The 72,089-nt window shown below is 40.8% G+C and overlaps 1 protein-coding gene across 1 annotated transcript; it reads right to left on the bottom strand.

The window, feature by feature from the left end:
- Positions 1–15,586: 15,586 nt before the first annotated feature.
- Positions 15,587–67,928, bottom strand: PODXL (podocalyxin like). The gene is made up of 8 exons (XM_075273957.1): positions 67,497–67,928; positions 37,919–38,428; positions 35,894–36,153; positions 31,445–31,510; positions 24,802–24,961; positions 23,255–23,304; positions 20,981–21,142; positions 15,587–19,626 (listed from the first exon to the last, which is right to left on the bottom strand). The coding sequence occupies exons 1-8, from the start codon at positions 67,537–67,539 to the stop codon at positions 19,435–19,437; spliced, it is 1,443 nt and encodes a 480-aa protein (XP_075130058.1). The 5' UTR covers positions 67,540–67,928; the 3' UTR covers positions 15,587–19,434.
- Between the last annotated feature and the right edge of the window lie 4,161 nt (positions 67,929–72,089).

Here is a 72,089-nt window from a genome sequence, read left to right as displayed (position 1 = left end):
TGTGCAGGGGCCACTATGAGGAATAATACTGTGTGCAGGGGCCACTACTGGGTATAATACTGTGTACAGGGGCCACTATGGGGAATAATACTGTGTGCAGGGGCCACTATGGGGATAATACTGTGTGCAGTGGCCACTACTGGGTATAATACTGTGTGCAGGGGCCTCTAAGGGACATAATACTGTGTGCAGGGGACACTAGGGGGCATAATACTGTGTGCAGGGGCCACTAAGGGACATAATACTGTGTGCAGTGGCCACTACTGGGTATAATACTGTGTGCAGGGGCCACTATGGGACATAATACTGTGTGCAGGGGCCACTATTGTTCATAATAGAGCGCGCAGGAATGCATAGGAGGGACTCGGTCGAGATCTTCGGTGTCGGGGGGGGCCCCATGTCAAAAGTTCGCCACGGGGCCCCGCCATTCCTAGTTACGCCATTGCCTCCACCCATTTCCAAAACATTGAGGGGCCGCTCAAAGAAAGGGGCAGTTGAGCCGCAGCCACAGACGATTGTCTTCATCCTGTATTTTTATAAATATTTCATAAAAGCTGTGGAAAAAATATAATGTTAAACAATCTTAAAACTAATAAGCATTAATTTACATTCATTGGGGTCTCCTGCACGGTGAGTATGGCATTTTTATCCTTCAGCAGTATTAACTTTCTCCAGCAATATTAATAGAAATAGGATAATGTAGATTAAAGATATATGGTTGCACACTTCAATGGTCATTAGTAAAATAGATAACCACTGTGTTCTATAAAGGGAACCTGTCACCTGAATTCTGCATTATAATCCACACCATGCTGCTAGAGTGCTCTTTTGTAGCTTCCTAATCATGCGATTGCCTAAATCAAGGGAAAAAGGATTAGCGCAAAAAAACCCCTTTTATTCAGTATGCTTGATACACCATTGGGACAGGCCCGCAGCATTAAATAGTCATGGCATCAGAGCTAAAGGTAACCTAACCTCATGAGATTTTTTTTTTTGTGGAGAATAAATTTCAATGAAAAGAAAGTGGGTCTAAATGAATTAGAGCCTGAAAGTTGTTTATTATATTCTGCGTTCTCTTCAGCCCCAAATTATAATAATAATCTGAGGACAGTTAATGGTGTTATAACTAAAAAAAAAAAAACACAAAAAAATCATTACCTGACTTCCCTACTGTAGCAATTACCAGTCTTCCAATTTCCTTTCTGGGCTTCATCCACCATCTTCATGACATAACTTGGTCTTTCATTGGCCACAGTAGTGACATGAAGTGAGAGTCACATCATCATGGTCTAAAGCTCCAGCATCAACGCTTCAAAGTCAACGTGATGATAATGGAGCGATGGAGTGCAATGATGGCTGCCATTTTTCCAAATCTGAAATTTTTGGCAATTCATAAATTCTGTTTGTTGCAAATAGATGCCCTCATTTCCATTCAGATATTTAATAACATCCATTGTGGCATGGTAGAGAAGGTCAGAAATTAAGCATCTGAAATCTTTCCCATGCACACTCTTTCCTACTAACCAGCCATACACTGTGAAGCCAGGTGTGCTAGCACGAAATTGAAAGAGGTCCTTTCATGTCCTCAGGCATATGCGGTTTTATATACCGCTAGAAAGCAAACAACGCGCTGAAGTCAACACACTTTCCCGTTATGTGCCCCAGGACTGGATATAACGGTGCCGTTAGTTTCGGCACTGATCTCTGTCCACTGTAAGAAGGATGTTCCTGACAGTCTAGAAGGGCTGTGAGGAACACCTCCATGAAAGTACTCGTCCATAGCCCTATACTGTCAGCAGGGGTTTTCCATACTGTCCAGCCATGGCACTAAGCTGTGAGCAATGCCCCCCAGTACTAACCTATGAATGAGTACAGTTGTGGGGGGCATTCCTCGCAGCTTAGCATCATCGCTGGGCGGTAAATAACGCCCCCCTCTGACAGTACAGGGCTATGGATGAATACTGTTGGGGGGAAAGCGTTCCTCACAGCCCAGCTAGACTGTCAGGAACGCCCTTCTGAAATGGGCAGAGATTGCTGCCATTGTAATAGCAGCAATATCTCCAGCCCCAGAGCACATAACAGGAAAGCTGACACTACCTGCAGTATATAAAACCGCATGTGTCTGACGACATGAAAGATGTTGTGCTCTGAAATTTCTTGTCAATCATACCACAATGGATGTGGAGTTCTGACACCATGACTGTTTGATGCAGCAGTCCCGCCTGATTGACTATATGGGGAATTGGTATATTGAAGAAAAGTGTTTTGTTTCTACAGTAAAATTAATTTAGACATTAACATGACTAGGAAGCTGTTATATATATTGTACAGATTATTAATTTTAGGATATTTGGTAGATTTATTTTTTTCACATTTCAGGAAATATATATAATAGCTTTTAATCTTTCCCTAAAGGTCAATGACATGTACAACACATACACACCTCAGCTACAGAATCAGCCCTCAGTACTTGATAGTTGGGAGTCTGACACCCAAACCCCACATTAATCTGCTGATCCACCTGTCTCAGAGCCCCAGAAGCTGTATACATGCTATACTGCCAGAAGCTGCTCGTCTTCTATTTATTTTAACTTTGGTTTTTATTGAAGAAAACAGATTTTATCATATATAAAACAAAAAAAAGGAAAACAATAACAATGGAAACACACTCCAACAGAAAATCCAGAACATGTGATAAGGGGATCAACATTATACATAATAAGCGAAGATGCAGTATAAACAAGTGAGCAGCTGAGGGGAGAAAAAAGTCCCACAATATAAATGACCATAGCTTCTTCTGCTGGTTAGCCCACATTATTCCAACCGGATTTCGGAATAGGACAAGAGGGGGGAAGGAAAAAGGAAAAAGGGAGGGGAAAGGGAAAAGGGGGAAGGGAGGAGACAAGAAAACAGTAATAACAACAACAACAAGAAAGCAACAACACTTATCTATGCCCAACTCGATTTTACAGCAAATAAAATCTAAGTCCAGGTCAAAAAGAAAAAAAAAGCTGCTCGTCTTCTATGCAAGTGAATGAGAGCAGAGCTGCTGTTCCACGGCAACACTGCCACTGAACCGTACACTGTAGTGGTGGAGCTGTGGAACTGCAGCTCTACTCCCATTCACTTGAGTTTCTCCCACCTGTATACCATATAGTCAGCTGATTATTGCGGGGTCTCTGTGTTGGACCTCTACCAATTTGACACCTATGGCCTATCCTGTGGACCAGGGGTAGGGAACCTTCGGCTCTCCAGCTACTGTGAAACTACAACTCCCAGCATGCTCCATTCACTTCCATGGGAGTTCCCAGAACAGCAGAGCAAGTATGCAAGCTGGGAGTTGTAGTTTTGCAACAGCTGGAGAGCCGTACGTTCCCTACCCCTGCTGTGGACAGTTCATCACTTGCCAATATACATAGCACCTGAGACAACCCCATTAACACAGTACATAGATGATGGTCCCTCTAGTGACAGACCCTGGGAAATATTAAAAGATTATGTTATTATTTTTACTATTTCCTGACAACTAAAAAAAAAAATTCCATAGAATCCTAGGTATACATACAAATTAACTTACATTAAGAACTACAGGGTTCTTTTTTGGTGACACATTCCCTTTAAGAGCACTGTGGGTTGTTGATGAGCGTATATAACACATAATATACTGTAGATGACAGTTTCCCTTTAAATCCATGACAACTATTTCAAGCAACAATTAAGTTACTTAAAAGTGTTGTCAAACAATTCACGTGCACATGTACCAATAATCTGCAATATATAATGCCATACAATAGTGGAGACCTAACACCAGGAGATGTGACAGTCCTTCCTCTGGTCTGAGCCCAAGTGTCTTCAGGTTGTCGCCAGCTGCTGAGGATCAGGACTCTGGCTGTAGTGAGGTAGAGTTCTTCTCAGTCTTGGATCAGGTCCATGTTTTCAGGTCAGGAGATGAGCTGTCTCCGTAGTACGGGCAGGTTTCTTCACATGGATCCTGGTATCGCTCCCCTCACACTTCACAATCTAGAAATGAATCAGAAAGAGAACCATCACCACAACAAAGTCCCAGTCCTCACTATTAGCACAGGTGGACTACAATACCCAGCAAACACTTCATTGGTACAATACAAAGACACAACCTGGTCATAACCTATCTATCTGCAGGGCTGGGCTGATACACTGGGATGGGGTGACAGACTCCCTTGTGTGTGGGTCCGCTCAGGAGCAGCCAGTCTGTGTGCGGGTCTGTTCGGCTGCAGCCACCTTGTATATTATTCCATCTAGCAGTGGTCGTGTGTAGGAGTCCATTACATTGAGCTCTGCCATACATTGTACAGCACTGCAAAACATATTGGGCTAAATATATTCCAGTTTCCTTCATATTACTTAGACTCCCTCCAACTAAATGGCTGCCACTATCATAGCAACCAGTGCAGCAATGGATATATAGTTCCATATAATGCCTAAACTGTTTGGGAACATGGACACATTTTTTTCTGTGTACTTTTGGGTAACAGAGTGCCCTCCTGACCCCTCATCTCTCTCTCACCCTCTTAGAGCTCCCGCTGACCCACCTTACAGTTATTATTCATTCAGTCACCCTGTAGGAAACCTCCAGTCTCAAATTTGACCTTACCTTTATGTGGTTACAATCTTTTGCTCCATATATTAGCTTGTGTTCGGATTCTTCAATGTGGCAGCCATGTTGGTATTTCATAGTGATGGCGATCTGGGATCTTCTCCTCCTTACAGGTTCTTCTGCTCTCTTATCTTGTTTGCCCAGAATTGAATAGACTGAAAGAAATGGTGGGGAATGGTGCATCATGGGAAGTATCCTCTATTATAAGATGTGTGGATGGAGCTGTATTGGTTATTATTATTATCGGCCATTATGGCCAACCTTGATACTTTGCACTTACCTAAGCTGACTACAGGGGGCGCATTTTTTGGTTATTTTACTATTTACAGGAGCCATCAGGGTTATTGATGTGATTTTGAGCCCCTTGTATAATCCTGGAATAAACTCTACATTTTCCCTATTCTGGCCCTTACTCCCTCTAAGTAACTCTCTTTCAACGGCTGCTGTTACTACAGCAACCAGCGCAACACCGTCCCCCACGTTCCATATATTGCCTAAACTGCCCCTATGACTGTCCTGTTGGCATCAGTAGTAGCATTAGGTATATTTTACCTTAGATAGGAGCACAGTTATTGGGGTTTTCTGGACATATACCCCTAGCCACAGGAATGGCTGTGATTTTGAGAAGATACAAAGCTATTCTCATTAACCCCTTGTTTACCCCTCTTAGCTCCACCCACTAACACACCTCATCATCTTTGAGCCACTCCCCTTACACATAATGTTTATTTAGCCGCCCTGAAGGAACCCTCCAGTGTCAGACCTGACCTTACCTTCATGTTGTCAGGATTTGGGCCCTATTTCTTGCTGTTTCAGGCCGGGCTCTGTTGCTCTCGTATTTCCCTTTCTCCAAACAGGTGTTGGCTAGAAGAGATGGCAGTTGGAACACAACAAGGGGGCGGGGCTTATGCCTAGAGACAATATGTGTGATAGCTGACCATAGCAACCAATCAGATCACTACTTTTAAAACTGTATTGCAATAATTAAAGCTGCAATCTGATTGGCTGTAATGGACAACATCAGTCCTGCAAATCTCCAATAGGTTTGTACAGTCTGGGTAATGTGCAGGTTACCGAGTTGGCAAAAGTTATTATTATTATTATTATTATTATTTATTTATTTATTTATTTATTTATATAGCACCATTAATTCCATGGTGCTTTACATTTGGGAGTTACATACAATACACAGAATATACAGGTAGATATAATACTAACAATGACCGACTGGCACAGTGGGGTAGAGGGGGCCCTGCCCGCGAGGGCTTACAATCTATGAAATTTATATCTGGGGGTGTCCTTATTCAACATGTTTAGGCCACGTCCCATGTTTACAGGAACTGCTTCCTATTACCAGGTCAATAAATCTGACTAAAATGGTGTCCCTATGCTAAACCCCTGTAAATTTTACTCAAAATTGCCTCAAGTTGCCCCCCAGGTCTGTATTTCCTGCTCCAGAACACAGGAATATGTTATTTTTGCTGTAGATCCCTGCACCACTGCCATAAGTAGTCAGGGATTCATGGCCGGCATCAAAACCCAGAAAATCTACCCTCCTATCTACACTGAAAGCATGGTGACAGTGTGCGGGCAGTGATGGAGAGACAATGAGGAAGAAGCCTCCCCCTGGGAACAGAGTATGCGGTATAGATGTACGTATAGGGTTTTTTGGTTAATGGGCACATTAGGGGATATTACTTGAAACTAGGGACATATGTGGCGGCATTATATGAGTCGCAGCACATTATGGAGCATTAATAGAGACTGGGGCACAGGGAAGGCACCTCAGGTGTCTGGTGCTCAGGTATTGGTCCGAAAGAGGTGACGGAAGGTGATTATAAATATTTTTTTTAGTCCTCTCCTCTGGGCCTCCAGCTATGATACTCTGGCCTCTGAAAAGACCAAAAAGAGGCCCTGGAAAAATTTTTAAAAGTGCCCCATTTTATATGCAGGAGAATGACCGATGGATATGAAGTAAACCGCGCTACTCTCTTGGGATAAACCAACACACGCACTTTATTCCACTTTCTTAAAAACACGACGCTACAACACAGCGTTTCGGGGATTCCCCTTTTTCAAGTGTAACAGAAACACACAATGTACCCCCTTGTGGTAGTCAGGGTCCTTCTTTTTCTCGAAGAGCAAAGATCTGTCAGACTGAAGACCAGTAATGTGTCACCTCTTTATCCGGATGGTGAAGCAGGACTGAGAGGCAGGAACAAAAGGATGGATCAGGCAGGAACAGTGTTCAGCCCGGCATCCAGCACCGAGACCAGCAGGAGAGTTATCTGATGGGTTAGTCTCCGGCTGCAGCACTTGTGATGACAAGTGCTGCAGCCGGAGACTAACCCATCAGATAACTCTCCTGCTGGTCTCAGCTGTTGCAGTGTGGTGAACTTCAATAGACAAGCTGTTTTTCTTGAATTGTCAGGTCAGATGAAGGTACATTCAAAGAGGACCTTTTACTACTTCCATCAATTCCAACTCTTTTCATCTTTCAATAGATGCCAGTGAAATTTTTCTTTAGCTCTCACTATTCCAGAGCAATCATTCCCCATACGTCAAACAGCAGCACAACGGATGGGGTATTCCTGCACCTGCGTGCAGTTTAGAACAGGTGTAATTTTTAATCAATCAAATCAATCCTCCCCTATAAGAGGTCAGAAGACCTCCCCCCCTGTGTTTTTTTCTGTCCTGTGTGTGGGACAGGTGGGAGGGGGGGAAGGTCTCCTCCCCCATCATTGTTTTAAACTCTTTTTTCCCTTGGAAGCTGCGGACCCTTGGTGGTTACCTGAAATTTGAGTGGTATTTCATTCCTCTCGCGTCCGTGAGATTTTTCCTGCCGACGGAGTCTTCCAGGTATCCTCTGCAGGCTGGCGGACCAGCTCAGCAGAGGCCTAACAATATCTGGCAAATGGTCCCTCAACCAGGACGTCTTTCTTCAGCTGACTCGGATGTGGGGTCTCCCCGAGGTGGATCTGATGGCCACCTAGTACAATGCCAAGGTGAAGAGGTTTTGCTCCCTCCATCAGGAAGACAATCCCTTGGCAGTAGATGCCCTATCAATACCTTGGAGTTTCAGGCTGGCGTACATCTTTCCTCCACTTCCTATGGTAACGATTACGAAGATATTGACAAAGATCAAACAGGACCAGGTATGGTGATTGCGATCATACTGTTCTGGCCGAAAAGGGCATGGTTTACCCACCTCATGCAGATGAGTCGAGGGAATTACTGGAGGCTTCCACTTCTTCACAACCTGGTAACCCAAAACAACCGGCTCCTCCAGGACCTGAAGAGGTTCTGACAGCCTGGAGGTTGACCGCACCCTATACGGACATAGAGGATTATCCCAGGCCGTTCAGTCAACATTGGCCTGTTCAAGAGCAGACTCCACTAACAGAAGATATATAAGAATTGGTAGAATCTACCACCAATGGTGTACTGACAGCCACCATACCAGCTCATCTATAGAGTCGGTACTGGAGTTCTTGCAGAGTGGCCTTGAGAAGGTCCTCACTCCTGCAACATTAAGAGTACATGTAGCTGCTCTTTCTGCCGTATTGGGTTTCAGACTATCTCAGAATCCTCTGATTGGTCAGTTCCTTAGGGGGGCTGCTAGGCTCTGGCCTTCCATTCAGGACTCAGTCCCACAATGGGATCTGGCTACAGTGTTACACGGATTGTGTGGGGCTCCGTTCAAGCCATTAAGTGAAGCAGATTTAAAATTTCTAACGTATAAGGTGTCTTTTCTCCTGGCTGTGACTTCAGTGAAAAGGGCTGGAGAGCTGCAGGCCTTAGCAGCCTCCGAACCTTACTTGTTATTTTTTTCTGACAGTCTACAGTTAAGATACCTCCCTGGCTTTGTTCCTAAAGTCCCTTCGGGACAAAACATCAACCATGTCATCTCCCTGCCTACCTTCTACCCTTCCCCTACTTGTCAGGAGGAAGAGAGGTGGCGTACCTTAGATTTAGTGAGATGCTTAAAGATCTTCCTGGAGCGAACTAGATCTTTCAGGAAATCTGAAAATTTGTTTATAAATTTTTCTGGTAGTTATAGGGGGGCGAAAGCTTCCAAAGGATCTATATCCAGGTGGATTAAAGAAGCCATTTATCATGCATTCCACACTCAGGGGCTATCTCCCCTTGAGTTTGTTCGTGCTCATTCCACCAGAGCAGTCACTACAACTTGTGCAGAGAGACGCTCGGTCTCCTTGGACCAAATTTGCTCAGCTGCGACCTGGAGCTCACATCTGACCTTCATTAGGCATTACAGGCTAGATTGGCGCAGCATGGAAGCAGTTGCCTTCGGCCGCTTGGTATTATCATAAGTATGCCAGGAGGTCCCACCCTAGGGGGGGTTTCTTGCTACCTCCCTATCCGTTGTGCTGCTGTTTGACGTATGGGGAATGGAGGATTATGTAGATAATCTGTTCTCCCATAGTCCAAACAGCAGCACAAGGCTCCCTCCCCTTTTTTGCTTCTGAATATTTTGTTCGGAATCGGTACTTTATAACTAACACAGGGGGTGGGGGGGGGGGGGAGGTCTTCTGACCTCTTATAGGGGAGGATTGATTTGATTAATTAAAAATTCCACCTGTTCTAAATTGCATGCAGGGGCAGGAATACCCCATCCGTTGTGCTGCTGTTTGGACTATGGGAAAACAGATTATCTACATAATCCTCCATTTCAGTCAGTCTACTGTAAAATGAGCAGTCCCTGTCTGTCTTCTCCAGATCAAAGAGTGTGGAAAGAGACGACACAGGCTGTGCCACCTACTAGGCCTGGAACGCTACTCACATACTGTGAACCCTCCCCAGGGCCGTGCAGAGACAAAGGGGTCCTGCAGAACTACCTGTTGGATGCTGTAGAGTCCTTGTTTCCTCCCCTGGGGCACTCCTTGTTGGAGAGGGGACCTCTCAATACTGAGCCAGTGTGGATGTTGTTCAGGAGATGCCCTGATAGTGATGCAGGCAACGACTCAGGATTCCAGCAGTTGCAGGGTAAGCAAAATAACTTTTATTGAACAATGCCAACAGATGCTTCAGCAGCTTTGTAAACCACCTCCAAATTATGCAAGAACTATTTAGAGAAGAAGCAGGCAGCTGGTATTCTATCTATAATGGAGTGGCCAGTGCACTCACCAGATCTCAACCTCATTGAGCAGTTTGACCGTATGGTACGCAAAAAGTGCCCATCAAGCCAATCCAACTTGTGGGAGGGGCTTCTGGAAACATGCCAAAGGTCTGCAATGCTGGAATTGCTGCAAATGGAGCATTCTGTGACGAAAGTAAAGTGTGAAGGAGAAAATTATTATTTAAAATAAAAATCATTATTTCTAACCTTGTCAATGTCTTGACTATATTTTATATTAATTTTGCAACTCATTTGATAAATAAAAGTTGTCTGGGTAACCCCCAAATTTTTAAAGGTAGTGTACGAGGGGGTGGCTGCACCAATTTATTTATAGTGCTGACAGTGCCCATGGGACATGTCTCTCATATCAAAATTCTTATAAAAGCAATATTAAATATTTTGTCATCTTCAATATTGTGGGTTATTCTTTGTCCTTGGTTAACCTTTACCTCTCTCACATAGAGACTATCTGCATTACTTGCCCCTCGGGATGGGAGCCAATAGGTCTTTTCTGTTACTACTTCTCTACTGACCCATTATCCTCGTACAATTCTAGAGATGACTGCATCAGAAAAGGGTCAACTCTTGTGTCCAGTGGCATAACTAGGAATGGCAGGGCCCCGTGGCGAACTTTTGACATGGGGCCTCTGCACACAATATTATGCCCCATAGTGGCCCCTGCACACAGTATTATGCCCCATAGTGGCCCCTGCACATACTATTATGTCCAATTGTGGCCCCTGCACACAGTATTATGCCGCATAATCAACGGAAGTAGTGATTTTTCGCCATCTCACCTTACAAAATGTGCTATAAAAAGTGATCAAAAAGTCATATACACCCCAAAATAGTACCAATAAAATGCACAGGTTGTCCCGCAAAAAATAAGCCCTCAACCAACACTGTCAAGCGAAAAATAAAAATGTTACGCCTCTCAGAAGATGGCGATGCAAAAATCACTGATTTATGTCCCCAAATGTGTTTTTGTTCTGAAGACTTAGTATCGCATAAAAAAATAACATAAATGAGGTATCGCCGTAACCGTACCGACCCGCAGAATAAAGGTCACATTTTACTTATACTGTACGCTACATGGCGAAAAATGTAAAAGGTAAAACTCAATACCAGAATTGATTTTTTCTCTTTTAAATCCAGCAAAAAAAGAGTTAATAAAATGTAATCAGTAAGTTTTAGGCACCCCAAGATGGTGTCATTACAAAATACATCGCATCCCGCAAACAACAAGCCCTTATATGGCCACGTCAGCAGAAAAATAAAGAAAATATAGCATCTAACAATGTGAAGACAAAATCACGCAAAATTGCCAAATCATTAGAACACAACTGGGTGCGGCAGGCAGGGAATGTATAAGCTGTGCGAGCGAATATCAGGGGACACCCCAGATTTACAGCTTATGAGGGAAAATATACCAGAAGTGACCCCCAAAGTGACCCCAGTGTGACTTCCCCAATCATAGGAGCTACTGGGGGTACAGTAAGGAATTTAGTGTCTGCAATGTCCTCCGCACCCCTTATACATTCCCTCTTCGCCATCCGCTGTGCAGTCACGTCCGGGATACTAATACTCACTACACCCCCTGATAAATTATTTTAGGGGTGCAGTTTTCAAACTGCGCTCACTCCTTTGGGGAATCCACTTTTCTGGTACCTTACAGGCTCTACAAACATGACATGGCGTCTAGATACCAAACATCTGAATCTGTGCTCCAAAAGCCGCATCGCGCTCCTTCCCTTCTGCCCCCTGCTGTGCGCCCAAACTGCAGTGTATGCCACATGTATGACACTGGTGTAACCGGGGTAATGTCATATGTGAGTATAAACTGATATTAGGGCACATATATGACACTGGTGTACCCGGGATAACATATGTAATGTCATATGTGGGTATAAACTGATATTAGGGCCCAGCCAGACACAGAAGGGAAGAAGGTTATTTGGTTTTTGGAGCACAGTCTTAGACGGTTTGGTTTTTGGATGCCATGGCACTTTTGCAGAGACTCTAAAATTTCCCCTACAAAATGGGGTCACTTCTTGGGGAATTCCAGTTTACTGGCACCTCCAGGGCTCTGCAAAAACAACATGGCACCCAGAAAGTCCCTCTAAATCTGTACCCCAAAAGCTAAAAAGCGCAGTGCTCCTTCGCTTCTGAGCCCTGCTGTGCGCCCAAGCAGCAGTTTATACCCACATATATAATTTTTTTGCCCCTCGGGAAGGCCCACTTAATAGTTTTAGGAGTGCAGGTCTCTGACAACACAAAGTGGGTGCAATGCATTGGATACCAAAATGGCATATTTCTTTAAAAATTTCAATTTTTGGGAAGCATTTTTAGTCTCAAAATCATAATACCACTTGATACATTCCTTGACGGGTGTAGTTTCTAAAATGGGGTCACTTTTGAGGGGTTTCTATTGTATTGATACTTTAGGGGCTCAGCAAATGCGACATGGCACCTCAAAACTATTCCAGCAATATATGCCCTCCAAAATCCAAATAGCGCTCTTTCCATTCTGAGCCCCAACATGTACCCATACAGCAGATTATGATCCCATATGGGGTATTGCCGTGTTCAGGGGAAATTGTGTAACAAACTGTGGGGGGCTCTTAATTCTCTAAGTACTTGCAAAAATTAAAAATATGGCGCTAAATGGACGATTTATTGGAAAAAAAGTAATTTTTCATTTTCACATCTCAATGGTAAAAAAATCTGTGAAACACCTGTAGGGTCCAAGTGCTCACTAAACCCCTTGATAAATTCCTTGAGGGGTCTATTTTTCAAAATGGGGTCGTTTTGGGGGGGGTTTCCACTGTTCTAGCACTTCAGGGGCTCTCCAAATGCAACATGGTGCCTGAAACAGATTTCAGCTAAATTTGCCCTCCAAAATCCCAATAGCGATCCTTCAGCTCTGGACTTTACAGTGTGCCCATAGATCACTTTACATCCACATGTGGGGCATTTCTGTAGTTGGGGCAAAGTGCTTGACAATTTGTGGGGTGCATTTTCTTTTTTAACCCCTTGTGGAAATGCATAATTTGGGGTTAAAGCTACATTTTATAGCAAAAAATGTCACTTTTCCTTTTGTTGGGCCAATTCTGTTACACTCCTGTAGGGTCAAAGGGCTCACTAAACCCCTTGGTAAATTCCTTGAGGGGTATAGTTTCCAAAATGGGGTGACATTTTGGGGGTTTCCACTGTTTTGGTACATTGGGGGCTCTGCAAAAGGGACATGGTGCCTGAAAAGTATTCTAGTAAAATCTGGCCTATAAAATCCAATTAGCGCTCCATCCGCTCTGAGAGCGACCGTGTGCCTGTACATTAGGGTACCAGCACATATGGGGTATTGTCGTGTTCGGGAGAAATTGTGTAACAAAATGTGGGGTGCAGTTTCTCCTTTAACCCTTTGTGAAGATGAAAAATTTGGGGCTACAGTGACATTTTATTATAAAAAAAAGTAATTTTTCATTTTCACATCTCAATGGTAAAAAAATCTGTGAAACACCTGTAGGGTCCAAGGGCTCATTATACCCCTTGATAAATTCCTTGAGGGGTCTAGTTTCCAAAATGGGGTGACATTTTGGGGTTTTCCACTGTTTTGGCACCTTGGGGGCTTTGCAATCGGGGCATGGCGCCTGAAAAATATTCTAGCAAAATCTGGCCTACAAAATCCAATTAGTGCTCCATCTGTTCTGAGAGCGACCGTGTGCCCGTACATTAGGGTACCAGCACATATGGGGTATTGTCGTGTTCGGGAGAAATTGTGTAACAAAATGTGGGGTGCAGTTTCTCCTTTAAACCTTAGTAAATGTGTAAATTCTAGGGCTAAATGAATATATTAGTGACAGAAATTGAAAAATGTAAATTTGACCTCCATTTTGTTTTAATTGTTGTGAAATGCTGAAAGGGTTAAGAAACTTTCTAACTGCTGTTTTAGATTCTTTCAGGAGTGCAGTTTTTAGAATGGGGTGACTTTTGGAGGGTTTTATTAGAGAGGCCTTTCAAGTTCCCTTCAGAACTGAACTGGTCCCTTGAAAAATGTGTTTTGGAAATTTTCTTGAAAATTTGGAAAATTACTGCTTGACTTGTAAGCCTTATAATATCTGAAAAAAATGAAAGGGTGCTTAAAATTTGATTGCTACATAAATCAGAGACATGGTTAATTATATTTATGAAAAAATTCGGGTAGTATGACTTTCTATTTGAAAGGCTTGCAATTTCAAAGTTTGAAAACTGCATTTTTTTCAAAATTTTCACCAAATTTCCTATTTTTCATAATTAAAGACAAAACATATCGACGAAAATTTACTACTGACATGAAGTACAATGTGTTACGAAAAAACAATCTCAGAATCACTTGTGTAAGTTAAAGCGTCTCAAAGTTATCGCCATTTAAAGTGACACATGTCAGATTTGAAAAAAGAGGCCTGGTCCTTAAGTCACTTTTGGGCTGTGTCTCTAAGGGGTTAATGACATACGAGTGTCACATGACCCGGGACGCAGGTCCCGGTCAAGTGACGTTGGGGACATTACACAACTAGGCCCGATGCCTGTATGGAGCATGGAGAGCAGCGGTAGCGGCTGTCGCCGGGCCCCTAATGTCCCAGGCCCTGTGGCTGCCGCTACCCCTGTTACCCTGGTAGTTAGATGACTTTAAGGCTAAGACCCCACGTAGCAGGCTGCAATGAAAAAGAAAAACTGTGGTGGAAACACATCGTAGTTTTCCCGCAGCGCTTTTTCACAAAGTCCACTACAGACTTTCTGCTTCAATTATATCTATATGGAAACTGCCAGTGTTTCTTTATGTGTAATTGACATGCTGTGATTTCCAAAAACTTTCTGCTTTTGGAAATCGCAGCATTTCTGCTGTGTATATATTTCTCCAATTTGCTGCAACTTTAAAATGCTACAATTTGGTTTACATGAACAAAATCTAGTTCAAGTTGCTTAATTCAACTTAACAAGTTGCTCAACATTGCAAGCTGCCCTGTCCTGTTATCAATAAATTCCATCAGATAAGACCTTCCCCCTTCCCTAGCAGATACTTGCAGTGCCTAAGTGTACAGCTCAAAATGCAATCAGTGCTATCACTGTGCAAAAAGACAGCCAGTTCTTACCAGAGATACAGTCATGTGATTGGAAAGTCTACACACAAGTTTCTTACCTAGACAGAACAAGGGAAGAAGATATAGGAATGCCAATGGGTATGCAGAGAGCTGTGTGCTGGTACATAGAGCTATGTGCAGATGGTTATGTAAACGACAATATGAAGAGATGAGGGAAAGCTGAGATGGAATAGCTGATCAGTTGTTTGAAGGAATGCATCATATTCTTGATTATAGCAGTTATGGTTACTATAGTTGTAATCCTTTTAAGTCTCTGGGATGCTACTGTAGAACCCATAACCATTGCTATCATGAATACGCTATAGGGAGGGGTAAAGGCCCCAATCAAACTTTGCACCGGGGCCCACAAGACTTAGTTACGGCATTGCATCTGATGCCATCTCTTCATCCGTTTGTGATGGAAGAATTTCTATTCTGCACACTCTTGCACGTTCTGCACCTTTTTCACTAAGTTCTTGGGTCCCAATGAATATACATTTCTTCCACTGTGTACGTGGATTAGCTTCAATTTGCAATGGGCTTTTTATTAACACTTTGCACCATATATGTGAGGTGCAATTCTAATATGTGCTACGTGGTTTTTTTTTTTTGTACTGAATTAAGTTAAAGTTAAGTGTTTATTGATGTATCATTGCTAAGTTTTCTTCTTTGATGAAAAGTAACACCAGTACAACATTGTGGATCAGAAGTTTATTATACATTTCAATATATGAATTTAGAGGAAACTAACATAATAATCCAGTTCAGTCATTTCCAGTGTAGCAGACCCCTGTTCCTATTATAAAACATTCAGAATTAACAATTCATGAAAAATAAAGTTGCCCTCAATATTCTAATTGTGGAGCAATGCTTCCCTTTGACCAAATATCTTATTGGTAATGCTGACAGTGCAAAGTGAATTTCTTTCACATGGATAATACTATGCCTTGTTATAGATAAGATTTTGCAGCATTCTAAATAATACTTAGCAAAAAATTTGTACAAAAAAGTAATGTGCTGGGAGGAAGATCCTTGCAATTCTCATTTACATATAAAACTCAATTCTTCCTCTGGTAAGTCTCACGTACAGTGATGCACAATCCTAAAAGAATTTGCTATCATTCAAGCATATCCTTCATCCTGTTTCAGTTACAAGAGAAACAATTGTAGTGCATTTTTATAATGACTGGTATACTCTATGAAGCCTAACACCACTATCCTTTTATCTGGAAAACTCAGGTCTCATATGACCACCTGCTGGTACAAAAGAGAGTGCGAGTAACCCCAATATGTATTCACTAGAAGAGTCTCCCTTTAGTAATTAGGAGTATTGAGAAACCAAAGAACTTGAGTTGTAGGGTAACCAAATTCTCTTGTGGCTGTCCTTGGCACTTAAGTCTGCCTAAGGAGTCCAATTTTTGGTATTGGATTACATTCTATGCTCCCAATTCCAGTACATGCAAACATCCTTCAGAATAGCAGATAACTGCTTGGAAATAAACACTATAAACTCACTGACAAAATAAATAATGCACCAAAGAGGAATTGTTGGTATCAAATGAAATCTTATGTGTAAATGTAATGATAGTATATGTAAGCGATTACAATATTAGGCCGGGTCCACATTACCATGGTTAATGTCTGTTGCTGTTATTAACTCTAGCAGAGTAATAGACACAAGGTGGAGGTCCCTCCGTCTGTGTCCGTTCCCATTGACACTTAGGTAAACAACATGAGGGATGCTATCTTCTGTGCATGCACAACTTTTTCTTCTGTCAGAAAGGTAAAAAAAACCATGGAAGAAAGCAATCACCCATGTTTGTAAAATTTAGGGAGAATGCAGATGGACCAGGGGGCTCCATCTGTATCGATCATTTGATGTCTGTTTCTTTCCTCCTATGACTGGTGAGAGTGACGGACAATAACAATGGTAATGTGAACCCACCCTTAGAGCTAAAGTATGTGTTTAAGAAAACTGTACAATTGAAAGGAGGCTCTAGTATACTGCTGGGCTGGCTCTAGCTTGGATGCTAACTTGGATATTATTCATCACGGAGGCATACAAGTTCGGTATGGTATCCTGTGGCACATTTGTTCACCGAATCAGCTAGACCCGTATAACCTCAACTCACAGGTTGCCAAAGCTGGCATCTCAGTTGGTCCCACAAATGCTTGATTGCTGATAAATTTGGCAACTGGGCAAGCCAAGGAAGTGTTACAATCTGACAGACATTCACTGGAAGCTCTTGCCGTGTGGGTGAGCATTATGCTACTGAAAAATTAAAGTTGCCGCAAGCATATCCTATACACATTGCTAAGCTGTTAGTGTACGTTGTGATTAGCTATCCTATGTGATAGCTCCTCAGGTCGTGACACCAGCAGTTAGGGGCAGTGCTTTGCTCCACAGCGAGGCCCAGTATCTAATCAGTCCACACCTGCAATTTACACATCTGCCTGTTTTGCGGATTTTTCTTGTATATCTTGATACGTTTTATTTTTTAGTGAGGGTACTTGTGGCTTATATTTAAATTTAAAAAATAAAATATTTACATTAAGATCCAGTCAGTTAGGTCTTTTAACCATGACCGCCACCACCCAAGGTCCCATTCTCAATAAAGGTTGTCTGCAAAGATTAACTATCCCTTAAAAAAACAAACAAAAAAAACAAGTTGCTATAAATGACCCTAGAGGCTGCGCTGTGAGGTTGTACTTGTTTGATCGTTCATTAGCTGATATAGTCTGGATATATCTTTGTCGCTCTGTTAAGTTTCAGAGATGAATAGTATATAGAAGAATATGGCAGTGATCTTGTTGTGTTCTCTAAGGCCCAGTTCACATCAGCATTCGAGTTTCCGTTAAGGAAGTCCTGTTGGGGACCCAAACAGAAACCTAAACTCATTAAAAATCGGTTAGCCAAGAAACCACACGGACTCCATAGACTATAATGAGTCCGTGTGGTTTCCGCTCAGTTTCTGCACGAAACATGCGGAGAGAAAAGTGCTGCTTTATTTATTGTGCAAATCTTACACAATATTTGGTCCACTGTAACAATTTTGGGGAAATGCCAATAATTTGATTGTTATAGAATAAATAAATGCAACCAGCATGACGCTTGACATATTGGACTGGACAGCATTAAAGGCACATGCCTGAAGATGCCAGATGTATTCTGTACTTCTTGAGCCAATGTGATATGGTGAACCTTTGGTTTTTCTCACCCATGTTATGAGAAGTGCTTTTCTCCCTCCCCCTGGGTAGAGCGAAGTGCAGGGATGGACAATTCGTCTACCACAATACTGACCCTACGGTGTCAGGTGGAGTGAAGTTCTTTCCTCACATACAGTACACCACTGCCTATCTGTCCCTGACACACAGCCTTGTCCATGCTACTTTGTCTTTACATTGCGGTACTATTTTTTTCAGGCTGGGCCTTGTTTTGCTACTTGTTTCATTCTTATCCTCCCGAAAACTGAGGACATCCTAAACAGACAAATAACAAAGAGGACACACATTGAGATCTACTTCCTCTACTGAAAGGCATAGTAAAAATTTTTTAAAAAGTCAACATTTTATCCCTCAAGCAGAAAGAGATTCTAGTGAGATGTGAAGTAGAGTTTTTATGGCCGATTATGTCACCCTTCTAGAAATCTTCATTCATTATCAATTTCTAGAAGACCTATATTAAAAACTATGAATGTATCTGTTAATTCGAGAAGCATCTGTAGTGCGTTGTGGATGACTGGTTTACCGACTAGTAATGTATGTGGTGATTGACTAGAGAAACACTATGGGGACACTTTAATAAAATGGTCTAAAAGCAAAACTGTCTTAGTTGTCCCTAGAAACCATCATGCCGCCACTTTATTGTGTATTCTGCTGCTGCCCTGTGATTGGTTACTAGGGCAACTGAGACGATTTTGCTTTCAGACCATTTTGATAAATCTGTCCCTATGAGTTCTGGACCATTGTAATACGTTTTCTATTTCTGCTCTTGAAGATAATACATGTGACTACATCAAAACAGAATATTATGATGGTTTTATGAAGTCATATATACACCCATAATCACATTCCAGTGGTTTATCCCTTATAGAAGAATACCTTAGTACAGCAGACCCTAATGAAAAATTGAATAAATCATTGAAAGTCTGGACCAAATGAAATCCATTCCTCAAACCCAGTAACACGTTGCCCCCTGTTTATAACGGAGTCAAATAAATGTCACCTTATTTATTAAACAATTCCGTGGTAAAGTCCCAACTTTGAATGTCACAAATGTTTAAACAGCTTTCTGCTTGTACTGTCAGCAGTATGGTTGAAGAGCTGTTCTCTTTCATAGTCTGTGGCACCACAAATTTCAATGAACGGCATTTGCCAAACCTTTGGTTATGTATGGGACAGAGCTGGAGGCAGGAGGTGCTTGTTCTGTGGGACACTTCCTATGAATGTGTTGCTCTTAGTAGAACTTCTTTTGTTTGATGAACTATTTAATGCACTTTGTATTGGTGGTTCTTCCATTTAGTCTTATTGGTTTTTACTTATTTTTATAAGTGGGTGTCCTCCTCATCATCTAAATCTTCTCTTGTCAGGTTATCAAGTGGAACAATCCAGCTGTCCCCAAGCTCTCCATTAGGGCCACCCTTTTTCTCCTGCATCTCCGGCGAGGTCTCCATGACTTCAAGGGTTGGATTGTCATGATAACCATTTTCCATGGTCTGCAGCTCTTCAGTGAGTCTCTAGAGAGAGAATAAAATTCACAATGATCTTTTTTTCTGCACTAAAAACTTCAATACTTTCATGAATATTTGAAATCTATTTATCAAGGTGGATATATATATATATATATATATATATATATATATATATATATCTTTTTTTTCATTCATTCATTCATTCATTCATTCATTCATTCCTAATCAAAGATGCTGCAAATAATCCCTTTACTTTTGTAATTTTGTATACCCAAACTTCCAACATACATTCTTAGGTGAAAGTACCGTTTGGGGTATACCAGGTATGTCACTGTACCAGTGTAAGATGTGTCACCATTTGACCTTTGGCTAATAAAAAAACCCATTGGCTTATATGACTATTGTCGTTACGATTGGACACCGGCATAAACATGATATATGTCTGGCACAATTTGGCGCATCTAGTTTGGGATAAAATTCTTCATTGTGTTAGACACGTTGGTATGGATTCCCAGAAAAATGGGTGCAACTTAAATATGTCACAATTCTCCAAAATAGCAAAATATCTAAAGATATGGCAGATTTATCGTCTAGTCACTGTGATAAATCTGGCATAAATTCAAATTGCCTGCTTTCTAGCCATTAGTAAATCTGGAGTATTATATTGAGACGCTCTGCTCTAAGAAATTTTGCTCTTATTTTTGGAAAAATTTATATGAAAGTTGACTACAAAAATAACCACATAAAAAGCCCATAAAAATGTATGTCTGCAAATGTGCACATGTATATATTTATACAGTGAATCTTCTGCAAAATAACACTTCATTGAGAAGGCTACTATCCATTTTTTTTTCTATGACTGTAGAAAGGACTCATGACTGATCAATAACCATGGAAAGATCATGGTACATGGTCTGCATTAGGTATAGGATGACAGCAGCCATGTGAAGAACATACAGAAAGAGACCTGGGAGATGCAATCTATTCAGATGTATGAAATTTAGGTCCAGGGTTAGAGCCGCACTGAATATTGCCTCTGATAATGTTACATTACCTTTGGCTAAATGACGTGGCTGGTTTGTAGACATTCAGTATAGAAAGCTGACTGAACCTACTTGAGCATGTGCTGAATGGTCTATATCTGTGGCGGGCAGCCCACAAATGCCTACCTTTCAATGCTATCCTTCCTATTTTTCTTTTATGAAGATCACTATGGGTGGATGAGAATACGCCAATTGGCCTTTTGCCACTGTATCTACTATAGATGTAGAGTTAGGGTAGCAAAAGAGAATCATTTATTTTAATAAACTAACATTATCTTTGGCTGTTAACTCCTGTAATGGGCTTGCATGCATTCAGTATATTAACTACACATACCATACACCATAAAAAAAGTTACCTGTTCTCTTTTGCGGGTTTGCCTTTGATGCCAACACCCATAAACAGCGGCAGCAATCAGTAGTAGCACTGCCAGGGAGACTATAGCACTGATGAGGGGAATGCTCACAACATCTTCTTCTTCATATTTTGCGTCATCATATTGAAACAGAAAGGAATTGTCCTGAAAATTAAAAGTATCATTATCAATAAGCGGAGAAAATGATTCATAGCAACAGTATTGGGTGTGTGAAATGTTCAACTAAATTTAAGTGCTGCTGTACTACATCACAAACTGATATCACAGTATCACTGAAGCTACATTTGTAGCATATAGTGTAGATTCAGGTGTAAGAGAGAGCAGTCACATGCACAGTGCAGTATACCTATCTAAGTGAGGTTGTCTTGCACATGTAATTTAATAAGTCTGAGTTATACATACAGTAAATATACAGTAGCTTTACAACTAACGCTGGGTTGACACCAGCGCCCGATCTCCGTTTCCAGGTTTCCGTCTTCTGTCGGTAGACCGTGTCCGGCCATGAGCGCTGGTGAGCGTTTTTTGCTCTCCGCGGCAAAACTGGATTTTTTTTAACCGGACACAAAGTCCTGCATGTCCAACTTTGTGTCTGGTTAAAAAAAAAAAAAACGGTTTTGCCACGGAGAGCACAAAACGCTGGTGCTCACGGCTGGATAGTTTCCAAACCCATTCAAATGAATGGGTTTGAAAACTAACTGCAGGTTTCGGTCTACTGTCCAGTTTCGAACAGGAAATGGAAACCTGCAAAACGGAGACCCCAGGCGCAGATGTGAACAAGCCCTTATACTATACTAAGTACTTATATTAAAAATGTTAGGGTATGTTCACACTGAGTTTTTTGCAGGCAGATTTTGACACGGAATCTGCATCAAAATTCACCTGCAAAAAAGGCTCCAATTCATTTCAATGAGAGCCGCTCACTTTTTTTTTTTCCCCACTAGCGATTTTTTTCAGCTAGAGGGAAAAACAAGTGACATGCCCTATCTTCTTATGGATTCTGCAATTGACTCAGCTGCGGCATGAGACTCACTTCTGATTAGGTCCATTCATTCGGGCCTCATCAGGAGTGGGATGCCGCGCGGAGAAATCACACAGCAGAAACCTTTTCCACCGTGTGAACTAACCCTTAAATGTCTACATATATACTGTATCAATTCTTTGCAGAGCACTGCTGCATTTTTGTGTCTGTTGGCTTTTGCACTGCCATCACAGCAAAATTGCACTTTGTTAAAAGACGGTGACTAACTTTGTCTCTTGCATTGTACATGTGGAGCATATGAAACAATTTCCTCTTGTTTACATAGCAACAATATGTTCTGCAAAGATTCTGTGCAGAGAATACCATCATTACTGTCAACCATGTCCCCATATTAATCTTCCTACCACAAACATACACATGGGGGCAGATTGTCTAATAATGTCTTAATAGAAAGGCTGCATTCACACGGAGTAACGCCGGCCGTAATTTGAGCTTATTTTTACAGGCGTAGAAATCCAAGGGTTGCGTTAACGTTGCATTTACGCAGTGTTTTTTGCTTGCGTAAACGCTCCGCGTTTTTTAACGGAGCGTGTATGCGAGCAGAAAATACAGCGTATGCGCTCATAGTAAAAAAACGCCATGTAAATGCAACGTTAACGCGACCCTCGGATTTCTACGCCTGTAAAAATAAGCTCAAATTACGGCCGGCGTTACTCCATGTGAATGCAGCCTAAGAATGTGCAGATATGAGCTTGACATTCTTAAAATGTGTCAGATTTTGAATTATAAATCTGTATCATCTTTAGACTATCTTATCTAACTTGACAACTCTTCTGTGACAAATAATGCAAACTTACTGTGTTTTTTTTTTAAGTTTAAAGATATATTCGGGGATTTGAACAAGAGAATCGTGAAGAAAGAAAAGGTGGATTGTACTGAAGCAGTCAGAATCCATCAACCTTTACTTAGCACTATGTTATAGTTCATCGAATTAGGGCTTATTCTTGCGACCATGTTCTGTCTGTGAAACACGTAGAGTGCCGTCTGGACTGGCCATGGCCATGTGAATGGAAGTCCTCGTATCATAGTGAGTTATGATAAGGTGAGCTGCCAAATGGCCAAAATACTACAGTACCAAGCTCACAGATTCATGTCAGTTTGGAACACCAGTGCTTTGCAACTTCAGGAGCCTTTGGACGGTATTGCAGAGACAGAACACAACCGTGTGAATAAGTCATTGAACTTTCACAAGTGAAAAGGAATGAGGAACCACTTGCCTTTTTAAGGTGTTTCAGTGATGCATACAACTCATCTCGATTTAAGGTACCTTTAAAGAAAAAAAAAAGTTTTTTACATGTAGGTTTTGTACTTCCTTTAATAGTTACAGACTGTGTTCCAGGATTAATCGGTGTTGTATCTGCACAGGAGAACCATCATGAATCATGTTTCCAGTAATATGACAGGGACATTAAACATACATAACACTTTCTAGCAGTTATCAGAGTCTTTCCTCTGTCTATCTCCTGTGTGACCTACAATAATTACTATTTGCACCAATATTAATGGTATTTAAGCCATTGATGTCTGTTGCTAAAAGTAGAGTGAACATTTGAGATTAATGTATATGAAATTCGACTTTTTAAAAGCCATAGTTCTACTCCATACAGGCCATTTTAACCAAGGTAAAATTTAATGTCAGCAGAGTATGTTGCTACAAATCATAAAAATGTTGTCACAGATGTCAAAAATAGAAATAGACAAACTGCTTCATCATGAACCAGATTCGACTACTAAGCACACAGCTAAAATAACAGAGGAGCGGCTTCAGAACAACTCTGTGACTATTCTTGACTGGCCCAGCCAGAGTCCTGACCTAAATCCAATTGAGCATCTCTGGAGAGGCCTGAAAATGGCTGTCCACAAACGTTCACCATCCAACCTGACAGAACTGGAGAGGATTCCCAAATCCAGATGTGAAAAACTTGTTGCATCATTCCCAAGAAGACTCCTGGCTGTACTAGCTCAAACAGGTGCAAATACTCAATACTGAGCAAAGGGTCTGAATACTTTTTTTACATTTGTTGTTTTCTGTCAAGATGGGGTGCTGAGTGTACATTAATGAGAAATAAAATGAACTTTTTTATTTTAGCAAATGGCTGCAATGAAACAAAGCGTGAAACTTAAAGGGGTCTGAATACGTTCCATACCCACTGTAGGTACTTCTCCACTGATTTTAGCACAGATTGAATTTTTTTTCTCTCTTGCCCCCACTGTTCCTGAGCAATCAATGCTGTTTGTTTTGGTGCCTGATATGCTAGTTAGGCTCTGTACTAGGAGCAGGGCAATGTCAGGCAGGAGCAGAAAAGTGGTGTGATATGATCACTGATACTGGCTGCATCTGATTGAGTGATGGCCGGTGTCAGAACCCGACTTACCCAGGCAAGTGCTGGGACCCCAAGCTCCAGGGAAAGCCTAGTTCCCCAACTGCTATACATACTGCTAATGAAAAGAGGCCTGGCAATCGCTGGGCTCCTTTCCAATAGATGCCAGTCCGATGGAGGTAATTAAAAAAAAAAAAAAAAAATTATACTCACCTGTCAGCAGGTAAGATCTGGGCCTAATCTGGGCCAGGGCAGTGAGGGATCGGTGAGAGATAAAATTTTGTTTGCTTGTGTTTTAGGATTTTCCTTTATTCCCTGTAAAACCCCTTGAACTCTGAGCTATTGTATTATTACAGTAATGTAGACTTAGGTAAGTCACAAACACTAGCTGTGTACATGAAGCGACTTTTCATGTGTACTGCAAAGAACTTTTTTTAACTTACTTTTCACATAGGCATCTACAATCACCAGCTGAAGAGGATCTCTATTTCCAAAATCTATATGACACTCATCCTTGTTTGGCTGGTATCCAGGTTTTATAGCTGTGCAAACCTGCTTCAATATTTCCTTTGTATCTTTTTCATACTCTTTGGCATCCTTTTCCTAGATGAACAGAAAGGTGTTATTACTCCCAGCAACCCTTAACAGTTATATATTACACTGTATAATAACCACACCTAGATAATACAGTGTAGAGAGGGTGGAACATGAAATCTGTTCAGGCCAAAGAAAATTCCTAGAGTTTAAGAAATCCAAAGGTTATGAATCTGACATACATTCTGGGTTTCACAAAGTTTGCTGCTTCAGTGTTTTTAGATCTTTAAATGTTTCTATGCTGCACTGGAGTAGAATTATGCCCATTTCAAAACTTTTTAAACCAGCATTACGAGCGCTCCTATTGAAGTGAATGGGAAGTGTTCGGGAGCCATCCGCTGCGCTCGCGTGTATGGCTGTGAATGAGTATTTTTACAAGCCCGGCGTAACTCCGTGTGCATGCAGCCTTAGTCGAATTGTGGTTTCCCCTGAAACGAGCATTTTTTCCCCATAGACTATAATGGGATTCGATATTCGGTCGAATAGTCCAATATTGAGGGGCTACTCGAAACGAATATCGGATATCGAATACTTCACTACTCGCTCATCTCTAACCTTGACATGTTGGATATCAGCTTTTGGACCAAATCCTGACTGATGACAACCCATTCTTACCTTATCAGTGCTTGTAGTGTACCACAATTTCTATGTTTTTGTTTGTCCAATCCCTTTATTGAGGATTGATCACAGTTTCTCAATAGGAATTCTCAATATGTATTTTTTTTTGTTCACAGGGGCACTTAGTTATCAATTTTGTCTTGTGACATGGTGCCCCATTATGTAGGAAAAAGCATTGTTCATTACTAGAGATGAGCGAACAGTGTTCTATCGAACACATGTTCGATCGGATATCAGGGTGTTCGCCATGTTCGAATCGAATCGAACACCGCGTGGTAAAGTGCGCCAAAATTCGATTCCCCTCCCACCTTCCCTGGCGCCTTTTTTGCACCAATAACAGCGCAGGGGAGGTGGGACAGGAACTACGACACCGGGGGCATTGAAAAAAATTGGAAAAAGTCATTGGCTGCCGAAATCAGGTGACCTCCATTTTAGACGAATAGTGGATTTCAATTCCGGGTCATATGAGAATGTGAACTTTGTGACTATGAGACAGGGATAGCTGTACAGGCAGGGATAGCTAGGGATAACCTTTATTTAGGGGGGAATGTTATTAAAAATAACTTTTTGGGGCTCTATCGGGTGTGTAATTGTGATTTTTGTGAGATAAACTTTTTCCCATAGGGATGCATTGGCCAGCGCTGATTGGCCGAATTCCGTACTCTGGCCAATCAGTGCTGGCCAATGCATTCTATTAGCTTGATGAAGCAGAGTGTGCACAAGGGTTCAAGCGCACCCTCGGCTCTGATGTAGCAGAGCTGAGGCTGCACAAGGGTTCAAGCGCACCCTCGGCTCTGATGTAGGAGAGCCGAGGGTGCGCTTGAACCCTTGTGCACACTCTGCTTCATCAAGCTAATAGAATGCATTGGCCAGCGCTGATTGGCCAATGCATTCTATTAGCCCGATGAAGTAGAGCTGAATGTGTGTGCTAAGCACACACATTCAGCTCTACTTCATCGGGCTAATAGAATGCATTGGCCAGCGCTGATTGGCCAGAGTACGGAATTCGGCCAATCAGCGCTGGCTCTGCTGGAGGAGGCGGAGTCTAAGATCGCTCCACACCAGTCTCCATTCAGGTCCGACCTTAGACTCCGCCTCTTCCAGCAGAGCCAGCGCTGATTGGCCGAATTCCGTACTCTGGCCAATCAGCACTGGCTAATGCATTGTATTGGCGTGATGAAGCAGTGCTGAATGTGTGTGCTTAGCACACACATTCAGCTCTACTTCATCGGGCTAATAGAATGCATTGGCCAGCGCTGATTGGCCAGAGTACGGAATTCGGCCAATCAGCGCTGGCTCTGCTGGAGGAGGCGGAGTCTAAGATCGCTCCACACCAGTCTCCATTCAGGTCCGACCTTAGACTCCGCCTCCTCCAGCAGAGCCAGCGCTGATTGGCCGAATTCCGTACTCTGGCCAATCAGCACTGGCTAATGCATTGTATTGGCGTGATGAAGCAGTGCTGAATGTGTGTGCTTAACACACACATTCAGCTCTACTTCATCGGGCTAATAGAATGCATTGGCCAATCAGAGCTGGCCAATGCATTCTATTAGCGTGAACTGAGTTTGCACAGGGGTTCTAGTGCACCCTCTTCTCTGCTACATCAGATTGCTACATCTGATGTAGCAGTGCCGAGTGTGCATCAGATGTGTAGTTGAGCAAAACTGACTCAGCACTGCTAAGTCTCTGCATTCGCATAGGAATGCATTGGCCAGCCTTCGGCCAATCAGCGCTGGCTCTGCTGGAGGAGGCGGAGTCTAAGGTCGGACCTGAATGGAGACTGGTGTGGAGCGATCTTAGACTCCGCCTCCTCCAGCAGAGCCAGCGCTGATTGGTCGAGTTCCGTACTCTGGCCAATCAGCACTGGCCAATGCATTTCTATGGGGAAAAGTTAGCTTGCGAAAATCGCAAACTGACAGGGATTTCCATGAAATAAAGTGACTTTTATGCCCCCAGACATGCTTCCCCTGCTGTCCCAGTGTCATTCCAGGGTGTTGGTATCATTTCCTGGGGTGTCATAGTGGACTTGGTGACCCTCCAGACACGAATTTGGGTTTCCCCCTTAACGAGTTTATGTTCCCCATAGACTATAATGGGGTTCGAAACCCATTCGAACACTCGAACAGTGAGCGGCTGTTCGAATCGAATTTCGAACCTCGAACATTTTAGTGTTCGCTCATCTCTATTCATTACCAAATTGCTGAATACATGAATGGTCTCGGGATGCTTTACTTGTTGGCATGACACAGGACTAATGGTAGCGCTCACCCTTTCTTTTCTGGGCAACTATTTTTCCATAAGCCACTTCTCTTAAAAAAAAAACATAAACAAACAAACAAACAAACAAAAAAACAAGAACAGACTGACATTTAGTAGGACGTACAAGATTGGACTGCAGAGGTTGGGATAAAGTTATTTTCTCCTGTGAAATTTTGGCCTAGAATCTCTCCAGATCTCAATCCTAATGAGAACATGTTCAATACTAAAAAAGTGGATGGATAAAAACACAGAAACTGTGATAAACTCCAAGCACTGATTAGGGAAGAATGGTTGTCATCAGTAAGGATCTGGTCCAGAAGTTTCCAGGGTGAAAAATTGAAAAATAAGGGTCAGCATTGTAAATATTGAGTCTTTGCATAAGCTTGATGTATTTGTCAGTAAAATTGAAATACTTTAGTACACCAGAGAAAGATCTGATTAAAAGATCTAAAAACACTTAAGCAGCAAAATTAGTCAAAACCAAAATTAGTTTGTCTCAAAACTTTTGGCCGTGAGTGTATATACAAAGATGGAAAAGAGAACTAATGTTGAAAGTACAATCTACGGAAATGTAATTCTTAAAAGCACATGCAGATGGCAGTGTTGGTCAGCACAAGTATAAAAACAACTATTTGGACAAAATATGATTAAGGAATAAGTTTTGGTCATTTAAAATGCGTTGAACAGAAATGACATGCATGAATTTATGTATTATATATATTTATAGGGTAGTAATTAAATTCTGGTATATACATATAGTGGAGAAAATAGCTCAGCAGCAACAGTGGTGCGGGCCCAGACAGTCAGATGTAGGAACAGCATGTCTGGTGAAAACAGGGTTTTACCTCTGTGCATAATACATCCTTATTTTAGGCAAAAGGAAAGACAAAAATCATCCTAACTATACGTGTGGCTTACTACCAGCCAGATGAACAAAACAAATACCACAACAAGTCACAGTTTGGTCTCATCTGACAGTATTTCTCCAGACAGACCCAGGTGCCTCCTCTCACTCCCAAGATCTACAGCCTTTTATGACCCAGTAATGAGCCCGGCTTAAGGTCTATTCCCTAACAGCACTGGACAACAGATAAGTGAGGAAACTGGGAGAGAGTTATATCAAGCTACCTGCACCCTGCCTGTTATCTTATCTCAAAAAAAAAAATTAAAAAAAATACATACACACAGTACAGACACCTTCTCATTCAAACAGTTTTCTGTATTTTCATGACTATGAAAATTGCAGATTCACACTGAAGGCATCAAAACTGTGAATTACCACATGTGGAATTATATACTTAACAAAAAACCATTTCCGGTGACTACCTATTGAAGCTCATGAAGAGAATGCCAAGAGTGTGCAAAGCAGTAATCAAAGCAAAAGGTGGCTACTTTGAAGAACCTAGAATATAAGACATATTTTCAGTTGTTTCAGAAGGTGTGTCCAAACTTTTGGTCTGTACTGTATGTATGAAACATATATCTCTCTAACTATATATATATATATATTCATAACTATGAAAATTGTAGATTCACACTGAAGGTATCAAACTATGAAGTAACACATGTGGAATTATATACTTAAGAAAAAAGTGTGAAACAACTAAAAATATGTCTTATATTCTAGGTTCTTCATAGTAGCCACCTTTTGCTTTGATTACTGCTTTGTACACTCTTGGCATTCTCTTCATGAGCTTCAAGAGGTAGTCACCAGAAATGGTTTTTTGTTAAGTATATAATTCTCCAAAAGTTAAATACATGACATGAATATAATATAAAAGACCCAGATTAAATTTCTGAAGTAAGAAAACCTATTGAGAAAGCAAGGATAAGGCTGGCTTTACACATATTACTAAGTATTACTTTGACTGTTTAAAGACACATGGTAAATTAGACGTTAATGCTCAATGACTTTCTCATATTTTCCTCCACTTTCCAAAATTCATAACTTTTTTTAAATCTTTCTCTTGATACATAAGGGATTATATTTTGCAACATTCACATTACAATAAAAATGACATGGCAACTTTGTTTAGTGAATCATTACAATTGCAGCAATAGCAAATTTATGTTGGTTTTATTATGTTTTACCACGTTCACTAATAAAATGTAATTTTTCTAAAAGTAATGTTTTTCTTGTGGTCACTGTATTCTGACACCTACAAAATTTTTTACTGTTTAGTTGATGGAAATATGTAGAGATTCATTATTTGTGGGGCAAGTTGAAGTTTTTATTAGTACCAATTTTTGGTATGTATGACTTTTTGATCACTTTTTTTTCTCTATTTTTTTGGCGGGAAGCAAGGGTACCAAAACACATTAATTTGCTCATTGTGCTATATATTATTTTTCTATGGCATTCACCATTTGGGATACATAACACTATTGGATAGTGCTGAATTAAATGCACTTGGGAATACCAACATATTTGTTTACATTGTATTTTTTAATTAGAAGGTGGTTTATTTTAGCTTTATTATTACTATTATTATTATTACTAGAGATGAGCGAACACTAAAATGTCCGAGGTTCGAAATCCAATTCGAACAGCCACACACTGTTCGACTTTTCGAGCGGATTTCGAACCCCATTATAGTCTATGGGGGGAAATGCTCGTTTCAGGGGTACGCAAAATTCTATAAGATTATACTTACCAAATCCACGAGTGACGGTTGGGCTGGATTCTCCTTGAAGTCTTCTCCCGGCGCAGCGTCCCCGCATCTTCTTCCGGCTGGAATTCACTCTGCCTAGGCATCGGGTGCACCGGATGCCTAGGCAGAGTGAATTCCAGCTGGAAGACGCTGCACGGAGAAGACTTCTAGAGGTAAGTGAAGAACCAGCGTTGATTGGCAGAATGTATAGCATTCTGCCAATCAACGCTGGTTCTGCATCGAACCTTAAACTTTGAACAGCTAGTAGTGTTCGATCGAGTACGAGTATTTCGAATACCGTAGTATTCGATCGAACACCTACTCGATCGAACACTACTCGCTCATCTCTAATTATTACCACTATTATTATTTATTTTTACTTTTTTTCCTGTCCCACAAGGGGGTTTGAACCTGGTATTTGCTGGTCTCCAATGCAATGTATTGTATTGCAGTACAGTGCACATAGGTTCCCCATAGGCGTTGCTTGGTCTCCTGGCTGCAATAACAACCCTTTGGACCCTGCAATCTCATCGCAAGGATCTGAGTGGTGACAGGAAGGGGTGCGATTTTGCCGCTGAAAGGGATAAGCTGCCGGAATCTGAGTATTTTACGACTTACGTGGCTAGACCGGGTCTCAGCTGTGTAATACTCTGTACGGTTATAGGTTGGACTTGATGGACTAATGTCTTCATCCAACCTTATCTACTATACAGTATACCGTTACAGCGCTGAGTGTTGACTATACGTTCAGTGCAACATACAAGTATAGTTTGTTGCGGGAAGTGGTTAAAGTTCATAGTAAAATGCTGAGATGTCTATATAAACAACATGCTCTGGTTATTTCCTTTTTTTCAGCTATTTTCCTCTATAGGTACTCTATAGTAAAAACTTGTACAAAATGTCAGAAAATAAACAATGGAAAAGATAACTGGAACAGAGAATTCAGTTTCAGGGAAGGACTTACACAAATTTTTGAGGATTTTATATTAATCTTTATGAACGATCCTTCAGGTTCTGCTTTGCAATTGACCTACAGGAGAAAAAGGAGAACAGACTTTCATTTGTTGGGTCAAAAATACTTTATAACACATAACAGAGAATATTTACCTAAATTCAAACTATACAGGTACAGGAATACAAACTATCAACAGTGCTGATTCATGCAGCATATATGCAATTTTTATGTAGAAAGTGAAAAAAAACTCCTTAGAAGAGATGAGTGAATAGTATTCGAAACTATAGTTTCGAATACCTCGCTGCACAGGAATGAATTGGAGAAGCCAGCGCGCAGCCGGTGCCTGCTGCCGGCGCTTAACCCCTTGCTGTTCGCCCGCTCCCATTCATTCCTATGGGAGTGAGGTATTTGAAACTATGTTTCGAATACTATTCAAATCAACTCTACTCCTTAGCCTTGGCAGTTATCATCATCCAATGCCCCATGGACTGAAAACAGTTTGTAAACCTTGTTGCCTCCGCTTTGTGGAGAACATAGAATTAACTATTTAACGCTAAAACCCCACATTGCAGAAAAGCAGAGGTTTTCCTGTTGTGAAAACACAGCAGAAAAATCCTTGGATTTTATATTACCAGCAAATTGAATGAGATTTTGGCTAATCCCATCAAAACAATACAGGAAAAAAAAATAAAACACTGTTTTTTTTTAGCTGTGTTCTACAATGTGGGGCATTAGCCTTAGGCTCACATCACTCAATAACTGGCCTTAGCACTCACATGTGCAATACCAGTGACATCACTGCCGCTATATGATTTGTACTCCCCATGCCATCATCGAGGTCAGTGACGGACAAAGTGGTCATTTGAGCCTCAGCATTTTGAGTCCAACCAGTCACAGGATTGTGTGTCTATATCGATTCATAATGGCTTTCCAGATGTCTTTATTCCTTCAGAATTCTTAATAGATTTCTCCCTAGTGACTCTACCAGCACGACTTTACAATCCAGGAAGACAGTATGGTCAGTGGTGTAACTACCGCTGTAGCAGCAGAGGCAGCTGCCACAGGGCCCGGGACATTAGGGGCCCTGCGACAGCCGCTACCGCTGCGTTTTTTTTTTCCTTAATAGGCCGTTACTGGCTCTAGTTACTCCAGCTGGTAACACGCCCTATTTACTGGGTAGGGCCAGGATCGGTAAGTGACACCGTGGGCCCCACAAACACTATCAATATACTTTTCAGACCCCCGAGTATAATGATTGGAGGCCTGGGAGAGGTAAGAAACATAAAAAACACTGTTACTTACCTCTCCACGATCCGGGAAGACTTCAGGCCTAGTCGTCTGACGTCTCATGACCCCGGCCTGCGTCCCGGGTCATGTGACGTCTGACGTCATTGAAGATGGACTACAGCAGAAGCCGGAGGACTGCAGCAGAGTTGGGAGATAGGTAACAGTGTTTTTTTTATGTTTTTCTCCCCTGGGTCTCCGATTATTATACTCTGGGGTCTGAAAAGAGCCCAGAGTATAATTGTTTATGGGTGTCCACATTGGGGCATAATACTGTGTGAAGGGACCACTATGGGGGATAATACTGTGTGAAGGGGCCACTATGCGGGATAATACTGTGTGTAGTGGCCACTGAGGGACATAATAGTGTGTACAGGGGCCACTAAGGGACATAATACTGTGTGCAGGGGCCACTAAGGGACATAATACTGTGTGCAGGGGCCACTAAGGGGTATAATATTGTGTGCAGGGGCCACTTTGGGACATAATACAGCGCGCAGGAATGCGTAGGAGGGGGTCAGTCGAGGTCTTTGGCATCGGTCGGGGAAGGGGGGCCCTTTGTCAAAAGTTCACCACGGGGCCACGCCATTCCTAGTTATGCCACTGAGCATGGTATATTACAAGTTACAACAGAGGAAGAACATACAGAACTCTGACTCAAAGTGAACATTTGTAGTTCACTGGATTCAAAAACATCTTTATTTTCATGAAGTATGCTAACACTGTGGCTACTGACAACAGTGTTGCCATGCACATTTTTATTGTTAGTAGTAGTACTTGCACACGTATTTCCTCGTCCACCTCCTTTAGCCTGTCCACTGCCTTTTTACAGTCATTTTAGTGCACACTGCTTAGTGCTTTGGCAACAATTCTGCCACTGTGGGTTTTTTTTTTTTTTTAATGTAGAATGTGAGCCCACATAGAGCTGACAATGTACATTTTTCCCTATCAGTATGTCTTTGGAATATGGGATGGAGATCCATGCAAACATGGGGAGAACATACAAACTCCTTGCAGATGTTTTTTTTTGCCCTTGGTGGGATTTGAGCACCAGGGCCCCAGCGTTGCAAGGCTGCAGTGCTAACCACTGAGCCACCATGTGGCCCCCTCCCCCCTTTTTTTTTTAAACAAAACATATTTCATAAGAAATAGCAAAGCACTAAAAGGGTCATCTGGTCAGTGAGCATTAGACTAGAACTGTTTTTGGATGTGTGACCCCTTAAGGAGGGTGTTATTATTTGTTTATTTTAATTTCATCTCATCTACTTATTATTATTTTTATTTATGATGGTGATCTTATTTTTGGCTGCACCTAAATTGGATCTATATAGGTTAGAGGTTAGTTTTCCCTATTGAACAAGCTGATGGTTATATATCCTTAGCCTGCTGTGGGTTATCAGCCCCTTTACAATGGAGCCCTATGTGAACAGCTAGCTTTTTTTTTCCGCTAGCTTTTTTTTTTTGCTAGTTATTTTTCAGCTAGCAGAAAAAAGAAGCGACATGACCTTTCTTCAGGCGTTTTCCGCCTGAAGAAAGCAATAGAAGTGAATGGGAGGCGCGTTTTTTTGCAAAAATAAGCGTTTTTTTTTAGCCCATTTACTTTATGGGATGTGAAAACAGCCTGGCTTTTTTTGGAAGCAGTTTTTACAAAAAAAAGCTCCAAAAAAAGCTTGGCAATGTCAAAAAAAAGCTTCCTAATTAGGAAGCGATATTTTTCAGGACCAAAATAAGCCAGGAGGTTTTTACGTGTGAACTAGCCCTAAGATTCGGGGTGCAAACTGGTGCAGGGTTTTATAGCGGTTATTGACTTCATTCTTTGTGGCCTTTGGTTTTTGGGCATACACTTGTCTCCGATATGGGTATATTGAGTCCGGCCCTCCCCGTAACACTCAATTTTTCCTAAAGAGAAGCTATAACCTTATTCATTATTTTCTTTATGATGTAGCCTGTTTTATACAACAGCATTTCACAGATTTATTCATCATTTATTTCTCTTTCATCTATTACAATGGTTGCCCTTATCTTTGCTCACACTGAAGATAGCTGTTTTCAACCTGATGATATGTACAGCGTGCCTTTCATGGTTGTGTGACCAGCTCAATTATCTCCCAGAAGTTGTGCTTCTTATGTCCTCTTCCTACATCCTATTCATACATACTTAGGATCTTTGTAGTTTTATAACATCTGCGCACTGGCCCTTTGTTTTGTGACAATGACTGGAACTTTGCACCTTCATATATCTATTTAAGTAATAATTTTTAAATTCTTTCACATTTGACTGACAATTGTGTATTTTTACATCATGTGCTATATATACCTTGTTTGTTACATTCATTCCACTACTTCAAAAAGATCCATTAAGGGGGGGTTCAAATGGAGTAAATTGCCGCGTGATGTGGCACGTCTACGCCACGTGAGCTTTTGCGGGCCATATACGCTCCCATTTATTTCAATGGGAGCAGGGATCTTATACGCGGCGCTATTTTGCGGCCGCAAAATAGCGCCGCGTTTACGATCCACGCTCCCATTGAAATTAATGGGAGCGTGAACGGTCCGCAAAAGCTCACGCGGTGTCTACGTGCCACATCACGCGGCATGTTACTCCGTGTGAACTCACCCTAAGGAATGAAAAGTTGCACTGGGCTAGTAAAAGTCCCTTTGTGTTTTTTGATATTGCAGTGCTATCTTTTTTGTATTTTACTATACAGTCATTGACACTAGTCTGTGAGATCTGCAACCAGCCTTTTTCTTTTGTTTGGTTCTGCTCTATTTCAGTCTGCTCAGCTCCTTTTGCTCTGTACACACTGCCTGCAGGTAGAACTGCCTGTACAATATGACAGGTCTTCTTTAAACAGGTGAGGCTTTTCTGTAACATATATATATATATATATATATATATATATATATATATATATATATATATATATATATATTCGTCAGTGTATTAATGCCGATAAGAAAAACACCCTTAACTTAAATGGCATAACAACATCAATGTAGTCTTTATAAAGGCATGAATTCTATATTGGGACCATATTGCAGTGTGTCACACAATGTAATGGAAAACAAGCCCATGTATGTCATTATTCAGAACCAATGCACTGAAAATAGCAGGACAATGACTATGACACACAGGTTGATGTATATAATAATGAACTCCAAAACAGTATTTACCTCAATTTCAGGATCATGGGGCACAGGTGCAATAGTCTTCAGTATGGTTTTGCTTGGCGAACCGGTGGTAAATTCTGAACTGTGGCCTGCTGTAGTTTGAGACACTGTCCTAAGCGGTGTCTCAGTTGAAGGTGGTTGAGATGCCGCTATGCTGAGGTTTTTTGCATCATCTATTCCACTGGTTTTCTCTGATGTTCTTGGGAGGGGAAAGGACGTAGTAAACTTTGTTTCATTTGTCAAGATGACTGGTTGTGATGTCACTAAATTAAGCCAAAAACACATATCAAGAAGGTTTTTTTAATGTCATTCATCATATTTATTATTTGATGTGAATATAAATATTTATTCTTAGTAATGTTAAAGGAATTATCCTGAGTGTTAAGATTGAAGGCCTATCCTTAGGATAGGTCATGAATATCAGGACCAACTTAGGCAGCAGGGAGGCTAGGTTCACCCCTGCCTGTCATATATGGCCTCCAGTTTCTCCTCCAGAGGCACTGCAGCATTCTTAAAGGGTTTGGCCACTTTCAGACCAATTTTGAGAGACAAATGTCATGGCTTGTATAATAAAAAGTTATACAATTTACCAATATACTTTCTGTATGAATTCCTCACGGTTTTCTAGATCTCTGCTTGTTGTCTTTCATTCTGTTACTTCTAGTGAATAAAAGTCTGACCATGGTCATGTGATTTACGGTCCATGTCATGTGATGAGAACACAGATGCTGCTCGTTATAGTCACAGCACAATAATCAGACAGCTGCCTGATAATCAGCTGTACACCTGTGTGCTCATCACATGACCATGGTCACACTTATCTCCTAGAAGTAACAGAATGAATGACAGCAAGCCGAGATCTAGAAAACCGTGAGGAATTGATACAGAAAGTATATTGGAAAATTGTATATCATTTTATTGTACATTTGTTTGTCAATATTGGTCTGAAAGTTGACAACCCCTTTAAGAGTCCACACCCTCGAAGCAGAAGAGGAAGTCAGATGTGACAAAAGTGGGGATCAGTGAGTAAAACATTGGCCAATACGTTTTTGAATAATCGAATAGGTAGTGGCCCATCTTATGCGGCACCAGGGGAGGTCATTAAAAACAACAAACAGTTATACTCAACTCTCATGGGTCTTTCCCAGCATCCTGTTCAGACCTCTTCCGGCCTGCATCTGAAATCATGTGCCTCGGGTCACCGCCAAGGCCTTGACGTTCAGCGTGACTCATATGACCACTGGGCCCAATGAGATGCCTCAAAAGTGACCCCATGACGTCTTACAAAGACCTGAAGAGGACGTCAGAGTCCACTGATGCTGCAAAGATGCCTATGCAATGTAATCAAAGTTAAGTATAAGTGTTTATTTTTCTCACCTCCCCCAAGCCTCCCTTTATTATAATATAGGGTCTGAGGAGACCCCAGCGCATAATAGTGCTTCTTGGGTATGAACCCCAAAAGTTATGAGTTTGGGCTAAACCAGAAACTGTTGGAAAATTCAGGTCGAATTTAAATTAACATATCACTATGTGGGGGCCAAAAAGGGGGTAATATACTGTGTGAAGGCTAATAAAGGGTCCCCATCATGGAACCAAAGATCGCCGGTTGGGTATTTTTTTTTATTTTTTTTTTGAGGTGGGACACACACACATATTTCTACATGATGCCTAAGAAAGCAGAGAGGCCAGGCTCACACCTTTCATCTGTGACAGACCAGTCAGGTTGTAACTGTATTAAACATTACATGATCAGTGATTATGTGGGGTCTGCATCACATCTATCAAGTCACATCTATAAATAGTAAAAGGTGCAATGAGAATAATATGCTAGGAAATTATGCGAACACACCCCATTCAGACAGGTGGCAAACATTTCAGTTTCTTTTAGGGCTCTAAACATGGGAAAATCACAAATGGGGCAGTTTAGCTTTCCAGTGAAATCAATACTTCCATTTACCTGTGCTCTCTCTCTTTTTCCCATCTTAATTACCATACATATTACAGTAAGTTAAAAAATATATTGCTTACCAACTACATTACTGTCATTGGAAACTACTGTAGTAGCTTTGTCAAGGTTTGTTGGTTGGGTGGATTTATCACCAAGGCTTGTTGCATCTGAAGTATTACTCCTTACTTGACTCGGTTCTGTACTTGTTAAACTAACTGTCTTAGTGTCAGTCTTGACAGTTGTTGCTTGTATGGTGCTTTGTAAAAGACTGGTTATCGTGGTAGGCGGCTTAATAGTTTGTTCAGACTGTGAGGGTGATTCAGCTTTTGGAGTCGGGGTTGGTGATGTTGCTGCTGTCATAGCTTTTGTAATAGCGCCAGAAGTTGGAACTGTTAGCTTTGGTTGGTTCGCCGTAACAGTAGGGACACTGTCCACAACTGTTGTCGCTTGGTTTGCTGTAGTTGCTGGAATTGGAGTTGTAGCTATTGTTCTAGCTACTGTTGTAGCTCTTGTTGTGGCTACTGTTGTTGTAGCTGCTGCTGTTGTAGCTGCTATTGCTGTATCTGCAACCGTTCCATCTGCACTAAATCCTGGAAAAGAGAATCAATATTAAATCAAACATTATGAATCACATTTTCTTGTGATCTGATCTGAATAATTTGAAAACTTTAGATCCAATAAAGAGGTGAAGATGCCTTGCTCTAGTAAAGAAAGCAGATAACCTTTCCTGTGGCCTTTAGCGAAGTTCTACATCTGCATGATCAATCTCTAAATGGTATCTTAGCAGTATCATCTTATAGAAACATAGAGAAAGTGGTAAGAAAGGAGATGGGTTGTTTGCATTATATCACTATATAAAACTTTGTTTCCTCTAATGTTTTTATTGTGCTTTGAACAGTCAGGCCTCTTTCTCAAAAATGGAAGCCACTATGGAGCGTGCTGTTCGGATTGGCTGATCCGAACAGTACTCGCTCATCTCTAACTAGCAACTAGTAACTGCAGTCATCATTTGCACAAATAACTACATGAATCAACATAGAACAAATCAGAAGCTTTTTATATTTCTTAAAGCTTCTTGCTGCCCATTTGGAGTCACTTGTTTAAGCCACATCTATAAATAGTAAAAGGGGAAATGAGAATAATACGCTAGGAAATTATGCGAACACACCCCATTCAGACAGGCAGGCAGACATACATTCATGCACAATGCTGGCAAACATTTCAGTTTCTTTTAGGGCTCTAAACATGGGAAAATCACAAATGGGGCAGTTGAGCTTTCCCGTGAAATCAATACTGGCAAAAAAAAACTTTGACTGTAAAGAGGATATTGATAACTGCATAAAACAATTGAGATCATGAAAACATTTAAGAAATACTTTGGTCATGGCAGCATCTTCTTCTGTTAGCTTCTTGCGCATGTGTGGTATGCGCTCTTTGTTTCTGCCAGCGACTGTACAATAAAAGCTTTATTGCGCAGGCACCAGAAGCAGAGGAAGTGCCAGAAGAATAAAGATGGGTAAGTATGTAAGGAACGAGACAGAGGAGTTTGGGTGATGCTTCGTTTCCTGAATATATATTTACCATGTATACAGGTAAATACAGATTTTTTAAAAAATTAAAATCAATTAGAAATTAGGCAGGGGAAGGGGGTTTAGTTTAGGGACTGATTTTCTATTTATCCTGGGTAACCCCTTTAAGTGAAATAAGGTCAGTGCTATAGTCAGCGTTGAAGAAATTACCAGTAAAATGTTTTTATTAGTCACTGTAAAAGCAAACTTCTCTCTCTGTATTCAGGTCTGAATATGCAAAACAAAGACATGTCAATGTTACATCTCAACAGACTAGAGAGATACCGTCAACCTGTAATGCTCTACTATAAAGACAACTGACACTTGTTGAATGGATCTGTCCTTATCATCCCAGCACACATTTGCCCACTGCTCTGCGAAGATTCAGCTATGTCAATATGGCGTATGTTCGTACAGAACATGTTATAGTTGCTTATTCTTAACAGCAAAACCTCTAAAAAAAAATCTACTCAAACTTCATTGGTGAGGAGGAAGATACACAATCTCTAAGAATGTACTTACATTGGAAAAATAGATGTGTATTTTTGCTGTGGAGTCTGCAGCAGAACCTTAGTGTGAGCCTCCAGAACTGCTGAATATCGACCAGTAAAATATGGAAGAGTGCTTCTTTCTTCAGCATATTTTAACTGTTACTGAAGCTTCACAATACCAGCTCTTAAAATGCACAAAAATCCTTGTTGGATTAAGGCCCCATGCAGCATTGCGTTTTTCCCCCCACAGTATGATTCATAAAAAAATCTGCAATGGGAACGGTTTAATGAACATCTTCCCTGCTGACTTGAGCAGAAATCTACATATCCATGGCTGAACATGTCCTTCATGTCCCCAACAGTGTTGAGAAATGAGGACTATATCCCAGGGGGTCTGCCTGCATCACCAGGGTGTTAAGGGTCAGGGGACTGAGGAAGGGAACATTGCCACTCCTGTCCCTCTCCAATGCCTTTATTCACACTTGAAGGGGTGGTGCAGGACTTCATAAAAATGACTATGGACGACATCAACATCAAGTTCGTTGGTTACATGGTCACTCTGCAGCTCAGTCCCTTTAATTTTAATGCAGAAGTGACATTGCTATATAGCCAAAGGACATGGGGTCACTCCCTGAAAAGAAGAAATTAGCCATGTTTTTCAAAGTCCAGCACAACTCCTTTAAAGAGGACCTTTCATCAGATTGGGCACAGGCAGTTCTATATACTGCTGGAAAGCTGACAGTGCGCTGAATTCAGCACACTGTCGGCTTTCCCGATCTGTGCCCCGGGTAAAGCGCTATCGGTCCTGGTACCGTAGCGCATTACAGTCAGAAGGGCATTTCTGGCACTTAGCCAGGGACTCCCTTCTGCCCAGCAGCGCCTATCGCGCTGTATTGTGGAGCAGGGTGGAACTCCCCCCTCCCTCTACTGCTAATAGTCATCTATGGACGAGCTGTGTGAGCAGAGGGAGGGTGCTCCCCGCTCCACAGTACAGCGCGATAGGCGCTGCTGGGTAGAAGGGCGTCCCTGGCTAAGTGTCAGAAACGCCCTTCTGACTGTAAAGCGTTACGGTACTGGGATGGATAGCGCTTTACCTGGGGCACAGATCGGGAACGCCGACAGTGCACTGAATTCAGCGCACTGTCACCTTTCCAGCAGTATATAGAACTGCCTGTGCCCAATCTGATGAAAGGTCCTCTTTAACCCCTTCCCGACATGCGCCGTAATAGTACGGCGCGTGTCGGGTCTGTAACTATGGCGACCGCCCGGGAGCCGGGCGGCCGTCATAGCCGCCGGGTGTCTACTGCTTTAAGCAGTAGACAACCGTCTCTCATGCCTCCGATCGGTCCCCGGACCGATCGGAGGCATTAACCCCTCCGGCGCTGCTGTCAAAGGCGCCGGAGGCGCCATTTTCCCGGCGGCGCATGGGCGCCGCCATTTTGGCAAGGATCGCCGGCTCCTGGAGCATGCTCCAGGGCCGACGTCATGTTGCAGTGACAGCCGGGAGCCTTGTTTAAGGCTCCCAGCCGGTCTGCAAATTCTCTCTTTTGCAGGCTGGTGTATACAGCCTGCAAAAGAGATGATGCTTTTTTTGCAATGCATTGCAATGCATTAGCATTGTAATGCATTGCATTAGTGATCGGACCCCCTGGGGTTCAACACCCCTAGGGGGTCTAATAAATGCAAAAAAAAATTTAAAAAAAAAGTAAAAAAAAATATAAAAAAATATAAAAAGTATTAAAAGTTCAAATCACCCCCCTTTCCCTAGAACAAATATAAAAGTAGTTAAAAACTGTGAAACATATACATGTTAGGTATCCCCGCGTCCGAAATCGCCCGCTCTACAAATCTATAAAAATATTTTTCCTGTTCGGTAAACGCCGTAGCAGGAAAAATAGTCAAAAGTGCCAAACCGCCGTTTTTTCACTGTTTTAATTCTGATAAAAATTTGAATAAAAAGTGATCAAAGCAATAACATTTCCCGAAAATGGTACAACTAAAAAGTACACCCGGTCACGCAAAAAAAGACGCCCTATACATCCCCGTACACCTATGTATAAAAAGTTACGGCGACTTTTAGAAAAAAAAATTTTTAACACCGTTTTGGAATTTTTTTTAGGGGTCAAAATGTAAATAAAACCATATAAATTTGGTATCCCTGGAACCGTACCGAAACACAGAATACAGGGGACATGTCATTTTGGCTGCACAGTGAACGCCGTAAAACCAAAGCCCGTAAGAAAGTCGCAGAAATGCATTGTTTCTTCAAATCCACCCCATTCTGAATTTTTTTCCTGCTTCCCAGTACATTATATAGAATAATTAATGGTGGCATCATGAAGAAAAAATTGTCCCGCAAAAATTAAGACCTCATATGACTCTGGGAGCGGAGAAATAAAAAAGTTATGGGGTTTAGAAGGAGGGGAGTCAAAAACGAAAAACGAAAATCAAAAAATGCCATCGGTGGGAAGGGGTTAAACACCAAGAACACTCCGAAATATTGTTACATGGAAGACAAGTAGCAGGTAGGGCTCAAACAGGATTTGGTTACAAAAGCTAACAAGACCAGGAAAGACCATCTTGGGCCTATTCCCTCCTGCACCTTCTCCACACTGCTAGCCCTGAGATTTAGCTCATGCACTAGATTTCTATTTTCCTGATCCTGATACCAGCTTGTACAGTGTAGTTTTATTTTCAAGTCTATAGAGCCGAAACGTACTCATATTTCTTGCTTGCTTAAAGTATAAGGCTGGATTCACATCAGCGTTGGACTCCGCTGCAGACTGCACCTAAAATTAGCAGAGGAGGACTTTTCTCTCCACTGATTTCAGTATAAAACCAGACAGATATCCAGCAGACTACATTACAGTCTATGGGGTCTGTGGGTTTCCATGGGTAACCGCTTAAGGGTCTCTGTCTTCACTGCAGTATGTCAACATTCACAGCCAAATCACTTTATTGTTATTTTGCTGCTACAGTCCTAGATTTGTTGGTGTACTAGGCCGGGGCCCAATGGGTTGAAAAATGTTGTGATTTGCCCTTGGCGGAAACACCGTGGGAAAAATTGCAGCTTTTGACAGTAAACGCAAAGTGGATTGGATTCTAGCTAATTCCATGCCCACTTTGCGGTAACAACCGCAGTGCAGACCTGTCGCGATTTCCAAAAATGTTTTTACAGTTTTACAAATCGCAGCATGTCAATTATACCTTCAGAAACGCCAGCAGTTTCCCCATAGATATAATTGTAACAGAAAGTCCACGGAGGAAAACTCTGTGAACTTTCTGTCTAAAGTACTACGGGAAAAACCACGATGCATTGCCGCTGTGGTTTTTCCTGCAGCACTTTATTGCTGTGGGACGTCTCATGGGGCCTTAGCTTTAAAGAGGTTTTCCCATCTTAGCACTCAGCACTATTGTATTCATCGGATATGTAATAATTTGAGATCGGTGGTCACTGATCAGGAGAACAGGAGAGTTTTGTCTCTGTTTTGAATAGAGCATTGGTCAGGCAGTATGTGCAAAGATCTAGTTATCTGTAGAGGAGTGCAAGAGATAAAGTACAGCACTATGTTATTCCAGGCACTCCCACTGAAATTAAAATGAGCAATGCACATTCTGAACAGAGGGACAAAGCTCCCCTGATCTCCTTCACAATGGGTGGACCTCTACCAATCTGCAAGTTATCCCCTATCCTATGGATAAGGGATAACTTGCTAAGATGGAAAAGCATCTTTAAGTCAAGAAAATGCTTTCACCATATATGTAAGTGTGATAATGCATTGTACAGATCACTTTAAAAGCAAGTTTCATTTTAGAAAGTTCCATAATTCCCACCCATTTTCTCTAAGTGAGGAAATCCGCATCCTTCTTAAGAGACTGGCAAAAACCCAGGTCTCAAGAAAAATGTATTGTGACTGAGACTCCAAATATTTATACAAGCCATTCACAGGTTCAATGTTGATGGTTTCACTACCTTCATGTCCTCTGGGTCAACAATTTAAAAACATTTTTTTTTTAAACTTGACGTGCTATTGTTCACTCCTGCAGAATTTTTTCCTTATGTAAAAATAAAGGAAAATAGACTAACAGGAAAATTCTGTTCTAGAAATTTGAAAAGAAAACTGGACTGTTCCTAGAAGTGGCCAAAAATTTGCCTGAACTTGGAGAGTTTTTGGCATTTCCTGCCATATCTCAGCTCCCATGCCTGATCACTGCATTTTTAGACAATGGGCGGAATGGAATCCTGGTAGATTTACTGTAACTCACGCTAGAAAATTGTTGGGAGTTATGTCACAAATCTTTGTGAGTTCCAGACTGGCATAGATTTGAGATCCTACCTAAATACAGAAGAGTTATTAATAGGCTGGAGTCTCTTAGCATTTCTGGTGCAACCAGCACCTGATAGGGAATCAATTAAACAGGACCTTTCATGTCCTCATCAATGTGCAGTATTATATACTGCTAGAAAGCTGACAGTGCGGTATGTGCTCCGGTTCTGGAGATTATTATCGGCATCAATATCTCCCCACTGTCAGAAAGGTGGGCTTTACAGGCTAGTTTCATCCCTGGGCTGTGAGGAATGCCCCCCACCACCACTATACTTTTCCATGGCCTTGTACTGTCAGAGGGGGGCATTAATTACATCTTAGCGGTATATATAAGAATTTATGTTGATTTTATTTTTCATTTTCTAGGTCACTATATTTATTTGAAAGTACAATATTCTGTAGTGTCCACTCTGTCCACTAAAGTCTTATAGCTTACACTTGCTGTAGAGAGCAGGCATGTCAAACTCAGGGTACCCTGAGGGCCACATGAGTAACAAGAGGTTGTTGCGAGGGCCGCACACAGCAGCTAATGGCTAGGGCCTAGGAGACTGATCACTAATACCATGCATCGCAAAAATACGGCATTTCTATTGCAGACTACATAGAGTAGCCTACAATAGAAAGTATAGAATGACAGGCTGGAGCCTCACAAGGCTCCCGGCTGCCATAAAAATGCATGCAGGCCCCGAATCTTGCTCCGGGTGCCTGCGATTGCCGGTAAAATGGCACCTCAGATAAAGCTGGCACACACCATTATTATGTTGGAGTGCTGGGGAGGGGGGGCTGGGGGAGGGGGGCTTCTGGATGTCTGGCCCTTCCTTGGGCCTGAGGACTGTTTTTTCCCACCCACTTGCAATTCTTGCACTTGGGGGTTAATAGGAGCACTACAGACTGTAATGTTGGGGTTAAATACTTGAAAAATCACAATTTCTTCTGCAGAAGCTTACCTGCTTCTGCTCTTCAGCCTGCGCAGCGGTCTTGTGAGACCACGTAGGACGCAGGCACACGTCGGGTGCGGGCCTGATTACGTGGCCACGTTTAGAGTTTAAAGTTTAGAGACAAAGTTTGAGACTTTTGTGTGGGCCGCAGATATGCCTGTAAAGGGCCGTTTTGACATGCCTGGTAGAGAGTTTCATCTCAGCAGTGACCTTGTTCACACCTCAAACAAAAGATAGACAGGATCACAATAGAAATTCACACTTCTACAGATAACACCCATAGTGACCAAACATTACATTCACTACTGACAATAAATGATGTCACATCTTATCTATGACCCTCACAGCACATAACATGCCTAGAAAACTCGCCCATAGATCTCAATGAGTCTGCTATACTGGAAAGCATATCACTAAAGGCTGTTAACACAGCAGAGGAGCAGGTAAAATTGTGGCCCTCACAATCATATATACAAAACAGAATAAAAAAATTCTACACAAATAAAAAAAAAAAATATTGAAAAAAGTTATATATTTCACTATCCGCTTTAAAAAAAATTAAATAAAAATTCCCAATACATTTCTGTTAAGGCTGAGGCCTCACATTGCAGAAAAGCAGCTTTTTTAGTTGCAGATTTTGTTGCGGTTTTTTGAGCCACAGTCAGGAGTGGATTGAAACGCGGCACGTTACACCGTGTGAACGAGCCCTAAAGGGTCGGATTTGGATAACAACTGGACCAAAGGAAGAAACACAGAAAGACCAAGGAACAATTAAGAAGTGAATACACACAAATTAAAGGGTTGATTGTGGTGTACTATCCTTCCAAATTTGCTGACATGTCAGTAGGCCTACCAGAATCTGGTTCATTGTGAGTCATTTAACCAACTGTGTGGATGTGTCCAGTCTGTGATAAAACGGCACTGATGGCACATGGATGGCATCCATATGCCGCTTGTGTTACCAAAGACCCATTCACTTCATCTAGTGAGCCTGACACACAAAATGGAAAAGGTATAGGACCCGTCCTGAGTTTTGCTTCTTTCTAACTGCCTCATACACACATAGAAGTAAATAAGTCAGTTTGCTAGCCATGAAAAACACAGCTAGCACACTGACAAAGCTCCATGGTCATGTGCATAGAGTCATATAGTATGCAGTGAGTGGGATATATGGGAGGAAGGTAGAGTGGGTGAGATCAGGTGAGAGGGAGCTATTGTGGAAGTTACAGAGCAGGAAGATGCATCATGTAAACAAGTGCAGAAGATGCCAGGAGCTCCCAGAGAACTCCAGAAATCACTCAAAACACAGCTAAAGGTATTTGGGTGCATTTTTTTAATCCATTAATAGCACTAATAGACCTTTATAAAAAACAAAAACATTTTTTGCTTGGAATACCCCTTGTTTGCATTTTTGTCACCTTTTCTTGTATATATAACACTAAACCCTTTGGGTATTAAATTGTTAAATTTAAGGTTACTTGGTGTTGCTCTATGAGCTTGAGGTGTGTTTGTGTCTGGCTGTTGGAGAGACGCCTATGTATACCGTGTTTCCCCGAAAATAAGTCATCCCCCGAAAGTAAGGCATAGATGAGGTTTTGTTGAATTGCCTAGTATAAGGCATCCCCGAAAATAAGACATCCCCCCCAAAAAAAATTGCAGACAGCTGAACACTGTGCACGATGTTCCGTGTGCACAGGAAAGCCAGCTGCTGCCTCTGCTTTGATACCGTACGTTGTATCCACTGTTCCTGCTGCTGTAGGATGAGCTGGGAGATGCCCGCTGTGCATACACTACAGTATGCATCATATGCTGCGGAGAGTCCACTCTCCCAGCTCATCCTACAGCAGCAGGAAAAGTGGATACAACAGCAGTGGTATCACAGCAGAGGCAGCAGCTGGCTTTCCTGTGCACACAGAGCAGAGCGTTCAGCCGGCTGCAATGCCCACAAAGTGAGGCTCTCCAGCGCAACCGCTGGAATCCTCGCTAAGCCCCGCCCACCACTTCTGCCGCCACGACCAACAGCAACACCAGCGCTGCTACCAAGATGGGGAAGGTAAGTAGCATACCTCCCCCCCCCCTCCTGAACTACCTACAACTGGCAGTCATGCCGGCGCTCCGCTAAGGAAGTTCTGGCATGACTGCCGGTTGTCAGACACTCCATAAGACTTCCCCCAAAAAATAGACAGGTCATATATTTTGGACGAGAATTTAATATAAGACACTGTCTTATTTTTGGAGAAACATGGTGTTAGCATGATTTCTAGTGAGCCGTCAAATCAGTGGTGGCAGCATGTATTTGGGGTGTGTAGACTGTGTTGGGGTGCGATTTACATTCAATTTGTAGTCTCAGTGAAGGGTGAGTGCAAGTTTGAATGAGTGGAGTAAGGGCCCGTGCACATGGAGTAAACGCGTGCTCATTTTTGCATAATACACGTGTAAAGAATACATGTGTAAAAATCAGACTCCCATTGACTTCAATGACATTTTTTACGTGTAAAAATGTGTTTTTTGCGCGTTTTTTACATGTGTAAAAATGTCATTGGAGTCCATGGGAGTCTGATTTTTACACGTGTATTCTTTACACGTGTATTATGCAAAAATGAGCACGCGTTTACTCTGTGTGCATGGGCCCTAAGTTGACCCCTGACAGCCACACCCGCATCATGTGCTAGGATGGCCGGTATGTGACTATGCAGTATGTAGATTTCTTTTCCATTGATATATAGGTAACTATAGTGACACAGTCAGATACTTCTCCAGTGACTAACCTAATGATTGATACATTTTGTGTCTGCCAAAAAAGACAATTGCGGTCCCTGTGAATGAGAGTACATCATTTCCTTCTGTAGTCTAAAAAAACATGGGAAATCATGATTAATATGTTACATATTTTTATTTTCTGTAGACTTATTAAATATCTGTGTAGGGAAAATGTGAAGAAATAGGTAACTATATTCTATGTTATATGGAATTATAGTCCATGAAATATTTACTTAGTAAGGATGTTTTATGACAAATAGAGAATTGTCTTGTGCAGACACCTGCATTGTATTTAATGTTAATTCAAAAATGAAAACCACTTTTAGGCTAAGGCCCCACGTAGGAAGCTGGAGCCAAAAAAGTCTGCAGAAAAGACTGTGGCATAAATGCATCATGCTAGCTGAAAAAGGAACCCAGTGAAGTCAATGGGAGGCTTTTTTTTCAGCACTGAATCTGACGCGGATTCCACACCAAATTCAGCGCCATTTTCCTCCGTGTGAAAGCACCCTAAAGGTAAGGACATGTTGAAATCCAACATGCCCAATTCTTCTAGACATCCCCTGACATCTGCAGGTGGGAGAGAACTGGAACAGCCATACACATGAGCCTGACAGGTCTGGCCAACGTTCATCTATGTTATCTCACCGTGAGACTGCAGAACTGCAGTCTTTTGTTTTTACTATCCTTGTATATACTGTGATATCTTATCTATTATACTGGTTTTCCTCTTCTAAACAAGCTAAGCTTAACTCTTCTGGTTTCTAATGAGCTTTGAGATGATTCTGTCTTGCCCCTTTATGCAACACACACACACACACACAACTTTATAAATCCTCAAGGAGTAAAATTCCCTTTCTGAGAAATGGTACTAGTCACTAAATCCTTCTATTCTCCATATGACTCACATTTAAGCTAGCTCTGAGCCACTGTGGCTTTTGCTAACAGAGCTGTAGCAGAAAATGACAACCTCTTTGATAAACAAGTAGAATAAAAATGATTCAAGTTGTTTTTTACTTTTACTATGAGATTAGTATTATCTTTCTTAGTTTATAGAGGATGGTGACCATTATATCACACTGTCCTGACTGATGCTGATGTGTAAACTATGCGACTGTGCTTTTCATATCAGCGTTATCATTTTATATTATTCTGGTCATATACTAAAAGTGTTAAGCTCAACTCAAAGGCAAATGATACAGAAAAAAATGCAATGCGTTTTTGCTGTATTTCTTTTATGTATTGTTTTTTATAGCTGTATTTCACTTCTTGGGACCTTAGCCTTAAGGCTGGACCCCACGTGGAGTAAGTGCTGTGGAGAAAAAAAACACTGTGGAAACGCAGCACTTTTTGTTTTTTGCAGCGGCCTTCCACGTGGGGCCTTATCCTAAAGACGTTATCCAAGAAGTTACCCTGAGCATGGAGCAATAATTTTAGATTGTTGTGGTCTATCACCCATTTACCACACTCAACAGCTGTTTTTAGTGTTGTGTGTGGACCTGGAAGTAGATGGCCATTTTTAGCACAGTATATGAAGTCAGAAGTAGCTGGCCCTCTGTTTTCAGCTCCTTATGCCATGCTAAAAATAGCTTACTAGTGAGGACCCCAACTGATCATAAATCAATGATCTACCATATGAATAGGTCATTAATTGTGGGTCCTGGATAACCCCTTGTAAGTGAAGTATAAATATACAACACTTTATCTATGCCCTATTGTTTCAGAGGAAAAGGTTATACTTCCATGCAGATTGTCAGTGATGTCAGGACTGAAACATCTATATGTGAATTATACTAATGGGAAGCTGGGTGTGTATTATCTGAACGGATATTGTTTCACTAAAAAAGGTAACATGTCCCATAGAAATGAACTCCCTGAAGTCACCAAACTGCTTCCTGACTCAGAGAGCAGAAAGGAAGGGAATTCCACAGGGCCTCAGCAGAACAAAAGCTAGTAAAAATGTTAGGCTTATCAACTGAACTCTTCAGACAGATGAATCTGATAAATGAATGTTTAAAGATTGTTAAAGTGAAAGGACAAAATAACATCTGAACAACCTGGGAACAGGTCGTATATTTCATGCAAGCTATAGACACAAACGAATATATACATTTAAACACAACAGCTAGTACTATGGGTATGGCGAACATCAAAAACAGGATCAGACCCTGAACCAGACATTCTCTTCATCAGTACTGACAAATATGTGGATCTGAACTTCTGAACCATCCCTGGCATGTGGGATTGACAAGTACAAAGAGCTGGTGAACAGACTTTAAAGTTTTAGATGTTTATACCTATAGAATCTGTGCGGTATCTGTACATAGATAATGTGTGAAATAGCAGACATTATAGCAGAAATAATAATAATGCCACTTCTGCCTGTTTCCAATCATTTTTATGGGAATCACAGAAAGGTTTGCTCATATCCTTATCCTTATCCTGAGTCTGGCAGTCCATACATGAACAGGCTGACTATCCAAGCTCAATAATGCAGACACTCACATAAATGAGTGACAGTACGTAATCTTGTACCAAACAAATTTTTATTTATTTTTTGTATTGTAGATTGTGAGCCCCATATAGGACTTACCATGTACATTTTTCCCTATCAGTATGTCTTTGGAGTATGGGAGGAAATCCACACAAACACCGGGAGAACATATAAGCTCCTTGCAGATGTCCTGGGTGGGATTCAAACTCAGTACTCCAGAGCTGCAAGGCTGCAGTGCTAACCACTGAGCCGCCATGTTGCCCCCCAAGCAAAGTGTTTTATTGTTAAATTATTAATTAAAAATGACCTCATCTTTCAATGTGCTGGTTACATGGTCACCAAAAATGGAAGCGGTCATTGCCATATTTAAGACAATGAGGCACAAGTCTATATATCTACATTTTTTTTAAATCAAGTTCTGTAAATTCTAAGTGATAATTAAAATTCTACTTAGTCTGCAGGCAACTAATGAGGTTAAAAGGTGTTGCCCAGGATAGAGGGATTTGTTTATTCATTGTGGGAAGGTCTTATTTTGTGCATGGCTGACTCTTCATACAATTATAGAGACTCTGCCAAAGGGAGGTAACTAAGTGAATTCATTTCCTGAATGTGTTGTAAAAATAATCTTTTAAAAAGGGAAGGGGCAAAAGGTGAATAAAGGCACAGGAGTAACTGGAATGTATAGTGGAATTCACTAGAGTCTACAAATCTCCTGGGTCATCTACCTTTCACTAAAGAAAAAAGTAACCACTAAAAGACCAAATATGGGGCACAACTTACTCTGCAGACCCATTACAACTGGAATGCAGAAACACAAAAGAAGCAAATAAAGTCATTAGAACTTTTGTGAAGACCACAAGTTCTCTACAAAGGCTTTAGCTTCAGATTTGTTAAGTACCTACACACTGGACCTAAGCACAGACAGACTCTAGAGCTGGGATAAGTCAGGAAACAGCCAGGATGGGTGGAGATGACTAGTGAGACAACAATGCAGAAAATATAGAATTTCATTGCTGGGGTACAATCTACAAGACATTGTCACAGCCAACACAATAATATTAATCAGACAATGCATTTGATAAGATTTTACCCTCTCCCCAGGAGATTTACATGTTTCATGTTCACATCGCTGCTGAATTTTACTGATGAGTTTCCTTGGCTTTCTGTGATAAGATATAACACTGCAGCAAGTTATCATGCTGCAGAAAGTCAAGTTAAACTTTACTACATCTGTGCACCACTTACAGTAGGATCCAGTTCATGGCACTGTTTAGTCATAAAGTGGTTTATGTAATTTATAGTCTCTCATATTCTTCACTGTATACTTTTTATATGGATGTTTTTGCATACCAAAGAGCGGTCTACAATTTTTTTTAGACATTTAAAAAAAGATATATTGATGTATGCCACAAAAAGATGCCAAAATAACAATATTTTGGCAGTTACTGGGTGAACAGGAACCTATGAATAAGTTTGGAGAAGAATAATTCTTGGTGATCTCACTATTTCTTAACTCACACTAAATATTGGAGTTATGGAAACACTATAGCGAAGCAATTTTGGCTGTTTCCACAATCCTTGCCCCCTTCTGCAAGCTTAGATATGGCAGGCAGGGGGATTCCTTTGCTAGAGATAGGTGCAGGTCCCAGAAGTTCATCTCCTTGAATATGTCATAAATATCTTACATGGGAATACACTTTAAGAAAGGTCAAAGCTTGTGCGGCAGGAAAAATCTATTACAGGATGTCTATACAGTTGGATCCTGTTGCCATTGACTTCCATTGTATCCAAAAACAAAACAAAAACAGTAAATGTCTGGATTTTTTTTTTTTTTTTTTTTTTTTTTTTACATAAAACCACAGCCTACTATGCCATGGGTACTTTTAGCCCTAAATACTAAAAAAAATAAAAAAAACAAATAAAAATAATTTATGCTCATTTTTATTCATATGATAATTATCCTCCAGCGAGCATTGGAAGTCTCATTGAGCTCTCTCTGCTGTGTATGAGAGCAGGGAGGCTGCTGCTGCTAATGACTCATAAGCCTTCCCTGCTCTCACACAGAGATTGATAAATGATCAGCAGAGATTGATCGATGAGACTTCCGATGCTCGCTGGAGGCTAATTAGCATATGAATAAAAGCATAACATAAAAAGGTATGTATGGAATAGCCTTTCTAAAGGCTATTCAGGTGCTACCCCTAGTTTTTCCAAAGACCCCCCAATCTTCTTAAAAATAAGTAAAACTGATATGCTAATGATGCTCACCGTGTACCCTAGGCGTTCCCCAGCGCCAGCAAGCACCCCCCTGCGTCTTACCTCTTTCACATTTCTCCGTGGCTTATGTTCTGTTATGGCCTCCTCCTCCAAACTTGCTGTAACCGCCTCCATCCTCTGTAGTCTCGCTCCTGCGCTTCAAATTCCGTGCATGCGCAGTAGCGCTCCATTCTGAGCGCTACTGCACATGCCCGAGGACCATTTTCTTGTAGCCACCTATATAACTCAGCATATTGCTCAGTTTGCTGTTCTATGCTGTTAAATCAGCATAAAAATGAACGGATAATACAAAAGGACACAGGGGAAATAACTTAGAATAAGGGAAAGAGGGGAGAGGGATACACTAGGTTTGAGCAGGGTTTGAGTTCAACAGTTGATGGATCAATCAAGTCAGCAACATAGAATAAGTCTACTCCATAGCAACAGATTTTTTCCTAGGAGGAACGAGTTATAGAAAAAAGATATCATGGAGGAGTGTTAGGAAGCCAGTGGAAAGAGTCTAGAACACGTAACCCAGACAGTCCCTGTGAAGCAGATGGGTCTTAAAAGGGGGTGGCAGGTGAGGGGGAGGAACGGGACCACAGAAAAACACTAGGGTGAACAGGTGCTAACCAGAGCTTCTCAATTTTCGACCCAATTCACGTGTGCTTGAGGCATTGCCCAGCACAGAACACATCGTAAATGGGCTGCATTATGTGATAATGCTAGACCCCCCCATCTACCCTGCCAACATAATGGAGTGGGGATGCAATGGCGTTTTGCATTCCATATGAACTGGAAGATTGTCTATTGGCAGTAGTGTGATTCAGAGGCAGAGACTGATACACAAAGTTTCTCGAAGAAGTAAAAGAGCTTTGGAAGAAGGGTCATCTTCATATTCAGCTGTTATGCAGCTAATGAGGGATATGTGAAGGGAACGCCACTTGTCTAGGAGAGACTGGAGGTCATAGAACAGATGGGTATAGTTAAAAGAATACAGTTAAGTATTGCGTGTTGCATTGTTTTTTGGGGTTTTTTAGGCGCCGCCCCCTGAGTGGCTGGCTGCCTTGATGCAGTGCTCCAAGCTGGGAGCAAATTTTATCTTTCCTTTCTCATTCTTTTTCTCTGTATCTTCAAGAATCCTGTAACCAAGAAAACTAGCAACTATAAATTGAATGGAAGACCCTGTGGAGTATTTTGTTCCTTTTGTTTCTATTGTAAAGCATGGACAATGACAAGACCTGGTTCAGCTGGTTTCCTGTTTGCACATGTGCCTGCTACCATCCCCCCAGGACACCATGCGGCATGGAGGAAAACCTACATGGAAGTGTGGACTTCTTCTTCAAGGAGATGATTTTTTGGCATCTATTACTGATGTGTGAAGATGCCTACATCAATCCGCACAGAGAACTAAATGACCCTGCAGTGTGTCTGTGTTTCTTTCCTTTTTAGTTGCTATGATTCCTAGGATTTCTCTATCTGCCATGAGCTTGTATGTGTTTTTCTCTCTTGTTATATACTACTGTACCATCTATGAAACTGTATCACTGAAATTTCCCCATTGTGGGACTATTAAAGGAATATCTTATCTTATCTTAACATGGAGGCTAACTAACCCTAACCAGCCTGGTTTGACGTGAATACATCAGATGGTGCCTCATACACAGTCACAGGCGGCAGTGCCATGTACTGGATCCACAGCATACCACACAGCTCTTGATTTTACCTACTACTTTCTAGAATCTACCATAGCAGGATCTGCACAGGTAAGGTCACATAACCAAATATTTGCAGATCTTCTTATTCAGCATATAATACTGGGGGAATGTGTACTGATGAGTATATAATACTGTGTGTGGGGTACGGAGGAGCATATAATACTGTGGGGGGGGGGGGTGTACTGAGGAGCATATAATACTGGGGGGATGCGTACTGAGGAGCATATAATACTCCGTGTGGGAGGAGGGTTTTGAGGAGCATATAAAACTATGGGGAGCGGGGTGTACTGAGGAGCATATAATACTAGAATAGATGCATACTAAGGATAATATAATATTGGGGGGGTGCGTACTGAGGAGCATATAATGCTGTGTGTGGGAGGAAGGGGCCTACAGAGGAGCATATAATACTGTGTGTGCGGGGGGGGGGGGGGGGTACTGAGGAGCATATAATACAGTGTGTGGGAGGTACTGAGGAGTATATAATACAGGGGGCATGCTGTGGAGCATATAATACTGTAAAGGGGGCCTGCTGTGGAGCATATAATACTCCCTGGGAGCCACTGCTGAGCATATAATACTGTTCGGGGTCCTCTCATATCACACAGCATCTGTTTTATAGCAGACGTGATATTAGTCCAGGCTGTAATAACATTACATAGTCACTATAAAACAGATCCTGTGAAATGTAAATAGTTAATATTAATTGTTCAAAAGTTCCAAATGCAGAGACCTTTACATTTCAGTACAAAGTTGTTTGTATTATTGAAAGCTCTGTAAAGCCCCATTCACACGACTGTAATATGTGGGTCCGTAACTGTCTGCAATTGTGGATTCACACAGTTTTAAGGCCTAGGTCTTGTTTAGTGGTTCTGTATTTACATAAGAGAGACTTTAATAGTTTAGGAGTATTGCAGTGGTATTTATTTAGGGTGGTTGGTCTGGGATCTGTACTTATTCTGCAGTCCGTGTTTATTTTGGTGTGGTCTGGAATCTTTATCTTTATTAATTTTTGGGTCTGATGTGGGCTCAGAATTAATTTAGGCATCTAATATGTGGAATTTATCTGTGTTACTACTGAGGCTTGGGAAGCTTACAGAAATAAGGCACCAAGATGTTAGTTATGGCAGTCTGAGCTTGCTGGAGAAGATAAGGAAAAAAAGAATGTTTACAATCACCTGAGAGTCACTGGGTTTCTAAAGGCTTGGTGGGCTCTCCTGAAATGTCTGCTTTTATAAATACTTGTGTTCCACAAAAATTCCCTATGAAGCTCAAATCTAATTGGGAATTGAACATTCCCATACAAATTATATGATCAACGAATATTATGCAGCATCAGTGTGAAGAGGCACAACCCAGTTATCAACACTACTAGTGCTAATGTCTATAGACATGGTGTGTTAGGGCAGTGGTGGGGGTAAGGTGAGGTCCAAGTTTGCAAAATAATCTAGGGTCTATGGTCTATTTATTCTACCACCAGTTACAGACTTTATAGTCCATTTAAATTTCTGCAGGGTATATTCTAAATTCAGCTTTAGGCTTATTCCCCCATTGTGCTTTTTCTGCAGCACTTTTCACAGAAATACCTATAAAGAAAATGCCAGTGTTCCCATAGGTATAATTGACATGCTGCGATTTACAAAAACATGACGGTTTTTGAAATCACAGCATTTCCGCTGCAGATACGTTTTGGAATGTGTGGATGGGATTAGCCAGAATCCCATCCACTTTTCAGGTACTGTAAAATGCCAGTTCTTGCCATAGCGTTTATGTTACGTGTGACTTCAGCCTTAGATTTTTAATAGAATATAATTTTTAGGAATTTAAAGATGAATTTTTCTCGCTTTACTAAATACCAGCCAGAAATCCGCAAATACTAGCTATGCCTCCCATTCATTCACTTCAATGGACGTTATCAGGTGGAACACGTCTGAAGAGTGAGCATGACTGTTATTTTTTCTGCTGGTTGAAAAAATTGGCTAGAGGAGAAATTCACCAACTTCCATTAAAATCAACAGAGGACAGCTTCAGGAAAAATTTAGAGCTGAATTTGCGATGGAGACCCCCCAAATTCTGAAGCAATTTCCCCCATATCAACATTCCATACATATGTGAACAGTCCCTACTGGTTCAACTGGTTTATTGATGGTTTTCTGACTGCAGCTCTGGAATATATAATTCACACCATAACTGAAGATCAGTATAACATAAGTAGTACCATGTATTTGTAATGCTGATCACTCTTTTATGTAGGTTTTAGCAATAAAAACCATGTTATAATTCTATTATTGTATTCTTATACCACCACTGACCTGTAGTTAAATCATCAATCCTATGCTTATTACTACAATGGATGGTCTGATCTATGTGTAATTCCTGTTCACTTGTGACTATTGTGATATACTCCAATAAATCCTGTATCCGTGCATGTTTATATGATTTGGAAAACTCTTTTACTGAGCACCACATGAAAAGACAAGTGTGCTACCATTGTTGATGCAAGATATTTGTTTTCCATTGGACTTGTATGTTCTCCCTGTACTTGAATGGGTTTACTAGTGTGTTCTTCTCCTCTCTGAGATCATAGTGACAGGTTAAATGGTTTGAGGGTGGTTTCACGGGACAGTTTTTGTGAAGGGCTGTGTGTTCTGTTGCCTTATAAGGGTCAGTGCACACGCAGTTTTTTGGTGTTGATTTTGACAAAGAATCTAGCTCTAAATCAGCCTCCAAAAAAGCCTCCCAATAAATAAAAAATTGTGTATTTACAAAAAAACCTACCAAAATAAAATGCTAAACAATAAAGGTGTTTTTTTTTTTTACATGAGGTTTGCTGTGAAATGCTATACATCCATTGCAAGTACAGGTGAAGAACATTTGAACAGATTTTTTTTTACTAAGATTTAGACAATGTAAACTAAGTCTAACATTGCTTGGCACAAATATTTGGTAATTTGCTACAAACTGGTTGTTCTTGTGCCTTGTAGTGCACTGCCCCCTCAGCTGTGATTTGATTTGATCTATAGATAATATATCTGAATAAGATTGGCTATAGTAGATAAAGGTATGAAGCAATGGTCCTGTTTGCTTTCTATCGGCTCCTAGACAACGCATCTAACATTCCACACTAGCACAAATTTTATTTTGAAATCTGAGCCAAAATACTTAACTGGTGTCAGGCTGTACCAGGAAAGACCTTGCTATATATTGCTTGAGAACATTGGCATCGTGCTCATAACAGCCTGTGAACTATCTCATAAAATTCTGATGAATTTTCTCTTTATTTTCAGAAACATTTCATTTGTCAGTTTGGACATATCTGTGTCTGACAGTGCACCATACATATCTGTGATAGCACAGGCATGTTTTTTTATTATTATTCCCACCATTATTCTTAGATAATGAGCTACATTTTCCAGTCTCTATTTCCAAAGTGCTCTGGTTCAAAAGGCTATGAGGATTATCCAGGGCAAAATGCTTTGTGTGTCAGTCTCATTTGTTTACATATTGACTCTTTCATTGCTGCATTGATAATAGGTATCATTGTTTAAATGTATATATTTTAATCCCTTACTACACCATGACATAACTGTACATCCAGGGGCTATGTCACAGAGATCATGGTAAAACTGCTGATGCTGTCCTCAATGTTGTACAACATAAAAAAACTGACACATATTTGGTCGGTGCTAACATATAGAATAACATATACATAAGATAACATGACACAAGGGCGGAATTGCAGTTTTTTTTCCAATTCTCCTATAGAAAGGGTTAATAAGTAGTTACTAACCTTTATGTATCCAACAATACTGCCATTCACAAATACAACTTCTCTTTCAAAAAACAAACACTAAAACACTAGTGCCATGACAACGGAGAGCTAGATTGATTGAAGGGATTCTATCATTAAAATAAAAACGTTTTTTAAAGTAGAAGCATGTCGGACTAACCTTTAGATAGGCTATTTATCTCTTACCTTTATTTTGAAGGTCCACACTGCTGTTTTGGAATTCTGTCTTCTTTCTTCATTATGGCAATTGTGTTCAGGAAGCAAAGGAGTCGTTCCCCCCGTGTTCAGAGCACAGCGTTGTTCTCCATTCCAGCGCCACCTCTGTCCTCTGTCTCCTCTTCTCCACTCCTTCTCTTACAGGAGACCACCGCAAAATGGCTGATGGAACAACTGACTGAGCATGTCTGCGGGACATTTTGTGGTGGTCTTGTGTAAGAAAAGGAGTGAAGAGGAGGATACAGAAGACAGATGCGGCACTGGAATGAAGAACAACGATGTGCTCTGAATACAGGGGGAACGCTCCCTGTGCTTTCTGAACAGAATTACCATAATGAAGAAAGACAACAAGATTCCAAAATGGTGGCGTGGACCTTCAAAATGAAGGTAAAAGATAAATAGCCTTTCTAAAGGCTATTCCGAGATCCGTTTAGTTTAAAAACAGGTTTTTAATGATAGAATCCCTGTAAACAACAGTTACATACGGACACCAGTTGGCCCTGCTGGGTGGCCACCATTTTAAAAATGAAAGCAACAGTTTCTGTGATGGCAGACATGTGAACCCAGCCTAAATCAGTGAAAAAAGATAAGGGTATTTTAATGTGACCATGAAAAAACCAAAAAATGAATGGTCCTAAAGGTCCAAAATTAGGTTGTTCTTAGGGGGTTAAACGGTAGTTTTTTCCATGATCATAGTATCCTATTCTTGTGTGCTAAGTTTTCTTTGCTCCATACATCCAGTTATATCTTTTTTTGAAATAGTTCGGTAACAACATTTGCAGCTCATTAAGCGTCCCAAGACAGTGAAGGATTGCAACATTACTATGCACATATGGCATACAGTAGCCTGGAGAACCCAAATGACAATGGTAACTTTGTAGTGGACCTTTCATGTCCTGATGAACCCTTTAAGTGATCAATATCTTTAGACATTTGCTCTCCCACTAACTCCCACAGTAGGACAAATTTATTAAGACTGGTGTATTGTATGCCAGTATTAACAAATGGCCTAACCGTCACATAAAAAACAAAAACCTTGCAAGTCTTCAGTAGGTGATACCTTTTTTTAATGGCTAACTCATAATGATGACAGAATATGACGTTTCGAAGCTTCCTCTGGCTTCTTCTTCAGATATGTCTAAAAACACTTTCTGCAGGCTGCATATATATGTATAACGGGATACAGGAATAGGATAACCACTGGCTAACACGGTACAAAAACAAACATTTTCCTCTAACCGTCACAGGGAACCAGAGATTCATAAAGGTGTTACGGCTGTTGATCTGATCTGTTGATCATAATAAAAATTGCAGTAATATCACAAAACAAACATCTTTATTAAAGTAGTTAAAATGGGTGTTAAAGGGATTCTACCACTAAAACACTTTTTTTTCTAGTTACCACGTCGGAACAGCCTTTAAAAAGGCTATTCGTCTCTTACCTGTGGAAGTGCTCTCCACCGCGCCGTTCGTTCAAAATACCGGTTTGTACCGGTATGCTAATTAGTTCTCTCGCAGCGATGGGGGCGTCCCCATCGCAGGAGCAGCGATGGGGGCGTCCCCATTGCAGCTCGAAAACCGACCGCAGCGCCGCCTCTCTGGTCTTCTGTGTCCTCCCCTTGCCTCTTCAGCGTCTGTCGGACGCCTGCGCAGTATGCTCTCTGTTCGGCGAAATTGCCGTCCCAGCCATAGTGCGGGCACCGCACTTTCGCGCATGCGCAGTACGTTCGGCAATCTTCGCCGAACAGAGAGCATACTGCGCAGGCGTCCGACAGACGCTGAAGAGGCAAGGGGAGGACACAGAAGACCAGAGAGGCGGCGCTGCGGTCGGTTTTCGAGCTGCAATGGGGACGCCCCCATCGCTGCGAGAGAACTAATTAGCATACCGGTACAAACCGGTATTTTGAACGAACGGCGCGGCGGAGAGCACTTCCACAGGTAAGAGACGAATAGCCTTTTTAAAGGCTGTTCCGACGTGGTAACTAGAAAAAAAAGTGTTTTAGTGGTAGAATCCCTTTAATGTGGCAAATAGCATAAGAAGTTGTTGAGGGAACAATACATGCCAACAAGAAATAAGGAAGTGGAAAAGGAGGAAAAGGGAAAGAGAAAGAAAGGGTTGCTTGGGAACCGGTATAAGGAAGGAGGACCACGTCCTGCGTTACCACACCCCAGGAACCAGGGATTGACCATGAATATTTAATGAAGTGCAAATAATATATTATGATATTCTGTTATTTCCTATAGTTAAAGGGATACTCCCATTGCATCCTTTCTATTGAGATCTATAGACAGAAATACAAAAAAAATAAAAGTTTTGAATGTCAGACTATGACGTTACAAAACAAATTTTTAAGAAAACTTTTACCATTTTTTAAATATTAAAACATAACAAAATTTAATATCACTGTAATTATACTGACCAATAGTTAAAGAAGTTAATAATAGCTAGGTAGTCACTGATGACCACGTTTTGTATCCCCCTGATATTCCGCTAATAGTGCTCGGTAGGTTGTCACATTATACAATTCATGTGTAGTGACTGTCAATGAATGGCCAACCATGCATAGACAGCCTGGATTCACCTTTGCAGAAGCCAATACCCTCTTTGACATCTATATGCCTTAACAGGGGAAATAAACTACCAGTTGCTCTCTTCAGTGAAATTACTCTTACTTCCCATCTTTCTTCCATTAAATATTTCCATATCCTCTTCTAGAAACAATTTCAATGTTTAAGAACTATGTTTATGAAATGCTTGCAGCTGGACAAATCTGGTAACAATACACAGTGTAAAAATGACTATTATATTGTAGAAAGTACTGTGGCACAGTCATTATGATAAACATAGCTCAAGACAATGGGAAAGGAAATCCCTGCCCTTAGTTTTTTACAACACACATGGGAAATAGGAACACGTACACATAGCAGGTGAGAGAATACAAAAGCTGGCATAGACAGCAGTGCAATACATCCTGAGATTTAGCAAAAATTATTGTCTCAATGTGAAATTTGCCATCAATCTCAGATTTTGCCATTAATGAGGCTATCACTTTAGAGATATGCTTTGGAGGAGTGAAAAAGTATAGAGTCAATTAATACGAAAAGTTGTAAATGAGTTATAGCTTAAAATAAAAACAAAATAGGAATAAAAACAAATAAAAGCTTAACTAAAAGTATGCAAAGATAAGGCCCCCAGATAGCAAGCCACAACAAAAAAAAAAAACACTGCGGAAAAGATTGTGGCGTAAATGCATCAATTTTTTTTCCGCAGTGTTTTTTCACATGAAGTCCGCAGACAGCTTTTCTCCTGCAGATTTTTCTTCTGCAATGTGTGGACAGGATTATCCAGAATCCCAACCACTTTTCAGGTAGTGTAAAATGCAGGGACACTGGTCTAAAAGCATTTTATGATTTTTTTTCACTCTTTTCTAGCAATAGTGAGGATAGATATACACCCACTTAACACACTGAACATTACTACCAGGAAAATGCTTCAGTCGCCAAACAAAGAAACCATTTAGCACTTGGTTTATAAATCCTTTGATGCTGTCTGAAATTTTACAGCTTTTCAGTTGCCAAGCTAGGACTACGGTATATGACAGACTTTATTGTTGAAATTTAGATGGTCATTCTCCATAATTTACTATGAAAAGACAGGTCAGATGGGATGCTGCGTAGCTGTAAGACTAGAAATGGCCAACAGTGAGGCTGAAAGCACACGTTGCAGAAAAGCTGTGTTGTTTGTTGCAAATTTTGCTGCATTTTTTTGAGCCAGTCAGCATTGGATTTAGCAGAAGGAAGAACTATCAGTGGTTCCTTTATATATCAAATAGCTTTGGCTGCAAAAAAAAACCAAAACACGAAGCAAAACCTACACCAAAAGACGGAGCTATTCTGCAACATGTGACCTAAACCTAATTTCATATCACTGTCAAGTTCTCTGACAGAGGTTATGGCATCATGGGAAGGGGCTTGAAGGCTGAGTTCACGTGGAGTTTTTTGGTCAGGAATCTGCCTCAAAATCAGCCTCCAAAAAAAGTCTCCCAATAGAGTTCTATTGGGAGGCTTTTTTTGGAGGCTGAATTTGAGGTGGATTCCTGACCAAATTCATGACCAAAAAACTCCAAGTGAACTCAACTGGAAACTAACAATTTCAGCACTGTCTGTATTATCTTTTCTTATCTGACTGTAAAAAACAATAATGTAGAAGTAATTTATATGGTGATATGTGGTGGTTAAAAACGTACCAGATAATAAAGGTTGCATTTATGTGTGCACTACGCATTGTCCTGAAAAGAGCTTTCTATTATAAAGCTTATCAAAGCAATGTACAAGAAAAATTATTTGCAAAATGGTAAGAAAATACAAATAACAATGGGGCAGCAACATGTTTTACCATTTTGGAGTAATTACTTCACAATATGCAAAGAAACTATACTAGCAATTTATTGACTATGACTAATAAAGGAATTATAATTATTACAATGCGATATCATGGCATATACATCATCGCACAACTAATAAAATCTATATTATGACTCATTATGTTGGTACGCAGTTATGTACCACCTAATTTCCAATGACAAAAGATTATAGTAATATAGCTAATGACTCTTCGACTTCAGCTATCTAGAAACTACATACAAGCTGTCTCGGCCATTCAAGTTGTACTTACAATGTGTAACAAGTGCAGCATTCACATCATCATTTCTAAGCAGGGACTCTCATCTCGAGATCTCCCACTCTCTTCAATCATGTCTTTGAAGTGACATTCAGAAGTTTGGTAAAAATGATTAAAAATGCAATTTTTGTGTAATCTTTAGATTTAAAAACAATTCATCTGTGTAATCGGATCTTAAGGTGGGCTGTGAATAAGAATTGTTGCATCTTTGATACTAAAAGAGTCAACCAAAACCCTCTAAACTGGTAGTGAGCTATAAAACTTGGAATGACTGTTCACAGAGATGACTGGTTATTCTGGACCAATCTGAACAATATTACATTGTCTGTTCCTTTTGTATCACAGTTGCTTCTACAAGTGACATACAGATAAAAGTCATCTACATGACTTCTACTTGGTTAGTTTAGCACTATAATAGTACAGCATTTATACTGTTTAGAGCTGGACTGAACATGGTCAATGGTATAAATGAATGCCACGGCATTACCCTATTCATCTTTTGCAGACAGTTTTTGTTTCTGTTATGTATCAATATCTGAAGAAAAATTGTGACAAATAGGTAAACCATACAATACTCATAATCAGTGCCATTCTTACCAGAGTATAACCCATCATTGTTCATCAGAGTACCAAAAACTCTAAAGTCTAAAGGGTCTGTTTGGTCAGATAGTAGAGGTAGGATGCCTTACAGAGACATTTAGACCTTCCTCTATACACTTACTAGAGTGGAGAGCTATGTGAAGATGCCACTTTTTATTCCTTATTTCCTGCCAGGCACTGGCATTGAAAATACTCTGCAGCTCCTAAGATTAATTTTTTATTTAAGTGCTTGTCTGAGGTAAAAATAAAGGGTGTAAGGCAGATTGAGATTAAAAAAAAGGTTAAGGCCCCATGTTGCAGAATAGCTGCTTTTTTTGTTGCAGTTTTTGCTGCAGGTTTTTGAACCAAAGTCAAGAATACCTGGAAAAAGGAAAGGAAAAAATAAAGGAAGTTCTTATACTTCTCCTTTTTGTTAAATCTACCGGTTTTCACTCAAAAAACACAACAAAATCTTCAACAAAAAAGGCAGCTTTTCCACAATGTGGGACCTTATCCAAAAGAAGCATTACTTACCTGTTGAATCCCGCACAGCGATTTTAGTGCTGTCGATCTGGTACTCCTGCCTAGTGTCCGCATACCTGTCTACAGCTGATGTGACCCGTGATTGGCTGTAGTGGTCACAGGCTGTCATCGTTGCAGCCAGGCCAGGTTAACAAACAGTTTGGTTGCCCTGGAGGGGTAGGGGATTCAACAAGTAATGCTTCTCTTGTTATTGTGCAGAATTACCGGCATTTGTCTTGTTCTTTTTTATCTCAAATAATCCCTTTAATAAATATGGTGCAGTATTTTAACATTTTTCTGCAATTTCTAATGAAATATTAATTGGAACAGAGAATATTTCCTTCTGTGAATGACATAGTAAGGCCATTTGTTACATGGCAAGTTATTAATTTCAAAGAGGGGTGTACAGTGCTTAAAGGGTAACTAAAATTTTGGATAACATTTGATTTCTGGCAGTATTTGTGTCATTCATACATTTTGTATTATACTTTATTAACAAATTTTGTCTCCTTTCTGTAAAATCCTGCATCTCTTTATTCTTGACTTTGCTTTTGTATAGAGAGCTATTCCTGCCTCTCACTGAATGTCACTGTATATGGGGTATGGGATGGAGTAGGGGGATGTGTGAAAGCAGAGAAAATGAGGGGAGGGTCATATCAGGGTTACAGAACTATCTATAATATTTCCAGTGATATCACTGGTTGAAAACACAGTTGGGATTAGGATATTTATATGCAGGTGTATAATATATATGATATAAATATCCCAATCCAGACTGTGTTTTCTACCAGTAATATCTCTGGAAATAATATAGATAGTACTGCAACCTCTTATTTCATATAATACCAAAAGCAAGTTTGTATGTTTTATAACACCTGTGATAAAACTGCTTGAAGTGACCGTCCCCACCCTTTCTTTATGTTTTACAGCCTTGTACTCCAAGCACCTACACTATACATAGTTACTGGATGAGAGGCGGGAACAGCTCAGAATACAGAAGTAAGGCAAAAATGTGTTATATTACAAAATGTATTAATGACACAAATACTGCCAGAAAATCAAAAGTTGTCCAAAAGTTTAGTTATGCTTTAATTTCGCCTTTGGTGGGAGTCGAAGATAACAGAACACTTCTCTCACATCCTGTTCTTTGCAGGTGAACCCAAGTGATTAACTTATCTTCATGGAGCCTTGTAACAGTTTTCAATTTATTATTATTATTTAATTATTTATTATTATTTATATCAGTAAGATATGCCTTAACCTTGTGAATAGTGGGGTCTGACCTATGGGATCCACTGATACAGACAATAAAGGGGCACAATGCTGGTAAACCTTTGCATCCCCTTCTTGTAGAGTGGGTGGCTGAGATTGCATGGCCATGCTCTGTTCACCTAAGAGCAGCACATCTTATTTAGGGGAATTGCTATAATAATTTCTACAATGGTAGAAAATGCCACCACAAACACAGTGTAATAATGGTACATTTCTCAGCATGACAAGATTCAACAGCTGTTACACATGTGCCTGTATTTTATGGCACAAGACATGCCTATATTCCTCAGTGTACTGTACATATGGACAGCATGTGAGAATTTACTTTATGTGTAGACAAAAGTGAAAACATTACATGAATGAATGACTGGAGTTACTTTATTAATTTTCTTCTGCTTCATATAACCACTTGTTACAATTGTGCTACAATGTCAATGTACTGAATATGTACAAGTAACAAATAATCACTATACATTCATACATTTTATACACTTGTATAAAAAACAACAACACCCCTATGAAAGCATGTCACATCAGACACCTGTAGATTTCCAATAATTCTGTGTACATGAGCATGTCACAGAGTTTCAAGTACAGTATATGTCACATTAGTAGATTAGCTGTATGATAGCATAATATCTCCTATCAGGTGTAATCCTATAGGAATAGAAATGGCTATTGATTAAACAGAAAATAAGATGATGTCATACAATGGACCTACTTGATATGGCTTAAAGTCACACCCCACATAGGATTTTCAATGCATTTGCACCAGAATCAAAACAGAATTAAAATAGCAAGTTTCTATAAATGGTGTATACGCCTTAAACTTTGTTCACATTTGCACCATGACTTGTGTTTATAGTGGAAGACTCAGCACTGCAAAAGATCCATCATACACTGCACCTCATACACCCCAATAACTTATAATGGGGTATGCCTACACATGCATACAGTACTGTGATAGATCTATCATACACTGCACCTCATACACCCCAAGGACTTATAATGGGGGTATGCCTACACATGCATACAGTACTGTGATAGATCTATCATACACTGCACCTCATACACCCCAATGACTTATAATGGGGTATGGCTACACATGCATACAGTACTGTGATAGATCCATCATACACTGCACCTCATACACCCCAATGACTTATAATGGGGTATGGCTACACATGGAAGACTAAGCATTCTGATAGATCTATCATACACTGCACCTCATACACCCCAAGGACTTATAATGGGGTATGGCTACACATGCATACAGCACTGTGATAGATCCATCATACACCACACTGACTTATAATGTGGTATGGATACACATGCATACAGCATTGTGATAGAGCCATCATACACTGCACCTCATACACCCCAATGACTTATAATGGGGTATGGCTACACATGGAAGACTAAGCATTCTGATAGATCCATCATACACTGCACCTCATACATCACACTGACTTATAATGGGGTATGGCTACACATGCATACAGTACTGCGATAGAGCCATCATACACTGCACCTCATACACCCCAATGACTTATAATGGGGTATGGCTACACATGGAAGACTAAGCATTCTGATAGATCCATCATACACTGCACCTCATACACCACACTGACTTATAATGGGGTATGGCTACACATGCATACAGTACTGCGATAGAGCCATCATACTGACTTATAATGGGGTATGGCTACACATGGAAGACTAAGCATTCTGATAGATCCATCATACACTGCACCTCATACATCACACTGACTTATAATGGGGTATGGCTACACATGCATACAGCACTGCCCATACGCTATTCAGTTGTGGTTAAACTGCTGATGGAGGACAAAATTAAAAAAGTTTCCTAGTTGCTATATAAAGATTTCACATAGCTGATATCCTGAGCCTGAAGAGCACAGCCAGTGCCCATTGTCAGTCAGCCTGTGCCTCAGGACCGTGTGACTGATCTGCCTCATCCTGAGGGGAGGGGATGGCTCCATCCAAGCGGGAAGTTTAATGAATTCAAGGGCCATAAGAGCACTTACCCAGAGCAGAGAGGAGTAGCAGCAGATAGCGCAGGCTGCTCATGTCTGCTGTCCTGAGGTGTCCTTATCTTCTAGCAGAAAGCCCCTCACACTGACACTGTCCAGACTGTGAGCAGCCCCCTCCTCCTAGCACTTCTCCCAGCGTCCTGTGATGGCTGCAGCCTGTGTGTCCCGGGCTGGTATTCCCTGTATGTCCAGTGATGCTCAGGCACTTGCTGCTCCTGCTCTAACCCCCCACTGACTGACTGGGGAGGTATCAGGGGGATCTGACAAGTACAAATCCACTGTTCTCTCTCCAATAGGAAAGTTGTGTGGACCTGCCCCAAAAAACAATAACATAGGAAACTCCTCCTTTAGCAGAACACACCAAGATATGTGCAGGATGCCAGTTCAATGGAAATGATCCCATGAAAGGAATGGCTGAGGAAGTCCTGTGCTAAAACAATCATTTTACTTTGCTGCCTGCGAAGAGTGCAGGGTGGAGAACAATAAGGAGCCTTTTCTGCCCCCTGTTACCATGGCGTCTATGAGGGATGGCTACCCTTCATAATCTGCAACAGACAGCTGGATTCTTGTAGTTATAGGGACAGGGATTAGCTACAGCCCATTTGTCTACTAATTCCTCATCACAAAACACATTACAGACTGCTCTATGATTTCTATCCTCTTTATATTTGCTAGTCTGCCAGAGGCCTGATACCATATACCGCACTGTATATACCACATTGGTGTCATATATGCAAACACCTCTGTATACACTGTAGAAGGAAAAGTTCTATAACCTTTAATATACTTCTGTATTTCTAAATATTTTGCTGCCAGTGAGAGGGAACATTTAACAGGGTTAAAAAAACAAAACAACCCAAAACAGTACATAGCAAATCCTGTTCTCAGCTAAGGGCTCATTCACATCTGTGCCCGGGGTCTGCGCTTCCTATCTGAAACTGGGCAGGAAACGGAGACCTGCAGGCATTTTTCAGAATGCGTTTGAAAAGTGTCTGGCCGTGAGCGCCGGTGAGCGTTGTATGCTCTCCGCGGCGAAGCCGGCTTTTTTTAACCAGACACAGAGTCGGACATGCACGACTTTGTGTCCGCTTTAAAAAAAAACGGTTTTGCCAGAGAGCATAAAACGCTCACCGGCGCTCATGGCTGGATTCGGCATGACAGGTTTCCGTCTTCTGCATGCAGAAGACGGAAACTGAAAGCGGAGACCCGAACGCTGGTGTGAACCTAGCATCAGAATTGTGCCTAGTCTTTCCAATTCCCCAAACTAAAAAACTTGTACACCAAACTGATGCACTGAAGCACACAGAGATTTGTACAGCAAGCAGCACTTTTCTCTCCGCATTTTTCGTTCCATTATAGTCTATGGGGTCATGTGGTTTCTTAGCTAACGGCTTTTTATTGTGTATAGGTTTTCGTTTGGGAGGTCCTCAAGCGGATTCCCCGAACAGAATACCAAATGCAGATGTGAAACGGGCCTTATTTGCACCTGTTTTATATCATAGCGTGCACCATTTTTAGATTGTTTTTCACCTAGTGCACCTTTTTACAAAAATGACTTGTTATACATGCATAATTTAGATGGTGCATAGTTGTACACTTAACTCACTATATGTGACTTTTAACAAAGTCATTACATTTTTGCACAAGTACACTTCATTCCTCTGCTGGCTTAAATAGGACCTTTCATGTCCTCAGGCACATGCAGTGTAATACACCACTGGAAAGCCAACAGTGCAGCTTTCCTGTTCTGTGCCCCGTAGAAGAGCGTACTACGTACACCCATCAACGGGTTCTTTCGGACTCCTTGTGTTACCACTGTTTTATTGGTCTGCCTCTCCATTGTTTGAGTCCCTGACGGACCCAAATAACTGAGAGGTGATGCTAGTGTGAATCTACCGTCAATGGAAATGATATGTTTTTTTCAGACACAACCGATGTGCAAGTGTAACTTTGGCAGAAAGTAGTCAAGTTTTTTCAGTTTCTGGACAATGACTTAAAAAAAATAAAAATAAACCAAATGTCTTCAGTGAACTGTGGCACCCTCCCCCTAGAAAATAACCACAAATGTGTAAATCAGCATGAGGTGTTTTGATAGATTTGTTAAAAAGAGCTCCCAATTTTAATATAGACAGCAAATAGAGATCTATAAGATAATGAGGTAGTCATATATGGTTAACATACATGATGCACTGCTTTAGGGCAGTTCGGCCCTGTTTGAATGTCTCACTGTGGATATAATGACCCACATTTACTAGTAATGGTGTTTTTGCATTAGGGAGATATGATAACTGGTGAGAATTTAATTTAGTAAACCAGTCCTCTGAAAGGGGATAGCAAATAAATGTTACTGTTTGTATAATGAAACGGTGTATAATTTTCCATCACACTTTCGGTATCTATTCAAGTCCTGCCCATGGACCCAGCCACTTTTTTGGAAAAGTGGCAAGGCCAGCACAAAAATGCCATTTCTGATTATTTTAACTGCAAGTGGCATTAAATAGTCACAAATCACAGTACTAAAGCTGCATAAAAGCAGAATCCCTCTTTGACAAGTACATGTGAGGCCTGGTTCCCATCTGTGGACACCACGCAGAAAACACACGGACTCCATTATAGTCTATGGGGTCCGTGTGGTTTCATATCTAACGCAGATGTGAACTGGGCCTCAGTCTGATCACATGTGTAATTATGCATCACACAATAACCTGGTAAAATCAATATCAATTGTTATGTTTATGGTCTGAGTTCTGACTAGTAGAAGTGTTACTGAATATTTATTGGATTTGTTGTCAGAATCTATTTAAAAGCAGCTACTTCCTCTCTGCAGCTTTTTGATCATGAAAAGTGTCCATAAAAATGCTACAAAAAAAGTTGTGCATATATATGTGTATATAATATTTTTACAACATTAAAATGAAGGGCTTTTTCACACAATAGTGAAAAACAGACATTTTGTTAAGGCATTGCATTCCATGTGTATATTCACATGTCCTTTATTTGACAGTCTGTTTTTCAAAAAAAAACAAACTGAGATGAACTATCTTTGTCTGTGAAAACTGACATGTGAATGGGCATTGAAACCGATTGAAAATCAAATCATGGGTTCTTTGATGGCCATATGATGGTTGATTCAAAAATGGCCGTCACTTGGCTATTATTCATTAGAATAATTATCGTCTATGCACTTGCATGGACACACACGGCTGTTTTCTTTCGGACATTATGTCCGTGAATATGGCACTGTTGTGTGCAAGAGGTGTAAATTGGAGAATTTCATCCATGTTTATTGTCGGTTTTGTTTTTCACTGTTGTGTGCATGTAGCCCTATCAAGGTATTTCAAAACAAGGGAACAATGGTTCATAGTAAAATAAAGTTCTAAATACACAAGTAAAACGATAATTCTAATGATGAAAAATGACCATGTGATGAAACAGTAAATGGGAATGTTCAGGCAAAAAATATGCATAGACCTTGTACTTCTTAGAGCTGAAAGTTTACATTTCTAGTAATATGTTCTTAAAGGGGTATACCAGTTTTAGCAAATAAATGTTTTTCCACATAACCACTTTGTGATAAGAATGTCGCCTAGTAATTGAGTGAAAGTATAAAAAAAATAACAAAACATGTTAACAGACGTGTTGTTATTGTGGCAATTTGTTCTAGTACTTAGAAATTCTTATAATTGCTTTAATGAAAAATCACAATATTTGAGCAAAATAAAAAATATAATTCCTGAGGTTTTATTTTTAGCCACAAACAAAAGGGACAAACTGAAGCTTGAAACAAAAACCACCATGACCTAGAAATCACTTGGCTTTTTGCCAGTCTGTGAAGATAATTAAAAAAAAATGCCCTAAACCTATTAACAGAACAGTGAAAAAATCCGTCTGGTGGCAGAACTGCTTCATTATAACCGCACATATGTGAAACTTACAATACTGTTATTGATTGTTGTTTCCTTTCTTTGTGTTGCTTTGTTTTGCCTCTTGGATGCCCTCAACAATATTTTGCATGGTGTATTTGGCCATGTTGTTGACATACTAAGAGCCTGGTTTGAAAATAATCCCACCAAATGCAAATGACTGAAGACAAAGGACACTTGCCCTCTCGAATCCAGCCTCCAGCCCATCCAGAACTTGTCTAGAACAGCTTTCTCATTGCCATAGCAACAGTTTAAATCTTCCCCAAGTGGATCATTGTGTAATTGTTTAATTCCTGCAGCAGTCCTGAGGAATTCTCTATTTGTTTTAAGGATAAAAGCCGAAAGCATCCAGACATTCTTCTCCAATTTCACTCTCTATTAACTGCCTTGCCGCTCCATGACAGAATGTATTGCTCTGCTCTTCTGTGCTCTTTAATAGTAAGAATGTATACATTTTATGACTGTTTTATTGCAGCCAATTTTTCCAATGAAGGGGTCACTAATACTTTGTTCTTACTTTTCCTCCAGGATGTCATAAATCAGCTGTACTGTAACTTTACGGGAATGCGTACTTATCTATAATCCACCATTGTCATCACTAGCTAGATAATTTTGGAAATTAATATTTAGATTTCATTGAGTACGTTTTTCAGTTATACACATC

The sequence above is a fragment of the Leptodactylus fuscus genome, chromosome 5, assembly GCF_031893055.1.
Source record: "Leptodactylus fuscus isolate aLepFus1 chromosome 5, aLepFus1.hap2, whole genome shotgun sequence".
Classification (NCBI taxonomy): Eukaryota; Metazoa; Chordata; class Amphibia; order Anura; family Leptodactylidae; genus Leptodactylus; species Leptodactylus fuscus.
The sequence above is the reverse complement of the archived record's forward strand: the minus strand, read 5'-3'. Positions and strand labels throughout refer to the sequence as shown.

Excerpts from the sequence above, each read along its gene's own strand:
- PODXL (XM_075273957.1), bottom strand. The coding sequence starts at position 67,539 with ATGAGCAGCCTGCGCTATCTGCTGCTACTCCTCTCTGCTCTGG. Across the intron at positions 36,154-37,918 it reads CAATGACAGTAATGTAGTTG|TGACATCACAACCAGTCATC; the intron begins GTAAGCAATATA and ends GGCTTAATTTAG. Across the intron at positions 23,305-24,801 it reads TGTAGATGCCTATGTGAAAA|GTACCTTAAATCGAGATGAG; the intron begins GTAAGTTAAAAA and ends TTTTCTTTAAAG.